The 57,671-nt window shown below is 39.0% G+C and overlaps 2 protein-coding genes across 5 annotated transcripts; both read right to left on the bottom strand.

Moving 5' to 3' along the window:
* Positions 1-9,738: 9,738 nt before the first annotated feature.
* On the bottom strand, positions 9,739-14,838 carry LOC122024790 (putative U-box domain-containing protein 42). Of its 3 annotated transcripts, none has more exons than XM_042583494.1 (6): positions 14,775-14,814; positions 13,972-14,046; positions 13,156-13,264; positions 11,905-12,774; positions 11,514-11,823; positions 9,739-11,419 (listed from the first exon to the last, which is right to left on the bottom strand). In XM_042583494.1, the coding sequence occupies exons 3-6, from the start codon at positions 13,159-13,161 to the stop codon at positions 9,813-9,815; spliced, it is 2,793 nt and encodes a 930-aa protein (XP_042439428.1). In that variant the 5' UTR covers positions 13,162-13,264; positions 13,972-14,046; positions 14,775-14,814; the 3' UTR covers positions 9,739-9,812. The 3 variants fall into 3 exon arrangements, with proteins under 3 accessions (XP_042439428.1, XP_042439429.1, XP_042439430.1); XM_042583495.1 differs by having other exon boundaries at positions 11,905-12,815; positions 14,775-14,813; XM_042583496.1 differs by lacking the exon at positions 13,972-14,046 and having other exon boundaries at positions 11,905-12,815; positions 13,156-13,234; positions 14,775-14,838.
* Positions 14,604-17,670, bottom strand: LOC122024791 (phosphatidylinositol 4-kinase gamma 7-like). 2 transcript variants are annotated; one of them, XM_042583497.1, is made up of 3 exons: positions 17,404-17,670; positions 17,261-17,310; positions 14,604-17,013 (listed from the first exon to the last, which is right to left on the bottom strand). In XM_042583497.1, the coding sequence occupies exon 3, from the start codon at positions 16,797-16,799 to the stop codon at positions 14,862-14,864; it is 1,938 nt and encodes a 645-aa protein (XP_042439431.1). In that variant the 5' UTR covers positions 16,800-17,013; positions 17,261-17,310; positions 17,404-17,670; the 3' UTR covers positions 14,604-14,861. The 2 variants fall into 2 exon arrangements, with proteins under 2 accessions (XP_042439431.1, XP_042439432.1); XM_042583498.1 differs by lacking the exon at positions 17,261-17,310.
* Positions 17,671-57,671: the final 40,001 nt, after the last annotated feature.

Below are 57,671 nucleotides of genomic sequence, written 5' to 3'. Positions count from 1 at the left end.
TTAATTTTTTTTTTAAGGTTTAACTATTTTGAATGGTAAATTTAAATATTTTTTTTAAAAGGCAAGTTTAAATTTTTTTTATGTGGAAAAATAAGTTTTGAAAAAGTTTTTTTTTTAAAGTTTTTATGAAATCTTTTAAAAAAACTTAAATAAGTTTTATTTTAGGAATCTTTTACTTAACTAAGTTTTTTAAAATGCTAAGTAACTAAGTTTGTTTGAAATTCTTCAAAAGCTAAGTACTTAATCAACTATTTTTCAAATCTAAGAATTTAGCTAAGTTTTTAAAAGTGAAGTTCTTCTTACATGCTTTTATAAAAATGCTAAGTACTTTTAAAACATAATCTGTTTGAAAGTGTTTTATCTCAAAAGCAGAGTTTGCTTCAAAGTATTTGAGAAACTAAGATATTTTATTTTGAAATTAAGTGTTTTTTTCTCCCTAAATTATTTTTGATATATGACAAAGGGGTAGAGAATATTCAAAAGTTAAGGGGAGAGAAAGTTAAGGAGTTAATGGGGAGCTAACAAGTTAATTCTTTTCTTTATGAATGAATCTCTTAACTTTCGCTATATGTTGCTATATGTTTTACTTAACTTTTGAATCAAGTTACCATAATAAAAAAGGGAGAGATTGTTGGTGTAGGGAGCACCAGACGATTGAACCTGAGTTTTAATTATGGCAAAGACTTCAAAAGTTAAGATGTCTTATGATCTAACAAATATGACTGAGCTTGCAGGAAAGTCCTAAGTGTTCTTAGGTAAAATTCCTAGTGGATTTTAGGAAGGTGGAAAATCCTAGGGGGAGGTAACCCTAGGTCCTAGGGGGTGGTAACCCTAGATCCTAGGAGGTGGTAACCCTAGGTTATGAAAAGTCCTAGCTGCAATTAGGCAATGAAGTCCTGGTCCGGGGGACTGGGTAAAGTCTTAGCAGGTCGAGGACGTCAGGCGAAATTCTAGAGTCGAGGACTCTAGGAGAAAATCCTGGGGGTCGCTGACACTAGGTGAAAGACTAGACGGGTCAGGGATCAGACGTCCAACAGAAAAGTCTTGAAGTCTCAGATACTGAGTAAAAGTCTAAACGGTCTAGATGACTAGTCTGGTAAAAGGTAAACTCTCTTGAGAGGAGTAGGTGAGGATACGTTCCCCGAAAAGAGAACAGTAGACGTCGGTCCGACCTAGAGTTTCAACGAAACTTAAAGTCAGGACTAGACAGTCCGAAAGCTGTCAAAACTTATCTTTACATATTATCTTCCTTTTATTCTAACTCTATTTTGTAGAAAATTAACAATTTTACATATTCTAATTTTGCCCTGTTCAATCGATCGAACATCCAGATCGGTCGACCGAACCCTCAAGAAAAAAAGATCAGATAAGTAGCAGTTTGATCGGGTTCGACTAAGGGATCGATCGACCAAATCTTGAGTTCAGTCGACCGAACAGTGCATAAGCAGTGACTTGTTCAGATCGGGTTGATTGTGTTGGGACCTTGACGCCGCAAGAGGGGGTGAATAGCGTCTCACCCAAAACGTCGCTTCTTACAATGGTTAGTATGCACAGTGGAAATACAAGACAAACACTAACAAAAGAAGACATACCTAACACGTTGTTTAACGTGATTTGGAGATGAAGCTCCTACTCCACGGTTGTCCGTAAGGTGGACGATCCCGATCTGTTGGTGGATAACTCCCCGGAAAACCTCCGGCTAGCTCGAGTAGCTCCTTGTGAGTGGAGAAACCTCTCCACAAACTCGCACAAGCTCTTGATCACTCAAGAAGACCTTGGAGACTCTAATAGGGGTTAACCACCTCTATTTTCGTCAACCTTGACCAAGCACCCCGAGCTCTATTAAATAGAGCTTGAGAGGAAACACCTAGCTGTGTTTCCCATCGTCAGTCGACTGGTAAAACCACAAGTCGACTGATACTAAGTGAAATTCGACTATTACAAGCCAATAGTCAGTTACCAATCGACTAATGAAAATAACAGTCGACTGCTACAGTAACGCTACTGTTGGTTGCTACTCGGAAAGCCTAGAGGTTCCACTGTACAAAAATTTTGTACAAAGGTCTGAACCTTTTCCTAGCTACCATGTGTTCTTTTAAATTAAATTTTGGATCGCCTGCGGAACTTAACACGTTTGATCCAAAACTTAATCTATTTGTTCTTTTAGGTTTTGACTTGGATCTCCTGCGGAACTTAACACGTTCGACTCAAATCACCTTAAGTTATTAATTCCATTAAATATTAATTTCCATAATCGGTTCCCAGTACTGACGTGGCGAGGCACATGACCTTCTTGGATATGGGAGCAACCACCACCGACTAGACAAAACCTTTTATAGAAATCTAATATTTAATTTCCTAAAATAACTTTAGGTTAACCGAAAAGAACAATCAAATCACAAGGAAAGATAAAAACAAAAAACACAACTTCGAAAAACATATTCGAAATACTAGAACGTAAGCCTCTTGTATTTGGTATTATTTCCATAAATAACTAGTATGATGCGGAAAGGAAAAATTACTAGTTATACCTTCTAGAAAGACCTCTTGATATTCTACCGTATTCCTCTTCTAACCTCGGACGTTGTGTGGGCAACGATCTTCCGAGATGAGAAACCACCAACCACCTTCTTCTCCTCCTAGCTAGGTTCGGCCAACAATAAGGAAGCTTCACCAAGGAAGAAAATCAAAACACCAACCAAGCTCCAAGAGATGCTAGCTTTCTCTCCTTCTTCTTCTTCTTCTCCAAGTAGTATCCGGCCACCACGAGAGCTCCAAGGGGAGAGAGAGGTTCGGCCACCACAAAAGGAAGAGAGGGAGAGGATGATGATGGCCGGCCAAACCAAGGAACAAAAGAGGGAGAGAAAATAATTAAGGTTCACCTCATGAAGGCACCCCCACCCCTTCTTTTATATTCCTTGGCCTAGGCAAATTAGGAAATTTAATTACAATAAAATTTCCTTAATTTCCTTAATTTCCTTGACATGATTTAATTGAGAAAAATAAAATAAAATTTCCCAAATTAAACTATATTGGCCGGCCACCACATGGAGAAATAAATTAGACAAGTTTTAATCAACAAATTAAAACTTCCTAATTTGTTTCCGGAAATTTTAAAAATAAAATTTCTCTTCAAAAATCTCTTCATGGTTGATAAAAATAAATTTTCATAATTTTAATTTTACAACATGTGAAGAATTTTTTAAAGAGAAAATAAAATATCTCACCAATCTACAAATAAGGAAAGAGATCTAATCTCTTTCTTTAATCTTTTGTAGATCTTTTACAAGAGAGATATTTTAATTTTAATTCTCTTTAATAAATTATATCTTTCACATAATAAAAATTAAAATTAAAATTCTTTTTAACTTAATATGACCGGCCCCTCTAGCTTGGGTTCAAGCTAGGGCCGGCCACCCCAATTCATGCTTAGGCCGACCCTAGCTTGGTTCCCAAGCTAGCTTGGCCGGCCCCTATTAGGTGGGTATAGGTGGGTATAATACTCTATAAATAAGAGGCTACGATAAGGACCGAGAGGAGGAATTGATTTTGGTCTCCCGATAAAATTAAGCATCCCGTGTTCGCCCCGAACACACAACTTAATTTTATCAATAATAATTCATTCCACTAGAGAACTATTATTGAACTACCGCACCAATCCCAAATTACATTTTTGGGCTCCTTTTTATTATGAGTGTGTTAGTCTCCCTGTGTTTAAGATATCGAATGTCCACTAGTTAAGTGAGTTACTGACAACTCATTTAATTAATATCTTAATCCAAGAATAGTACCACTCAACCTTATCATCATGTCGGACTAAGTCCACCTGCAGGGTTTAACATGACAATCCTTATGAGCTCCTCTTGAGGACATTATCAACCTAGTATCTCTAGGACACAGTTTCCTTCTATAATCAACAACACACACTATAAGTGATACCATTTCCCAACTTATCGGACTTATTGATTCATCGAACTAAATCTCACCCATTGATAAATTAAAGAAATAAATATCAAATATATGTGCTTGTTATTATATTAGGATTAAGAGCACACACTTCCATAATAACCGATGTCTTTGTTTCTTTATAAAGTCAGTATAAAAGAAACGACCTCAAATGGTCCTACTCATTACACTCTAAGTGTACTAGTGTAATTATACAGTCAAGATAAACTGATACCTAATTACACTACAACCTTCTAATGGTTTGTTCCTTTCCATTTTGGTCGTGAGCTACTGTTTATAATTTATAAGGTACTGATAACATTATCTTCTGCATGTGGCACCACATACTATGTTATCTACAGTATAAATTAATTGAACAACTACAACTAAATGTAGATAATTTGACCAAATGTGATTCTTTATTCATAATGAATGTTTACAAAGCTTAGGCTTTCAGTATACACTCCAACAGCTACAATATTACTACAGTAACGCTATAATACACACTAGAATTTTATCATGAGTACAGTCTCTTATGCACTCATCCTTGCCCGCACAACCTAGACATAGCCTTCTAGCCTCCTCTATTAGCCTTGCGTCCCTCGGATGCTTCCCCATCCTTCACGCCTTGCCTTCTGGAGCTTCCATTAGCCTTGTCATCATTGTCAAGTCTTCACTGGCAAGAGTCATGTTCTGGGACTTCATCTTTTGTCAAGTCACACTCGGACTTACATTGCCAAGACTCACCCTTGGACTTTCCTCCTTTGCCAAGATTACCCTTGGACTTTCCTTGTTGTACCTGTATCATGCACACTCACAATGCATATCAAATACAACAATAAATCTATCTTAAACCTTTGCCCAAGTATCAGAACCTAAGGTACCCAGATTGCTCTAACAGATTGGACCAGAAAAGCCAGCGAGAATAGCGGGATCGATTGACCGAACGGCGGGATCGGTCGATCGAACGAAGGTTTTATCTGAAGCGGCAGCATCTGGATGGGAAGCTGGGCAGATGTAGAAGGTTCGGTCGACCGATCAACATCGAGTCAAAGACTAATCCCGAGATAAATGGATTTGGATCAGGTCTAGGTCGGCTATAAAATGGGGTTCGACCAGCAGCTTCGGAGAAAGACATATAGACATCATTCAGAACTACTTCAGCTCTCTTACGCGCTGCTCCGGAACGATTCGACAACGTCCAAACGCTACTTCGACAATTGACGAATGATTGTTAATTCTATTATTGTCGGTAACTTGTTTTTATTACTATTGTACTTTAAGTTTGTAATATTGTTCAAATTATTAGTGATTGCCCAACAAAAGCGATCAATAATTACGGGCCTTAGAGTAGGAGTCGTCAAAAGTTTTGAACCAAGTAAAACTCTACCTTGTTAGCGTTGCTTTTGTTTTCTTCTGTTTATTCCGCTGCGTTTTACTCCGAAGTTTTTAAACGAACGAGAAATAGCCACGAGTGCTATTTATTCCCCCCTCTAGCATGTCTTGATCCTATATATACTAGACTATAGGGTAGTTGTAGACTTATGCTCATGCATTTATACCGTAGTATGTAGTTATATGTTTAGGCTCATGCCTATACATGATAGATGTTATACTGTAGCAAAGTGGTAGAGTATTCTATTGGGTTATCTTGTCGGACTGCCGTGTAGGACTACTTGATTACGACATATGGTTTTCATGTATTTATGATGATACCATGAAGTTAGTTGAGATGTTACGACTAGATGACTAGTATTCTCTTGATAAGATTGGTAGACTAGTAATCTCTTGATGAGATTCTGATTGCTCACTTGGCCACTGGGCATAGTGGTAGTTGGAGTTGAATGCAGTCAGTAGCTAGATAGTTACTTGTCAGGTCCGCCCATTGGGCCACTCAGAGTAGTGGTAGCGGGAGTTGTGTCGACAGTGACCTAGCGTATGCTTGTGAGATATTGCATATGGATGGGATATGTTTATTGCATATGTTTTTGATGTGTTTGCTACATTGTTATTATATGATTGTTATACCTTGGGTTGTTCACGAGACCATTCGTGATAGAGTATTTCTTCAGCAGTCCATAACTAGATAGCTAGATGTTTTGATCATTTGTACTTCTTGTGATAGAGCGATTGCTCCCATGTATGATGATTTATTTCGTCCATAGCTAGATAGCTAGACGTCTTGATCATTTGTACTTTTGTGGTAGAGTGATTGCTCCCATGTATGATGATTTATTTCGTCCATAGCTAGATAGCTAGACGTCTTGATCATTTGTACTTTTGTGGTAGAGTGATTGCTCCCATGTATGATGATTTATTTCTGTTATTTGCATTTGTACATGCCTATGATCTACAATATCCATGTTGATCATTACCTATCATTGACCATTGTTTATACACGGCTAGTAGGTTAGTAGATGGTTATATTATTGTTATGTTTTTGTTAGCAGATGATTATAATGTTGTCCTTACTTTTGTAGTAAATATTATTGTCTGAGACTATATCCCTTTGATCTTCTTATATATAATATCATGCACTATCTCTCTTATGCCTACTGAGTATTTTGTACTCACTACCTCTTAATTTTCCTTTTATTTTTAGGTTAGCAGGTATATGATGTGTTGTGTCATTCAGAGATCCTAACTGTCAATCCCACTCGAGTTGAATTTTTCTTTTGGAGTTGTTTTATGTTCGGTTATGTTGTTGTTGTTTATTGTTTTCTTTTCGTCGTGGAATCATTGTGGTTTTGTTATAATAGTATAACTATTATCCTATGTAATTTAGTATATCTAATGTACATGCATATATATATACGCATCAGCTTTTATGAGTTTAGTGATTTTATATTGCCTTAGTGGTTGTGATAGTTTTAATTGATTTGGTACTAGTTATTTTTTGTATTGTCACTAGAGCATATTATTTAATTTATTGGATAAGTATACTCTCAGTGTGTGACAATTATTATAGCTTAAAAATAATTTATAATATGCATTTTTTTATAGAGAAAATAGATAAATTTTGTCTTGGGTGTGATGCTGTACATACATATCACTAGTCTAAAATAATATCTAGACTTTCACGGCTCTTAACTCCTCGATTGTCTCGTTGTTGCGTGATGATCTAATTGAGATTAGGGGATGGACTCACTCCTCGAGAGATACAAGTAGAGCACCATGACCAATCATTGATCGTTGAGTACCTCTTTGTCGGTTCAATTCCTTATCAGGTTGGCAATTAGTTGGATTGGCTATTAGTCAAGTCGGTGATTAGTCGGATCGGTGGTAAATCGAGCAGCGTTGAAGCATGGGTACGTTCGTTGCCCACCCAGGGCAGTGAGTGGTGTTCAGTACACATCCGTCTAACTTCGACAAAGATCCTTGGAAATGACAAGCATTAGAACTTTCTTTACGACTGACGATCGAGTTGGGAAGCTGCCAATACTGAGAAGAGTTAGAAGGGAAGTCAAGACATATCTTAGTGAAATTTCTCTGACACTCAAGTCAAGTGCAGGGAAGAAAAAACACACTAAAATAATTAGCTAGTAGATCAAATAGTCTCGTGTACTCGTGCTCACTCATACGACACCCTTTTATCCAAGCCTACTAGAGTGGGATGAGTCCTTACCGGACAGTCCACACACTTCTCACACATCCTCAGAACTTGTCAACGCCACTTCTCCTACTCACCGTCGCTCAAATTGGACAGTGCTGGCATGACTTTACCTTTCAGTCTGCTCGCTTGCTCCTATGTTAACTGAGTCACGTGGCTCTTAGCCTATCACATGGCTCCTGCCATTTTTGTACCACATCTCGTGCTAAATCCTCTATTGTACGAAAAATGATTTCGATTTGAATCAAGCATATTATTTCACTTGAAGTAGAAGTAGGGGGTGTTCATTATGGTATACTAAATCTTAAATTGTATATTGTATAGTATAATGTATCAAAAAGTTTGATAAAAAAAATTATATATGATATATATAATTAAAAAATATATATATATACTGTATCAAAATTTTAGTCTATCAAAAATTGGGTAAAGTAAATTTATAATATGATATAAATTTCATATCACTTATAGTAAAATTTTAATAACGGTATGGTATACTAAAAGTTTTGATATAAATTTATACCAATATCGATTCTAAAATTTTCGATCGACAATTAAATTGATACAGTTCAATATATTTCAATACAGTAAGTATGTATGGTATACTTAATTTTTGATTTCCACCCTTAACCTGTAGAAGTTAGACAATTTGGTTGATCATGACTTCATATTGCACTAATCATTTTTTTTTAAAATATTGTATGCCAAACATGGATCTTTCTTTACAAGAACCTCCACTTATTTAAACGCAAAGGAAAGGCTCTTTCTTGCACTTTATCATATAACAAATGCATGCACTTGAAGCACATACACTTCACATTCAATGTGCACTGCAACATGCAGTGACTCTTTGTTTTGACATGAGAAAATGGAGGTGACCGAGTCCACAAACTCACAAACTAGTAATATACATATATGTTTCCAACACCATGACAATATATTGACTTTTATTTGATCCTTTTTAAATGTCTTTCATGTAGGTCATATTCATTATCAAGCTTTGCATTGACCAAAATAACACCTTTGTTGTCAAAAAGGAGGCAAACTTTTATTTCCTCACTGTTTTTGATCAGAAACTAGAAGATCTAGTAGAAAATGTAGTAGTAGAAGAGGACAACAAAAGCCTAATGTTTGTTTCACGGTGATTGAGTTGTTTGAATGAGGAAGATGAGGAGAAGAGATTAAAAAAGATGATAATCCGGCGCATAAAGTTCCCGCTAATGTATAGTGGAAAATGATCTTTTATATATCGTCTTATCTTACTTTTTAAATGGCTGCTTTATTCAAACTCATGAAAGAAGGGTTTGTGTGATTTCCTTCGAAGAACAAGCATTGGAGGGAGGGGAGGAGGCTATGGCCGCGCCTCAATCACTTCTATCTAGCGCCCAGGCAAGCATGCAACCCTATCTATGGTGCAAAAAAAAAAAAGGCGGAATCCGCCGCCCCGACAACCCCCTACGCCTGCCCCATGGTGATGTAGGAGGAGGGTTAATCAGGGTGAATGCTGGGTTGACAAGTGGCTGGGGTTCGAGGCTTTAAGCCGGCAGACGGGGATATTATCCCACATTGCAACCGTCGACACTCGAACCGTTGCGTCATGGTGCAAATATCCCAGCCACTTACCAACTGATCCAGCCCCTGGGGGCAGCATGCAACCCTATCTAGTTTCGATATAGGGTTGATAATATTGAACATGGTTTAATAACACAATGCTACGATCTGACTCAATCTAAGAGAGGGGCGGTTTGTTATTTCATTATTTAAAGTTACTAACTCTCCCCCCAATATAAATTCTGCGGTAGTCCTCTTTCAAGTGAAATAGACACCGTGATCGAACTTTATTCCCGAATCCTCCTCTTCTTATTCTGCGGAAGTTTTGTTCCCGAATCCTCCTCTTATTAGTCCCATGGAATCAAACTATAAGCCATGTTCAATAATCTAGCTGAACTTTACTACATTGATTCTCCTCTTGTTAAACTCAAGAATCTAAACCATTTTCTGCCTATTCCACTTTGGGCAAGTTGCATCGACCAAGCCACCCAAGCCTCGACTCAAAAAATCGTCTAGGTTTGAGAATCTAGCCGGTTCGATATCTGGTATGACTTTGTTCATCATCCATTGATAATGGTATGTTAGTATTCGCTGAAAGAGAGAACACAACGAAATTCAAATAGAGGATTCACTGAAAGAAAGCGCACAAGGAAATGTTATTAACATCGTCAAACGATATCAGCAATATCAAAGTGAATTCAACACATCACATAACAAAACTCTTACTGGAGAAGTTCATGATTCTATGCAAATGGCTGAGAATGTTCTCAGCCATCTTCTTGTTGTTGCCATCCGCTTTATGAAAGGTCGACACCAGCATTGTCGACAACACCTTGTTGCCGTAGATCTCCCTGCAGAGCTGCTGGTTCCCCATCTCCAAGAACCTCTCTACCAGCCAGAGACTCCTCTGAAGCACCTCCTCCTCCTCCCTGTACACCTTCAACACCCTAAGCACACTCTCCACTGCTCCGAGTTCAGTCAGTGCCCTCACACTCCCCATCACCTCCACGTTGTTATCCAAGAGCGTGCTGATGGCCGACAGTACTGCCTTTACGACCTCGGGGTTCTCATTGTCGAGGCAACCCAGCAGCCTCTCTGCAGCCCGGGATTCCAGCAAGCAGAAGGTGGTGGTTGAGCAGACTCCCCGGTGTGCCGGGCAAGTTAACACCAACCTACCACCTTCTTGGTTGGTGACCGATCTGGACTTGGAGAAAATGTTTATTGGTCGAGAGGGCTTCCTCACTTCTGAAGGGGGCTTCGATAGTTTTAGTGACTGAGAGGAGAGGTTCTCAAGCCCTACAGCTGCTAACCTTTGGACTTCGCTGCTTCCACATGGCCTCACAAGTAAATCTGCAAACACTGATGTTAAATCCCTTGACATGGCCATCTGAAGTATCTCCTGGTCAAGCAAACTGCTGGTGAACCTCACAAGAATGCCTGCTAGGCCTTCCAAGTAGTGCGCTGTGAGCCTCATGCTGCTGGCCCGTATTTCGCCTCTCTGGATTTCTTGTATCCTGCTGAGAACTACCGGTACTGTACCTTGGTGAAGGAGAGCTAAATTGAGTGGTGCGCTCCTGTGCGGGAGCTTTGCAATTAGGTTGGCTGATGCAGCTTGCTTTTCAGAAATCTGCTTGCTGTCATAGTTCTTGATTAGGCCCTCTGGTTGGCCTTGTGTCTTGGTGAGATAACTTGCTATGGTGTCTCCTATGTGAGATGAAAGGGCGATAAGCAACTTTGCTGCAACAGTTACGAGATCTTCCAATTGAGAATTGAGGAATTCAATGATGGTTTGGGTCACCTCGAGCTCTTTTACCACCGACACGATAGTGGCCAGAGGCTTTGAGAGCTTTGTAAGTGAAAATAAGATTCTTACAATGTTCGCATCAACTTTTTCCGCTATCGAGCACTTCAGAAGGTGGACAAGGTTGTAAACTGAGTACTGTGAGCTGATGGTGTGGCCATTCTTGTTCACTTTTATGTTGGAAAAATCAATTCCATCTGATTCAAGTATGTTGGCAAGGATTGCAGCAGCCTCTTCCTGGGAATCCAGGGACTCGCTGTGGATTCTGCGTGAAAATATTTCATCGATCATGAGCGGGGTGATGCCTGCGTCAATGAGTATCCTGCTGCTGGGAGGATGAGAGGAGATTTGAACTAGAGTTTTGAATGCTTCTCTTCTGATGACAGGGTTGCCACCACTGATCATTTGGATTAGGGTATTGGAGGCTCTCTCTGCCACATAAGATTTCATGTCATCCTCGAGAGGTATTTCACCGAGGTAGCTCACCATATCCATCTGTACTTCTCCTAAACCTGTACCATGCCGATGCAATTTAGTGACCGGGAAGTTGTCATAGTTGTAGTTTTGATGAAAATTTAGAGAGCTGAGACTTAAAATGCTACTCACCATCAATGAGGTGGTCTAAAAGGGGTTCCATGAATCCATTCTCTGCCATACACCTAATATTCAGTGGCAACTTCTCCAAGTTCTTCAAAATTTCTTCTGCTTTTTCTGCAGCTAAAGGATCAGCTTCCTTATTGTACTTCATCGTAATCAGAATCAAGATTCCTCCGGGTGTTAGACCAATTTTGTCCAAGAACATCTCAGATTTAGAAAGCTCTAGTAAGAATGAAACAGCTGCATGCCTCTCTGAAGAATTGTAGCTGGACATCATCTTGACTGTCCTTGTGAGGATTCTTGTCCTTGCAACAATAACCTGCAAAATATAATCCATCGATCCTTGAAGAAATTAATTCGGTTTAACATTCAACTAAAACCACAAGAGAAGATTGTAAACCTTTCCGTCTTCATCCTCCACCAAAGAGCGCAAAAGATGCATTGCCTCGCACCGCACAACCATACTATCATGTCTTAGAAGCTGCACTACTTGCTGTGTGATTCCAATAATGTGCATATGCCCCTTGTGCTTATTATGTTGGCTTAGAAGTTGCATCTCCTTCAGTGCATCCAAAACCATGGCTTCTGAAGCAGCTAATGACAGAGAACCGCTCGCGATCTGTATTCTCATCACCTCGTTCCTTTCCTTCCACTCTTCGATTGTGCTCTTCAAAGCTAGGTTACTGCAGAAACATGTACTTTTGATCTCAATCCTTGTTGTTGGGCAGATAACATATTCTGAGGACCTCATGAACCACTCAACAATGGCTTCCCTTTCATATGTTATGCCAGTTTCTATGGTGACAGGATCATTCATAATTTTCTCTGTCAATGGACAGAAAAAGCCTTGGTAACCTGGTTGGAGAGTTTCTGCCGATGGAGGAAGAATATCAGATGATGCTTTGGCATCATTTCTCTGCATGCCTTTGTGTGTGCCTTTGATGAAATCTTCATAATTATTCTCCCTCTGAGATGCTGAAACTGGACTTTCCCCTACATTAATTTGTCCTGGTTGGCTGAATTGGTTCTTGAAATCAGAAAATGGAATCTTGCTAAGATCCATTGCCATGCTTCTGATCACTGTCTCTAGTTGTTTGACAAGGGTTTGGAGCTCACCATCCAGGCTCGCTTGGTCACTGCTGCTACATCGTGTAATGAGCTCCTTCATGGCGTCGACTTTAGATGACAAAGACACTAGGAACTCAGTTCTGCTTGTTGAAGTATTGTCTTGGACCTGTGGTTCCATTCCTGGCTCCATGGTATTTGGTTGCTGTGTATGATCAGCAACAGCTAATCATATATCAGATAATGCTGAAAGAAAAAAGTTAGAATTAAATGCAAAAACCTGTCTCAAAATATCATGACAACTTTCAGAAACACACTCATGCAAATTTGATCCTAGTATAATATAAGATAAAACCAGGAATTTAGTTCAACTAATGGAAATATATTCAACTTGTGATCTATCACAAGGAAAAATGACTAATCAAGTTCATCATGGCAGAAAGCAAATTTTTTGTGTTTATGAACATGGAATTTACACATTTGGCTTGATGGAGCTGGTTTTGAAACTTTTCCAATCAAAATATAGATCATTGAGACAAGATAAGGACAAAGAGTGAATGAATGAGAGGATGGAGAAGATACTTACAGACATTTAATTGAATCTCTGGAGGAGTTTTATGACTTGCAGCATCTCACCCTCTGAAGAACTAATGCCCCTTCATCTTCTGAAGAAATAAACTGATCAAATCTGTTTTCTGGATTCATCAAGATAAGGTTTTAAGAATAAGTCATTGTTGAATGAGTCACCGACTCAAGTATTACCTAGTCTTCAAGGTTGACTTCACATAGTTACAGCTAAAAGTTATTTTTAAACTGCCATTTTTTTCAGTGAAAGGTCAGTGACCTCCATTTTGATCTATTTTAATAATTCTCTTGTTTATTAAATTTACTCAGTCTAAACAAATACATAGACCATCAGCCCTTTAGCTTCTCAAGATCAACTTTGAATTTTAAAATTTGTCACTAATTTACCAAGTCAATGTCAGTTTTTTATGCACATGAAGTAAACTTGCAAGAATAAGCAAAATGTTGAACTCATTCCTCATCAACCAAAATCTTACTCCTCTCTCTCTCTCTCTTTAAAAAAAAATTCTAAATTTTGGGAGTCTTTTGCATGGGTTTATCACATCAAATCTTTTTTCAGGGGCTAGTTAATTGATTATAAATTGCTATTGCTTATCTGAAACTTTTGACTTTTTAAATTGATTAATTATATATGGCCACAGACTGCATAAGAAACCATGTTGGAGTTGAGATATAGTAGAGTTGTTATTATTATTATTAATTGTTATTTATGACAAAGACACAGCAAACATGGTGAGTAAGAGAAATAGTTCAAATGGTTCGGGCACATGGATATGCAACATCTAAGTAGATGAACAATATATGAACTTATGGATACTGGTGATGCATTGGGAAGATACATCAGCAATTTTTAATTACGACCTTCCAATCTCGTTCAACGTCATGCAGTGCACTGTTAATGCAGATGATGCACCAAAATAATAAATTGAATTAGTTGCATTGACTATTTAGGATCAAATTCCTGAATATGATTCATCCATAACTTATCATAAGCAGGTAAATCACCTATTTAAATTTTCTCTCCAAATTCTCATAATTAACTGGTGATAGACATAGCACCTTTAAGTTTTAACCAGGAAAACATAACAACAATTATATGTGCCTGAAACAAATTCTCATGATCTTGCAAGAGGTAGACAATGATTACACAATAGTTCAAAAATTTCTAAGCATTTTAACCATCAGTATCTATACTATTAATAATAAATTAATCAATATCTACTACATTGCATTATATGTCTAACAAAAATAAACATGCATAGTGTTCCTTTAAATCTTCAACACTAAAGCTGCAACATTGTTCATCCATATTTAGTCTGCTAAAAGCAACAGGGATAATATGGTTGGACCTGCACAAATAACCCTCTTCTAAGGTTACCAAAAGCAACAAGCAAGACTCAAGTTCTTGGTTTTTATATGTTAGTAATATCTAAATTTAAAAGAATAGCATAAAGAATAAACTGGCAATCAAATTCACCTTCAAATTAACACAGAACAAGTCTAGTCACACAAAGGTTATACAAAATGCTAATTTCAAGATAGGGCAGACTACTTCCACAACCTCAGTAGAATGGCACCATCATGAAATGATTTTATTCTAAATCTTACATTCTTCATTACCTGCACTGCTACCAGAGAAGGCATGGCCAATGACATCAATAACTGATGCAGAACAAACCTTCTTCACATTCTCCTCAAAATTCCTACTCAAAACTGGCATGAAGTGCCAAACCTCTGCCTCAGGCGAGCAGCAGCACTGCACTTCCGACCTCGGAATGCACCTGGCAGCAACTCCTGGAACTTCTCTAGGAAGGCAGTCCACTCTGCCTCTCCCATGTCCGAGAGCTTCACAAAACTCACACTTGCAGGAAGCTTCTCATTTGCACTCCTGTACCCACCACCCTTAAACCTGCCACTGTCATCGCCTTTACTGGTTTTACTTTTTGACAGGCTTGATTTTGGAAAACCAGCAAGATACCGCTGACTTTTTCTAGCAATGCTTACCCCCTTCAGTGACATGGACAGCTTTGAAACATCTGGAATATGGCCAGCCTCAAATGGTGGCAAGCAATTAGCTTTTTCCTGATTTTCATCCTCAAGTTCCTCTTCGTCTTCTACATTTTCTTCTAATTTCGATAGTAGATTTCTAGAAATACCTCCTCTGTATACACAGTGGCTGACTGGGGATGTTTCTTGCATCAGTGCATCATTATCTTCATAGTCAAGGTCAAACTGAATGCCTTCCTCGTCTGGAGAATCACATTTTGGAGAAAAAGCCTCTCTTTCTGCCACTAACCTTCTTGCCTCAATGCAGATAACCTCCAACTCACTTGGCTCCTCTTCCATTCCACTAAATTCCCTGCTCATCATCTCTCCGATCTCAGCAAGGTAAAGTCCAAATGCAGTTGCTTCCTTGAGAAAAATTGTCGAGAGTACTAACACTCTAAGGCATGATTCTCGGATCATAGGTAGCTCCATTCGGAGCATCTCTGAATCTCTAAATGGGTCAAGGTTCCTAATATAGTTGAGCTCTTCCTCAGAAAAAGGGATTGATGATTGTGGCCAGTGGATCCATTCAAAATAAGGATCCTCCAAGCTCTCAGGCAAGCAAAAACCATGATCAATTGGGATTAATTCCATCACAGCCCCAAACCTACCAGCATTACCATCAATTTTCCTCACCAGAAGGTTCCCGGCATGCCTATCAGTATTGAAGATCCTAACATCAAGTATCCCAATCCTGTGCACCACTGTGACAGGGAAGCTTGAGGTGCCATGATCGCTAGCATCAAAGTCATGTGGAATGTACTTCTGCAACGAAGCAATTTTGCTGGCAGCATTTATCTTCCTACAAGAAGCCTTAATGCTGCCCTCGGAGCTAATGTCTTCATTCAGATGAAATACTGGATGTGTGATCTTGACAAGGGCTGTTGGAGGGACATTGGCAAAGTTATTGTAATCCAGGAGGTAGGCGGCAACCTCTCTGAACCCGGTCTCACCAACTCGAACAGACCTTTTCAACCCAGGTTGTCCAAGGGCCTTACCTATAAAACCTTTAGGATTGTTTGGCGCAAATGGCTCCTCATCCGTCGGCTTCACAATAGCAATGTTTGCACCGCTTATGTTCCGGAAGAAGTATGCACCACCAAGTCCTCTGTGAACTGCAATTGGGTCTATGGCTTTCTTAATACCCTTCACTGCATCATTAACAAGTAGTTTTATCTCAGTACAGTTGTTTGAGCATAAAATTTCAATAAAATCACTATGATCCCCACTTTGCTGAAGATCATTCGCAACCGGTGAGAGGCATGGAGTGGAGGAACTCCTTTGCAGGAAGCTCCTTGTCAATAATAATGGGGAGTCATTCCTCACAACACTAAGATCATTTTTCAAAACAACATCACCCAGTGAAAGAGAACTCTCCTCAGTTGGCATATTGAGAGCAAGCTGCAATCTCCGTTTAACAGTGTGCACATTGTCACCACGATCCAGTTCAAGGCCTAAGACCAAGCCAGTGTCCGTCTGAACAAACACACGCCTTCGACCAGATGTCTTTCCTTCACTCCTCGGATTCCCAATGCAGTCATTGCTTAGAACTGAAACCGCCATTTGAGTCTGAACAGGGCTATCAAAATTGGGAGCCATGGACTCAGGAGGCTGTTGAAAGCAAGAGCAAGGTACTTTTTCTCCCTCAAGCGTATGCCTATCGCAGAGGCAAGTGCAGCAGAAAAGAGAACAGATGATACGCAAACGACCATGAATTGAGAAATCGGAAAGCACAAAGGCGAAAATGGAGACGATCTGACTACCCTTAATTCAGGAAAGCCATCTTCTAAGACAAAGATCTTAAGGATGAAACCTGCCAAAAAAGAGGGATTTGTTTTACTGTTATGGTATCCAATTCATTGAAGGTAAACAAATCTACATATGTTTTTTCTCGCACGTTAATCGAAATCAAAGTAAACAACAATTAATCATTTCCAAATACAGCCGTGATCCAGAATCCATAAACAAATGAGAGATAAACGATTGAGATTTGCAAAATAGTAAGAAAAAAATCAAAACGAAAGTAATGCGCAAAATCATTGCAACTAAACAGTGATTACCTTTTTTTGGTCAAAAAGCGGTGGAAAATGGCTGGCTCATTTCCAACAAACTAAAATACCGTCATTCGCAGATCAGTTCACAATAGATTCATAGAAGACCAAAAATCAAGGAAAGATATTTAGCGAGATGTTTTCTAAGATACCAGCGATGGATCGAGCGAACTGTACGCGACGAAGCGAGATCTGACGAAGATCTCGCCTGCAAGCCACGAACAGCGAGATTGGCGGATCGGCGTGGCCAACGACGGAGATCCGGCAGGAAAAGCTCGACGGACGACGACGTCAAGAAACGGAGATCGACGGCTACGGATCCATGCGACGTCGCCTTCGTCCTCTTGATTCCTCCACGGTCCTCCTCCGAATCCTTCGCCCCGCACAGACCGACCAGTCCAGTGACTCCAGTAAAATATATATATTTTTTTGAAATTTCAAAAAAATAATATAATTAAATATTTAAGAGGTGTACGGTTTGTTCCTTGGCTTTAGTATCTGAGCCGTCGGTTGGCGTGGGCAGACCGTTGATTGCTCGCCACGATGTGGGTGTGATCACGTGCTTGTCGGGTTCTCTATGTACGTTACTTACTTGGCACTGGTCCTTTGTTATGTGTGTTGTTGTTTTATTGCTACTTGGTGCTCATCTATTGTCTATTGAGGTCCTAGAAAAGGAAATTGAGTCATATGCATGCATTTTCATTTAATTATTCATTAAAAGATAGGCTGTACATTCTAGACGCCGAAGGAAAATTGTTCTGCGACTGAATCCGATTGTCTTAAATCTGATATTATCTTTTTGAACATATACAGATGTGAATTTTTTCATGAGTATTTTTCAATTTATTTTTAATAGTTAATAAATTTTTTTTATAGAATTATACCAACATAATTTAGTTGGTACTTAAATGATTATACACACAAGAGTAGAGATTGAATTCTCAAATAATTATTCCTTGTGGAATAAAATCTCTTTGAGGTCGGTCGGTCATCTCGATCATTGTGATTTTTTTTTTTTAATGTCACTATATGGTTGATGATAAAGGACGCTTATAGGATGAATAAGTTATCTTTTATCACTTGTTTACTTGGAGGTGTAGATCGAGATGGTTATGCGCGAGGTCACGCGATTGCTAGAGGCGGTCACTCGAGGTTGCCTGCAACTCACGATTGCACGAGGCAGCCACACAAGTAGTGCTACACAAAGGTTGCACGAGGTGGACGTTTAGGGTCACATAAGACTACGCGAGGTGGCCATGCAGGGTTGCAGTCTGCACGAAGCAGTCGTGTAATGCTACTTGTGCAGGACCACATTGGGCCAAGCACGCTAGGCCACACGAGGTAGTCACTCGTGGTTCGAGTAGTTGAGAATAGAGATGTGACTCGGAAGCAAGATATGTTCAATTCGATTTAACTAGATAAAAAAAATATATTAAAAAAGAGAGCAAATCTTCTGGGCCGTTTTTCTATGGTCCCCTCTATAATTGCAGCCAGATTTTGTCTAGAATCCGATTGTAATTGACTGTGCTCCTTCCTTGGATTTACATTCTCACACAGGTTATAGTTTAGGTCGGGACAATCGGATGGAGGCTGCCTCCCACTCAGCACTCCGCAGCCCGGCCGCTCGCCCACCACCGGCGACCTCCGATCGTAGATCCTAAACCTTAAACCCTAAACCTTAAACTACAACTTGATGAAAAAATGAATATAGAGAGGGATTGTAGTTAATTGTGGCCAATTTCGAATAGAAATTTAACCACAATTACAAAAGGAAACTAGGAGTGGACCACGAAAAAATGGACAAAAGGATTGACCACATTCAAAAATTATTCACAAATAGTTTCTTAAATTGAAGTCTATTATTTTATAATAAATCAACCGTAAAAACACATGCCATCCATTCTTTTTCATAAAATAGACATTAAAAAATTTTTCTATCAAATTTTTGTTAGTTCTTAAATCCATCCTCCCAGTCTCCTAGAGACTGTGTTGATGGAGTATTATTACATTAAGTTATGAGATTAAAATTTAACACATTTGAATATATATATTTTTTATCTTGGTCATTATACTAATGATTAGTAGTTATTCGTGATTTATTTTTTCTGTATTAATTTAAGGATTGATTGACGGAGACAACGCTAGGATCACTTTTCGTCACATTAAATCCCTCCTCTCAAATAAATAGGGATAAATAAATAAATGTTGAATCGTTTTTTTTTCTCACATTAAATCCATCCTCTCAAATAAATACGGCTAAATGAATAAATGTCTCTGGGTAAATTTAATATACTAAAAATTTATTTATATTCGTCCATGCTATGTCGATTAAAATAAGTTTAACATCTCATTAAAATAAATGACTAAACTTGAAGATAAAAAGATAAATATTACAAAATAAATTTATTTCATCCCTAATAAAAGAAAAGTAATAAAAATGATCAAGAATAGAAAATATTGATTGATACAAATATAATAAATTAGAAGTTTAATTCTTATTATTTATTTTAGTAATAAAAAAGAAGTAATTATAATCCTTTTATTATTTTGGAAAATATTCAAATCATCTGTTAAATATTTTTTTTTTATTTAAGATATTTATTTCCATATTTACTATGAAAAATATGGTACTAATTAGAGGTGATAAAATTTTTTATTAAATTCTGACCTCCTAATTATCATAGTTATTATCCCATCTACTTACCAACTAGAATCTCCATATCTACTATGAAGTATGGATTAATAGAGGCCAAGTCTGTCCATAAAGGTGAAAAAAAAAGCTTTTTTCTTACCAGTTGCGGGGGATAATTTATAATTTCAAAGATGAGATTATTTCTTTATTTGTTTTATCAATTTAGTTTCTAGCTTTGAGTGGTTTGACAATTCGAATTTGATGTTAAAGTTTATGAATCACGTTAATCCATAAATCTTTTATGAAACTTCTAAATAAGTAAAGAAGCTATCATAACTAATAAATAAACTTATGACAATTTACTAATCAATTAAATAAATTTAAAAATATAAAAATTTCAAACATCAAACAAACTCAAATTAACATCTAAACAATTAAACTTAAGCTAAGCTTGAACTATACTAAGCTCGTAACAAGTAAACCAACGCAATCTTGAACAGCCGTTTCAATGGCTTATTTTATTTTAGACTTGTCGTAATTTGACCCAGCAAGCAATCTGGAATGAAATTCATTTTTTTAATAATTTCACAAAGCCTCCATGGATATGGTTTAATGGGTTTTGGACTTGCAGGCTAGGCCTGATGAACAAGCCCATCTACTTAACTCTACTCATTTGTTTTCCATGGGCTGTTTCGAATTCAATCCATATTCTCTGGTTTGAGGTCATAATGATATGGCTAAAAGTGTTGTTATATAGATTTAAACCCTTCATTGGTAGTGCATCTTAACAGCTTTCGGGCTATAGTAAGTAAGGGCACTTAGTTATCTCTTAGATATTTACGATTTGATTTTTAGTACAATGTATTTATAGAAAATTTTTCTTTAAATGAGACTTGCAACTAAGGAATGATGCGCTTCTAGACTGTCCGCTATAAGTACTTCCCGATTTACTCTGATAGCTGGTGGAAAACTTCTGCGGGACCGAGCCAGTCACCCCAAGCTCGACGTTATCCAACTTGGCTAATTATTATTTTTATCTTAGAAGACATATACACTTGATGAATTGTCACAGTTGGTACCTGTACGAGTGGTTACTTTAATACACACACAAAAAAAAAAAAAATCAAATAGTGACAGAATATATCCATCACTATTCCATCGCTAAATACATATTGCGACGGTATAGCAACGGACTACACACCGTTGTGTAAATATCAGTCGTTGATACTGTAGCGACAGATATTTAAAATTCCGTCGCTACTAGTCAAATATAGTGAAATTTCTATTAAAGTATTAGCGACAGATATTAAAGATTCCTCAATTAGCGACAGATATATGAAATATCTATCACTAATCGCTAATATGAAGTAATGTTTAGCTACTAATGATGGATATTTCAAATATTCATCGTCAATAGCGACGGATATTTCAAATATCCTTCACCAATAGTTATAGAATTTTACTTTCTGTCGCTAATTGTGACTAATATATGGAATATCCGTTGCTAATCGCTAATTAGAAGTATCCGAAAGTATCGAAAAGAGAATTGATGAACGGTCATTTGCCACGTATATTGAAATATCTGTTAATAATGACGATGGAAATTTATGTTTCCGTCGATGATTACGACAGATATTTGAAATATTTCATCGCTGTTGGTGACAAATATTTGAAATGTTCGTCGCAATCAGTGACGAAAACTTAAATTTCTATCGCTAAACTATGCTACAATTACACATGCCCTTTTCATTTTTTCTATTTTCCTTGTTTACATATAAATCTAAATCACTCCAACCATCACAAGCGATGATTTTCACAACAAACTCATAATAAATAACAAAACTCACAACAAACTTACTACACATTAACAATTACAACATAACAAACGCATAACACATCATAAACAACCCAACAATCTAGCTCAACTAAAATGAACAATAGATACATAATAGTAAATCCAAACACATGTACAAATCTAATACAAAATAAAGTTTATCATCCTAATCAAAATAAGGAACTCTAAGTAATCCAATACAATACATCATCATCAAAATAATGAACAAAATCATTTATGGTCTTGCATGAAATTTCATTGAGAATAATTGTAAATAGAAAAATACAATATTAAACTACAAAATATATAACTACTTATTGTAAATTGATAAGTAGTTTAGCTAGCAGACATTCTTTGAAAATATATACCTACGTCCCTAGGATAAAAATATGGCAAATCTAAAACTGATCATGGAAATGTATAATATAATTAGATATGCATAAAATTATTAAAAAAATAGCATTATTTTTTACTGAATTAAAAGTTAAGATAAATAGTATGATCATGTCAGAGAGCTTGCGAGATGGAGCACTGGGCGACGATGGGTGATGGCAGATTCTGGTTCTGATGAGCACGAGAGGATTCGAGAAAACCACAACGGACCTCACTGACACTTGAAGACAAGACAATTGATCCGAGAAAACCAAAGTGGTACGAACCCCACCAACAAATGTGATGGAACCCGAGACAAAGGTGGATAGAACCCTAAGAACTAAATGACAAGAGTGTGAGTCTTGACCCGTAACCTAGAACTGGCACGAACCAAGCCTGCGAAGGAAAGAAACGCAACACTCGAGGTGATAAGTTTCGATGGGTTGAACGCCACGAGAGTAAACTCGATAAGTTTAGAAAGTCCTTTCAAGAACTAAGAGAGCACACAATCTCACCAAAAACTAAGTTCCTTTATCCTAAGTCCTCCCTTATATAATGAGAGTGAACAAGGAAAAGTACAAGATAAGTGCATTCACAATTAGAGTTCTAATGTTGCATGTCTCATGCAAGCAATCTAGGAACCCAAAACAAAATAAATGCATGCACAATTAGAGTCTCAAGTCGCATGTTTCATTAAACAATCTAAAATACTTAAGTCTTCATGCATGAACGAGTTCTCATGCTTATTAGCGTTCTTCCATTAAGCACGACCAATCATGGATGATTATGCCTGATTACGTGGATTAAGCCACGACTAGTAGTTGGGATTATCTTTGTAACGCCCGAAAATTCTCGAAAATTATTTTAGAAATATTCTATGATTTTTCTGGAATTTTAGAATATTTTTATGAAATTTTTAGAGTAGCAAAAATAAATAGAAACGTAAAATAACTTAAGCGGGAATTGAACCCGAGACCTACTGGGTCCAACGACTTATAGTGGACTCTAGTAACCAAGTGAACCCAGCAGGGCCGTGCTGAAAGGAAAGGGGAATAATTATATTTATATTTGAGTTGGGCCGAATTACCCACTTAATATAAATAAGGAATTTAAGTGAGGAATTATTATTTTCTTAAACGAGAAAACTTTTCCCCTCAAACCTTCACACATCCGCCGACCCCTCTCCCTCACCCTCTCAGCGCCCAAGTCCAAGGAACCTAGGGTTCCGTCCAAGGGCCATAGGAGCACCTTTCTGGCGACGACTCCGACACGAGGACGCTCCTCTCCGCGAAAGGAACACGTAGACGCAAGGAGATCGTCGAGAAGATCGTCTCCACCGGAAAATTAGCGACTAGATTCGTAAGAAAACTAGCGCAGGAGGTAAGAAACCCCTCACCTGCAGTATAAGTAGCTTCCGTGTGCATTTTATGCCTCAGTTTAGTAGTATGTAGATTTTCGGCACAAAGGATGCGAATTAGCGCATACCAAGTGTTCGATTAAATTATTAGCACGGTTAAAATGCAACTTAAGCATTTTACTAGCTTAGCTAAATGCGATAGAAGCATTCGTTCAGTATGTTTAACTTTAGTACAGCTTACATGGGACTACGGTCCAATGGGTGGGCTCCCACAGTCGCCTCTAGGTTCAGATAACCTAGCTCTAGGTTCAGATAACCTAGAAATAGCAATATAAGAAGAACTCAGCTATAATCAATATTTTATTTTAGCAGTGACACTGTACTGGATTAGATATCCATTGGGTTGGACTCCCACAGTCGTCCCTAGGTTCAGATAACCTAGTAACCTTACTAAATTCGGGACTTGCAAACCCGGGTCTAGTTAGGGATGCGCGCATAGCACGTACAGATGCCGGGCCCATCAGCAACATGATTATTATTTTAATCTATTTATGGTAAATAGTTTTCAAAACTCACAAATTAGTTGTGTATACAGTTTAAATTCAGTTCTATATAGTTTTAGTTTCAGCTCAGTTCATGATTCAGCTTAGTTCCCATTACTGATACATGTGATAGCTCTATGATTAGTTTTGGTTTCTATGTTGTATGATACCAGCCATGCTTTTACCTGTTCAGTATATATTTCAAATAGCATGTTTTAAAAACATAAATTGCATCGTATGTATGTTTTAGTGAGATAGATGGTTTCTTACTAAGCGTAAAGCTTACAGATACTTCTTTCCTTATACTGCAGATAAAGGTAAAGGAAAGATGGATTAGAGGAGACTGGAGGTTAATGCGATGAAGATGTGTTGGGGAGGAACCTGGAATAAAGATCTTGGAGAAATTAGCAAACTAAGACTTTAGTTTTATATAGTGTTATTTTCCGCATTTTCTAGTTATTTAATGCCTTGAATCGTGAAAGACTTGTTTAGATTGTTAGTATTTATGCTCATAATCCTAGTTATGTGTTATTGGTATGTTTTCCAATTATTTTAGAGCTTGTGTATGTGAGTTTGGCACGAAACAGTGCTGAAATCAGAGTTTGTTGCGAAATCAGAAACCTCAATCGATCAGTGGATCGATTGGGGGCCCTCAATCGATCAGTGGATCGATTGGGAGCCTGGTTCCACGAACAGTAAGCTTCTGGATCGATCAGCTGATCGATTCAATCGCATTCTATCGCGAACAGTAAGCTCCTAGATCGATCAGCCGATCGATCCAATCGCATTCTGTCGCGAACAGAGAGTTTGGGGATCGATCGGGGAAATCGTTCCCACGAACAGAGAGCTCTGGAATCGATCAATGGATCGATTGGCCAGTTTGGATCGATCAGCTGATCGATCCAGAATATTAACCCGAGCACAGTAGCCATCTGAATCGATCCATGGATCGATTCAATAGCTTGCAATCGATTGAGTTCAATCTGGATCGATTGGGAAGCTGGGTTTCGACCAAGAGACCTTGTAGTTCAGCTCCTTGACCATAGGGGATGCAGGATATGCCATGTATACCTTAGATTGCATCCCTTAACACATATAGAATAAAGAAATGGTATTAGTTTAGCAAAGTTTTAAATTAATCCAGTTTTCCGCACCTAGACTTAGTGATGGTCATGGAGATAGCTTAGCACAGCATAATGTGACGGTCCGGCCTTACAGCCTAGCCAGTAGAAGGCGGGTCATTACAATCTTGGTCTCTCCATGCTCATAGTCCTACTAATGTTTTCTGATTAGCCCATTTAGTACTTCCTTGAAACATTTTACTCGCAGTCTTGTAATTGGACCTTCCGGAAGTGATAACTGATCTCTCCTATCTTCATCCCTTGGGCATACATCATTCTCCCCTTCTTGAAAAGAATTTGTCTTCAAATCATCGCCTGCATCAAACGGGGATAAGTCAGCAACATTAAAAGTAGAATGTACGTCATACTCACCTGGTAGTTCAAGTTTATAGGCATTATCATTGATGCGCTCTAATACTTGAAATGGGCCATCCCCTCGAGGTAGAAGTTTAGAACAATGTTTATCTGGAAATCGCTCCTTTCGGAGGTGCAACCAATTCTCCTGGTTCAAACACAATCTTCTTGCGCCCCTTGTTAGCTTGTTGTATGTATTGCCGAGTTCTTTTCTCAATATTCAGTCGTACTTGTTCATGAATCTTCTTTACGAATTCGGCCTTCTGCTTACCATCTAAGTTTATGTGCTCACTTACAGCTAAAGGAATCAAATCTAATGGTGACAAGGGATTGAAACCATAAACAATTTCAAATGGAGAAAATTTAGTCGCAGAATGTATGCTCCTATTGTAAGCAAATTCAACATGAGGTAGACAATCTTCCCATATTCTCAAATTCTTGTTAATGACCACACGAAGTAAAAAAGGACAAGGTTCGATTAACCACTTCAGTTTGCCCATCAGTTTGGGGGTGACAAGTAGTAGAGAACAACAATTTAATTCCTAATTTCCCCCACAAAGTCTTCCAAAAATAACTCAAAAACTTTGCATTCCTATCAGAGACAATGGTCCTAGGCATGCCATGCAACCTAATAACCTCTTTAAAGAACAATTCAGCTATATGCGATGCATCATCAATTTTATGACATGGAATGAAATGCGCCATTTTGGAGAATCTATCTACCACAACAAAAATTGAATCTCTTCCCCTCTTGGTCTGGGGTAATCCCAAAACAAAGTCCATTGAAATATCAGTCCAAGGTTCACTAGGTATAGGCAAAGGGGTATACAAGCCATGGGGTTTCAATTTAGATTTAGCTTGTTTGCAAGTGGTGCACTTCTCACAGATTCTTTCCACATCACGTTTCATATGAGGCCAAAAGAAATGATCCTGTAAAACCCCTAAAGTCTTAGTAATGCCAAAATGACCCATCAAACCACCACCATGGGCTCCCTTAGTGAATAATTCACGTAACGAACACATAGACACACATAATCTATTTTCACGAAATAAAAACCCATCATGCCTATATAACTTACCAAATGCAACTTTATCACATGCTTTGAACACATCAGAAAAATCAGTATCGTTAGTATATATATCCTTGATATATTCAAATCTAAGTAACTTCTTATCTAAAGTGGACAGTAAAGCATACCTTCGAGATAGTGCATCAGCAACTACGTTCTCCTTTCCTTGCTTGTATTTGATCACATAAGGAAATGTCTCAATGAATTCTACCCATTTAGCATAGCGTTGGTTCAACTTATGTTGGCTCTTCAAATGCTTTAGAGATTGATGATCTGTGTGAATCATGAATTCTTTTGGTCATAGGTAATGTTGTCATATCTCCAATGCTCTCACCAATGCATACATCTCCTTGTCATATGTGGGATATTTAAGAGTGGCTCCACTCAACTTCTCATTGAAGTAAGCAATGAATTTCATCTCTTGCATAAGCACAACACCTATACCAACACCAGAAGCATCACATTCGATTTCAAATATTTTAGAAAAATCTGGTAGGATTAGTAAAGGAGCAGAACTTAGCTTTTCTTTCAAAATGTTGAAGGCCCTGTCTTGCTCCTCTCCCCACTTGAATGACTCATTTTTCTTGATGACTTTAGTAAGAGGAGCTACAATATTGCTAAAATTATGAACAAATCGTCGATAGTGTTGATACAGTCTGACCTGGCTGTTGTTTTGATGTTGACACTGATTTAAGTTTGTATCAGATAGTGATTAAACTAAGAATGACTACTGATCGAGGTTGATCAGTTGAGAGGGAAAGTCCTGGTGAGTAAAGCCAGGCAAGGGAAATCCAGATGGGTCAAGACATCTGGTGAAAAGTCCAAGCAGGGAGCTTGGCACGGGAAAAGTCCAAGTATGGTGACTTGGCACGGAATGGTCAGAGAGGGCTCGGTAGCTCGTTCTCTGGACCGGACGAAGTCGGAGAGGGCTCGGTAGCTCGTTCTCCGGACTAGGTCAGAGAGGGCTCGGTAGCTCGTTCTCTGGACCGGACGAAGTCGGAGAGGGCTCGGTAGCTCGTTCTCCGGACTAGGTCAGAGAGGGCTCGGTAGCTCGTTCTCTGGACCGGATGAAGTCGGAGAGGGCTCGGTAGCTCGTTCTCCGGATTAAGTCAGAAAGAGGACTTTCAATGGCACATTGGATCGGTCGGTAGACCGATCCAGACACAAGAATCAGTGGATCGGTCGGCAGACCGATCCAGTGAAACTAAGTTCCACGGATCGGTCTGATGACCGATCAGATGACACTCAGTAGCACACTGAGTGAAATCTGATCGGTCAGGGAGACCGATCAGGAGAAGAGCTTGTAGAAGAAAGAAAGAGGTGGATCGGTCTGTGGACCGATCCACCCTCAATCTGATCGGTCTACCGACCGATCAGAGAACACTCAGTAGCACACTGAGTGCAATCTGATCGGTCAGGGAGACCGATCAGGAGAAGAGACTGCAAAGAAAGAAAAGAGGTGGATCGGTCTGTGGACCGATCCACACTCAATCTGATCGGTCACTACGACCGATCAGAATGGTCTCAGACCGATCAGGCTGTTGCCTGATCGGTCCAAGGCAGTGTGATCGGTCTGGTGACCGATCCACACACTCTGATTTGTTCGTTGTATCAACGATTCCTTCACTGCTTTTGATATATCTCATTCATTTACGTGATGTAATCCTCTGTGCTGTTAGCTTTTGAGTTTGCAGGTTAACAGGTATCATTCCAAGCCTAATTTCAAATTAAGTTCGTAAGAGGAATGCGACAAATGGTCTTTCTGTTGGTTTCAACGGCGCATGGTGCATTTCAGGCATCAACGGATACTGCTGTGATCTGGCTGCGATCTGCTTGACTCCTGGGGATTGGTTCGAGCTCAGAAGACGCCAGTGTTGACTGTGATATCATTGGTGTGAGTTCAGCGAATCAGAGAAGGAGGAAAAGGGATTGGCTGCAGCGCTGATTTGCGCAGTTTGGACCAGATTTGCAGCGCTGATTTGCGCAGTTTGGACCAGATTTGTGACAGCAGAGATCAGGTTTTGAGAAGCAGTAAAAACAGCGAGAGGGGAACAAGAACACTACACGAAAGAAAGCTTGAAAGAAAAGTGTGTGCTGTTGTGCGAAGTTCTTGAGCTCTCGGGTGAACTGCGATCTCGGTTTTCTGCTACTAATTCTCGCGTGGTTGTAAGCATTTCCATTCTCCTTTGCCACCGAGTTTCTGTAAGTCTCGTGCTTTAAATTAGATATTTCTTGAGACTTTGTGGGAAGGTTACTCCACCTAGAAGGAGCATCTTTAGCCGGAATTCTTCCGGGGTGCGATCTACCGAAGATCAAGGAGTCGTCCACCTTACGGACACGCCGAGGAGTAGGGGCAAGTTATCCCCGAACCTCGTAAATATGTGTATCAGTGTTTGTGTGTTTGTTCTTGTTTCGTTTTAGTTTGTTTATTCCGCTGCGCTAACTAGTGTCTGTGTAGAACTCTTTGCTTAAGTTTTTAAAGAGGCTATTCACCCCCCTCTAGCCATCTAAGATCCCAACAAGTGGTATCAGAGCCTGGTGCTCTTCATTTCGGCTTAACAACCCAAAGAGCAAACAAGGATGGCTATGAAGGAAGGCTTCAGCACAAATCGACCACCCTACTTCGAAGGAGCAGATTTTCAATATTGGAAGGGCCGCATGGAGTATTACCTCAAGACCGACATTGCCATGTGGTTTTCCGTCAAGGAGGGTTTTACACCACCAAAAGATGAAGAAGGTAAGGAACTTGATTCGTCTAGGTGGTCTACCGAACAACTACGCAAAGCACAAGCCGATGCCAAGGCCATGGTCACCTTGCAATGTGGAATCGCCAAGGACCAACTCGTCAAGGTAGGTCCGTTCTCGAGTGCAAGATACCTATGGAACAAACTCATCGAGCTCCAAGAGGGAACTCGAGATTCTCGGATTGCCAAGAGGGACCTATTCTTGAATCAACTCCAAAATCTAACTATGAAGGACAATGAAACGGTAAGTGAGCTTCACGGGAGATTCAAGGAGATCATCAACGGTCTACACTCGGTGGACGAACGAGTGGAGAATCGCGATCTCGTAAGGTATGCTCTAAAAGCTTTTCCTAGGAATGCCTTGTGGTCATCTATGGTAGATGCCTACAAGGTATCCAAGGATCTTTCTATTGTAAAATTAGATGAATTTTTCTGTGAGATGGAACTTCATGAGCTTGCTAACAAAGGTCAAAAAGAGAAGGGTATTGCTTTGTTTGCAGGACCAAAGAGCAAGGATGGAAGAAGGAAGAAGGAAAAGAAGAAAGAAAAGGAGATTTCCTCATCCACCTCTTCCTCAGAATCCGATGATGAAAGTGGATCATCATCAAGTGAGATGGCGAATTTCGTAAGAAGAATCATGAGAAGGAACAGGAGATACAAAGGAAAAGGTAAACCTAGTGAACAAAATATTGACAAAACTAATGTTACGTGTTATGAGTGCAGCAAAAAGGGACACTATCGAAGTGAGTGTCCAAAACTTAAGAAGAAGGAGGAACGAGCCAAAAAGAAGGAGGAAAGAGCCAAGAAGAAGAAGGCTCTCAAGGCCACTTGGGATGAGTCCTCATCAAGCTCATCGGAGGAAGAAGAGAAGATGGAAAAGAGCACATGACAATTAGCACTTATGGCAAGGGAAGTTTCGGACTCCGGAAGTGAGGGAGATTCGAGCGACGCTTCAACCGCGGCTTCATCATCGTCGGATGATGAAGAGGTAACCTCTTCTCATATAGAAAAGTGTTATAAGACTATCACTCATTTATTTACATTGCTTAAAAAGTCAAAAACAGAAAATAAATTGTTAAAAGAAGAAGTAAAAACCTTAAGGACCCTTAGGGAAGATGAGGTCGATGACCTACATCTAGAAGTCCTTGAGGATGAGAACAAGGCGTTAAAGGGTGAGGTTGAGAAACTCAAGAAAATGCTTGAGAAATTCTCAACTAGCTCTAAGACTCTAGACATGATTCTAAATGCCCAAAGGGCGTCTACAACAAGGCCGGGCTAGGGTATCAACCCAAGGAGTCGAGTTTCATTTCTCTAATGTCTAGAACTCAACATAGTAGATCACATGTTTCTAGGGCTCATGGAACTAGGAAAGGTATGACCAAGGCATGGGTTCCTAGGTCTTTCGTTGTAGAAGCATTAGGTCCCAAGATTTGGGTACCTAAAACCTCTATCTTCCGTGTCTTGTAGGCATTGGTCGAGGGGGAGCATCTATCAACTTGGTTTGTTGATAGTGGATGCTCCAAGCACATGACCGGGAACAAATCACTGTTTACAACCATTCAAAACAAAAGTAGAGGTAATGTGTCTTTTGGTAATAATGGTAGTCTTAAGGTTGTAGGAGTTGGAGACATTCATATATCCGAATGTCTCCATATCAAGAATGTCCTTCTAGTCAAGGGGATGACTTTTAATCTCCTAAGTGTCAGTCAATTGTGTGATACGGGTTACACAATTGAATTTCATTCAAGTCAATGTTTGGTTAAACACATTGACACACTTGACACGGTACTAGTAGGCACAAAGGTTGATAATATTTATCAAGTATCGTTTAAAAGTGCTACTAATGCTTTGATTAAGTGTTTCATATCAAAAGAAGAAGAGTCTTGGCTTTGGCATAGAAGGTTGGCACATGTAAACATGAAGAACATTCGGAAGTTGGCCAACAAAGGACTTGTACGAGGCTTACCAAGCATCAAGTACCAAAAGACCAAACTATGTGATGCATGTCAAAAGGGTAAGCAAACAAAAGGTGTTCATAAAGGTAAAAGCACTGTAAGTACATCTACTGCTTTAGATTTATTGCACATGGACCTATTTGATTGCAGTAGTGTAATATCATTGAATGGAAGTAGATATTGCTTGGTAATCGTTGATGATTTTACTAGATACACATGGACTTTCTTTTTGAAACAAAAGGACCAAACTATAGATATTTTTATTTCCTTTTGTAGAAGAACTGAAAATGAAAAATCTACAACAATTAAAACCATTAGAAGTGATCATGGTTGGGAATTTCAAAATCATAGGTTTCTAGAGTTTTGTCAAGAAAAGGGATATAGGCATGAGTTCTCTACTCCAAGGACCCCACAGCAAAATGGGGTTGTGGAGAGAAAGAACCGAGTACTACAAGAGGCTGCACGAAGCATGCTCAATGAGTACTCACTACCGAGCTACTTATGGGCTGAAGCTGTGAATACAGCTTGCTATGTGCAAAATCGAGTTTTAATACATAGGTTTTTAGGAAAGACTCCCCATGAACTTTGGTTTGGGAAACCGCCTACAATTAAACATCTTAGGGTGTTTGGTTGTAAGGTGTTTATCTTGAACACCAAGGGTCATCTTGGGAAGTTCACGGCTAAGGCTGATCAAGGGATATTGGTCGGGTACTCTCTTACCAGCAAAGCCTATCGAGTCTACAACAATAGGACTAAATTGATTGAAGAGTCCTCTGATGTAGCTTTTGAAGAGATCCCTAACTTAAATGATCAACCAAGGGATATAGGAGAAATTCAATTTGAACTTAGAAATCTAAGTTTGAATGATCAAAATGAAGAACGAGTCGAAGTTGACTCTGATGTTGATGAGCAAAGGCAACAAAGAACTCAATCTGATCCTTTGCCTGATATTGAGTCCTTGCCTGTGCCGAGTGAGACCACTCATGAGGCACCGCCAACACCAAGGCAGTCTAGGTTAGCCACTAGTCATCCCCAAGATCAAATTGTGGGAGACATCCAACAAGGGATTAGGACTAGGTCATTCTTTAGAAATGAATCTAATGAAGTCGCATTGATTTTAGAGATTGAACCAAAAATAGTTGATGAGGCATTGCACGATCCTGATTGGATCTTAGCTATGCAAGATGAGTTAGGTCAATTTGAAAGGAGCCAAGTGTGGGACTTAGTTCCTAGACCTAAGAAGACCACCATTATTGGAACTAAATGGGTCTTCAAAAACAAGTTAAATCAGAAGGGAGAAGTTGTAAGAAACAAGGCAAGACTTGTAGCCAAGGGCTATAGTCAAGTCGAAGGTCTCGATTATGATGAGACTTATGCTCCCGTGGCACGATTAGAGTCCATTCGTTTGATGCTAGCTTTTGCTGCACATAGAGGTTTCAAACTCTATCAAATGGATGTTAAATCTGCCTTCTTAAATGGTTTTATTAAAGAAGAAGTCTATGTTGAACAACCACCGGGGTTTGTGAATACCGAAGCTTCAAACCACGTGTACAAGCTCAAGAAAGCACTTTATGGGCTTAAACAAGCACCACGAGCTTGGTACGAAAGGTTGTCAACATATTTACTAGAGAAGGGTTTTGTAAGAGGACAAATAGACCCAACACTATTTCTACGAAGAGATGGTGAAAACATATTTGTAGCCCAAGTATATGTCGATGACATAATTTGTGGCTCAAATAACAAGTGCTATTTGAATGAATTCATTTCTCACATGGAAAGTGAGTTTGAGATGAGTCTAGTAGGAGAATTGACATTCTTCCTTGGACTTGAAATCAAACAAACTCGAGATGGAATTTATGTCTATCAGACAAAATACACTCAAGAGATGCTTAGAAAATTCAATATGAATGACTCTAAGGAAGTGTCCACTCCAATGGCGACAAACACTCGCCTTAACAATGATGAGAGTGGAAAACCAATTGATCTAACGCAATATAGAAGCATGATTGGTAGTCTTCTATATCTCACAGCTAGTCGACCGCACATACTCTTTGCTGTGGGCATGTGCGCTAGATATCAAGTCTGTGCCAAGGAATCTCACTTAATTGCAGTTAAGAGAATTCTGAGATATCTCAAAGGCACAATGAGAGTAGGACTGTGGTACCCTCGTACGGAGTCTTTTGATTTGATAGGCTATACCGATTCCGATTATGCTGGATGCAAATTGGATCGGAAAAGTACTAGTGGGGGCTGCCAATTTTTAGGTTCATCTTTAGTTAGTTGGTCGAGTTGGAAGCAACATTGTGTTGCTCTCTCCACGACCGAGGCCGAATATATTGCCATGGGAGAGAGTGTATCACAGTTGTTGTGGATGATACACACCCTAGAGGATTATGGACTTTCTTATAAGGGTGTACAAGTGCTATGTGACAACATTAGCACGATCAACCTAACTAAAAATCCAGTCCATCATTCGAGGACCAAACACATTGAAGTGCGTCATCACTTCATAAGAGATCACGTAGCTAGGGGAGACATTGCACTCACATATGTTGAGTCAAAGTCAAATATAGCTGATATTTTCACCAAACCCCTTCCGGAGAATGAATTTAGTCATTTAAGGAGGGAGTTGGGAATGTGTTTGGCTCCTTAGGTCCTTAGGACCTCATCATGATCAATAAGGAAAAATTAAAAATGACAAGAGAAATTGGGAATGATTTTGGGCAACTTGGGAACATCTCACACAAACTATAAGGTTTAACAAAATATTTTTGTTTGCTAGAAATGGGGTGAGATGCTAGGAACAACCAAATTATTCAAAATGTATCATGCATCCCTTGAATAATTAGGTTGAAGAGACATTAATTGAGTATGGGGAACACCATTACATAATTCATGTGTAATTGGTTCCTTGATCTTACTCATATATTCCAATCAAGGAATCTTGGTTGGACTTTTGCCTAGAAATTATCCAATTATAGTTGATGGTTGATTTGTTGATAGATATTTTTGATTGATACTTAACATGCCTTGATTGAAAATTAGGGCAAGTTGTTTATATTTTGACAAACTTGAAACTGATCATAGCAATCCTAGGTCTTAACTAATACCTTGGTTCACTATAGGTAATAGTTTTATAAGGTTCTCTAAGATTGGAACTCTAAGATTCCAAATGTCTGAGTTTTTGGGTTTTGAAGTCTGAAACTTTCGGGCTCTAAACAAGCTCAGGCTATAAGAGTTCATTTTTTGAACACAATTGTGGGTGTTGATCCTTAGGTTCTAGGTTATGAATTTGGGAGGTTCTGAATTCTTGGTTGTTGAACTTCTCAGAATTCTCGATCAACAACGGCTCAAAAATTTCAATTACTGAAATCAGAATTTCAGGATTATCAGACACTGATCGGTCCAGGGACCGATCAGGCCGATATCTGATCGGTCTCTACGACCAATCAGTAGAGTTCATTCGATATCTGATCGGTCTGCAGACCGATCAGGGGTTCTGAAACGTATCGCTAGCTACTGATCGACCTCTGATCGGTCCAGGGACCGATCAGGAGGTTCCCTGATCGGTCTCCACGACCGATCAGGAGGCTCTGGCACGCATCCACCTCTGATCGGTCCGGGGACCGATCAGGAGATACTGGGTCGGTCTGTCGACCGATCCAGAACGAATCCATAACTCTCTGTTCACTAACTGATCGGTCCAAGGACCGATCAGCTCTCTATGTTCGCAGGAAGGCTACCTGATCGGTCTCCACGACCGATCAGAGGGGTTCCTGATCGGTCCCCCGGACCGATCAGACCTCTTTGGGCGTTAAAATCGATACTGATCGGACAACCGTCCGATCAGATCCCACTGTGCTCTATCCCCTCATTAACACCTCCCGACCCACTCTCTTCCCGATCTTCTTCCTTTTCAAAACCCTAGCCGACCGACTCATAACCTAGCCGACGCCCCTCTTTTCCTCCCGTCTTCTCGACCCATCATCTTCTAAAAGCCGAAGGTTACAATGGCGCCCAGGTAACTCTTCTTCCTCCCGAGATTTGTTCATTCTTAGCGTTTTAGCTTCTTTTCACATTTTCTCTATGTGTGTTGTCTCGGTTCTCTCTGTGTGGCTCCCGTGGACTCCCATTTGCCCCGACCGTGTCCAAATCTTTATCTATTTAGGAAGAAAGCAGCCGGTGAGAGTTCTTCTAAGTCCCCAGCTGAGAAAACCAAGTCTCCTGCTCCCTCTCGACCCCAACCAGCTGGTTCTAGTAGATTCCCAAACCGCCATTTTGAGCAAGCATTTCAACAGAGGACATTCAAGCTGCTTCCATGTCGATCTGTGGATCGCAAGTATATGGATGAATTTTGTCCTTCTGTGTCCGAAACCCTAGCCTATTTTAAACTTGACTCGGTAGTCTACTTAGAGAGGGACATCAACCTTGACATAGTTTCTGAGTTCTATAACAATCTTCATCAGAACAGTGATGGTGTTTATAAAACCCGAGTCGCTAAAAGATCTATCGATTTCTCCATCAGAGAATTTTTTGGGTATCTAGGCTGCCGGATGTGTACGGGGGATCTTTTCTCAATTTATCCTGATTTACCAGAATCATTACGTCCTCCACTTGATGTCTCACCTGACTCCATCTATGAGTACTTCTTCGGTCATCCTAGACCAGATGACCTAGATGAGTTGGATGTTGACTTTCCCACTTTTGCTGCCCTACGACTATCTGCCCCTGACTATATTCTTTTTAAGATAGTCACAAACTGTATTCTTCCAATTACATCCAAACCTCTTGCTGAGATCCGACCCTATCATTGTTTGATGCTTTATGGGTTACGTCGGCGTCTCGACTTTGACATTATGTCCAGCATCTACTCTTCGATCATTTCATATTCTCGGCCCAGCGGCTCCACTGTTTATATGCCTTATGGGCATATAATTACTGATTGGCTCGAGACCCTTCAGGTTGATGTGTCTAAGGGTAGGGTAGTCAAAATGGTTAGGTAGGATTGCCGACTTGGGAAACGGGCATTTTCCAAGTCTGGCATCATTGGACAAAATGGGGGTGTTCAGTGGAAGGATGGGAGAGTTTTGGGTGAGTTACCACGGGGACCTCCGCGACAGGTTGCTCCTGTTGCTGCTCCTCCTGCTGCTGCTGACGATGGAGAGGACGATCCTGATCTGCGCTGGCAGATCGCCGAGCTGGAGAGCCGTTTTGATCGACATGATGAGATGATATCCGCTGAGCTGGATGACTTGCGTATTCGGATAGACCAGCGCTATGATGACCTGCGCGGGCATATTGACCAGCGTTTCGATGATGTGCGCAGTCATCAGGTGGTGACACAGCAGTTGCTACTCGGATGGATGACACGCTACCCGCCTCCGCAGTCTTACCCAGGCTATCCATCCTCCAGCGTGCCGCCTCAGGATTTCACCCCTCCTGCCGATGATGGTGATGTTCCTCAGTGTGAGGATGTTGATTGATACAGTTTGTTTGTTGACTGTCTGTATTTTGGATGTTATTTGTTAGTCTTTATGACTGACCTGGATGTTTGCACTTCTGATGCTACTCATGTATTTATGGTACTCAGTTTTATATTTACTTGCTCTTTATTATATATCATTTTCTATCTGTTATTAATATGCTGTTCACTTGCATGTCTTGTTTGTCTTTTATTTCCTTATTACTGTCTTATAATACACTTAGAGGGAATTCTCAGTGATTTAAGAACCAGACAGTAAGGGTTAAGGGGGAGTTCTTTAAGTTATCTTACCTTATTCGCACCTTTTCGGTGTTTGACAAAGGGAGAGAAGATAACTAAGTTTAGATGAATGCAAATGTGAAGACCCTCACATAGTGTTGTATCCGTCTTAGGGGGAGGATCTTGATTCCCCTAAAATTATGAAAATTTGAACAATTCTGATCTAAACTTAAATCGTGTTGTCAAACAACAAAAAGGGGGAGATTGTTGATACAGTTTGACCTGGCTGTTGTTTTGATGTTGACACTGATTTAAGTTTGTATCAGATAGTGATTAAACTAAGAATGACTACTGATCGAGGTTGATCAGTTGGGAGGGAAAGTCCTGGTGAGTAAAGCCAGGCAAGGGAAATCCAGATGGGTCAAGACATCTGGTGAAAAGTCCAAGCAGGGAGCTTGGCACGGGAAAAGTCCAAGTATGGTGACTTGGCACGGAATGGTCAGAGAGGGCTCGGTAGCTCGTTCTCTGGACCGGACGAAGTCGGAGAGGGCTCGGTAGCTCGTTCTCTGGACCGGACGAAGTCGGAGAGGGCTCGGTAGCTCGTTCTCCGGACTAGGTCAGAGAGGGCTCGGTAGCTCGTTCTCTGGACCGGATGAAGTCGGAGAGGGCTCGGTAGCTCGTTCTCCGGATTAAGTCAGAAAGAGGACTTTCAATGGCACATTGGATCGGTCGTTAGACCGATCCAGACACAAGAATCAGTGGATCGGTCGGCAGACCGATCCAGTGAAACTAAGTTCCACGGATCGGTCTGATGACCGATCAGATGACACTCAGTAGCACACTGAGTGAAATCTGATCGGTCTGCAGACCGATCAGAAAACACTCAGTAGCACACTGAGTGCAATCTGATCGGTCAGAGAGACCGATCAGGAGAAGAGCCTGCAGAAGAAAGAAAGAGGTGGATCGGTCTGTGGACCGATCCACCCTCAATCTGATCGGTCTACCGACCGATCAGAGAACACTCAGTAGCACACTGAGTGCAATCTGATCGGTCAGAGAGACCGATCAGGAGAAGAGACTGCAAAGAAAGAAAAGAGGTGGATCGGTCTGTGGACCGATCCACACTCAATCTGATCGGTCACTACGACCGATCAGAATAGTCTCAGACCGATCAGGCTGTTGCCTGATCGGTCCAAGGCAGTGTGATCGGTCTGGTGACCGATCCACACACTCTGATCTGTTCGTTGTATCAACGATTCCTTCACTGCTTTTGATATATCTTTCATTTATGTGATGTAATCCTCTGTGCTGTTAGCTTTTGAGTTTGCAGGTTAACAGGTATCATTCCAAGCCTAATTTCAAATTAAGTTCGTAAGAGGAATGCGACAAATGGTCTTTCTGTTGGTTTCAGCGGCGCATGGTGCATTTCAGGCATCAACGGATACTGCTGTGATCTGGCTGCGATCTGCTTGACTCCTGGGGATTGGTTCGAGCTCAGAAGACGCCAGTGTTGACTGTGATATCATTGGTGTGAGTTCAGAGAATCAGAGAAGGAGGAAAAGGGATTGGCTGCAGCGCTGATTTGCGCAGTTTGGACCAGATTTGTGAGAGCAGAGATCAGGTTTTGAGAAGCAGTAAAAATAGCGAGAGGGGAACAAGAACACTACACGAAAGAAAGCTTGAAAGAAAAGTGTGTGCTGTTGTGCGAAGTTCTTGAGCTCTCGGGTGAACTGCGATCTCGGTTTTCTGCTACTAATTCTCGCGTGGTTGTAAGCATTTCCATTCTCCTTTGCCACCGAGTTTCTGTAAGTCTCGTGCTTTAAATTAGATATTTCTTGAGACTTTGTGGGAAGGTTACTCCACCTAGAAGGAGGATCTTTAGCCGGAATTCTTCTGGGGTGCGATCTACCGAAGATCAAGGAGTCGTCCACCTTACGGACACGCCGAGGAGTAGGGGCAAGTTATCCCTGAACCTCGTAAATCTGTGTATCAGTGTTTGTGTGTTTGTTCTTGTTTCGTTTTAGTTTGTTTATTCCGCTGCGCTAACTAGTGTCTGTGTAGAACTCTTTGCTTAAGTTTTTAAAGAGGCTATTCACCCCCCTATAGCCATCTAAGATCCCAACAGATAGAAGCTGGCCAAACCATGGAAACTCCTCACTTGGCTAATTGTTGTCGATGTTGGCTACTCTTGGATTGCTTTCACCTTTTCCTCATCCATCTCCAACGCCTTTAGTACTAACAACAAAACCAAGAAACACGATTTTCTCTGTACAAAAGGAGCATTTAACGAGGTTAGCAAAAAACTTTTCTTCTTTTAGCACACTCAAAACTAATCTTAAATGTGTAACATGCTCTTCTAAGCTCCTGCTATAAATCAAAATATCATCAAAATACACAACTACAAATTTTCCTAAGAAAGCACACAAAACATGGTTCATCAAACGCATAAAAGTGCTAGGAGTATTAGTTAAGCCAAAATGCATTACTAACCATTCATATAAGCCATGCTTGGTTTTAAAACCAGTTTTTCACTCATTACCTTCCTTCATCCTAATATGATGATATCCACTCCTAAGATCAATTTTTGTGAACACACAAGAACCATGCAATTCATCAAGTATATCATCAATCCTAGGAATTGGATGGTGATACTTTACCATGATGTTGTTGATGGATCGACAATCCACACACATCCTCCATGTTCCATCCTTCTTGGGAACGAGTAACACAGGCACGACGCAAGGGCTCATGCTTTCTCGAGTATACCCCTTTTCTAATAATTCATTAACTTGCCTCTGAAGTTCCTTTGCTTCCTCCGGATTGCTTCTATAGGTAGGTCGATTTGGAATAGATGCACTGGGTATGAAGTCAATTTGGTGCTCAATTCCTCTAATTGGAGGTAAACCATGCGGAACCTCTTCAGGAAAGACCTCCTCGAATTCCTGTAAGAGAGAAATAATAACACTAGGCAAAGAACTGTTAAGGTCGTTAGTGCTCAGGAGTGCCTCCTTATACAAAAGGATAAAGGGCAACTGATTTGAAAACAAAGCTCCTTTAATCTCACTTTTTTTTTTTTGCATTAAAGCTATTTTTCTTTCTCTCTCCTTTTTTTTCCTTGCCCACTTCTTTTGTCTCTTTCCTCTCATTTTTCTTTTCCTCGACTTCTTTTTTCTCAATTTTTTTTCTTTCTTCTTTTCATTTTCTTTTTGTAGTCTCAACTGGTACTCCATAACTTGTCTTGGAGTCAATGGTACAAGAATAATAGGTTGTCCTTTCAAAGTAAAACTATACCTATTTGTGAGGCCATCATGTGTTACCTTTCGATCGAATTGCCAAGGTCTTCCCAACAATAGATGGCATGCATGCATGGGAACCACGTCACACAACAACTCATCTTCATATTTGCCAATGGAGATTGCTACCAAGACTTGTTTTGTTATCTTGATTTCTCCGCAATCGTTTAGCCACTGGAGTCGATAAGGTCGTCAATGTTTCCGACTTGGTAGTGATAATTTCTCCACCAAATCAGTACTTACCACATTGGTGCAACTCCCCCCACCAATAATAACATTGCAAACCTTGTTATTGACAAAGCAATGGGTATGAAACAAATTCTCCCTTTGATTACCTTTTTCCTCCTTAGCTTGTAGATTGAGAACTCGTCGGGCCACCAATAAGTCTCCAATAACAGCATATTGTTCATCATCACTATCCTCTTTTTGTGGCACTCCTTCAACTATTTCATCCTCATCTTCCGACTCAAGTTCACCTTGGGCGTTTATTACCGTCACTCTTTTGTTCACACATTGACTAGCTATATGGTTATGCCCTTGACATTTAAAATACTTGATATCACGAGTTTTGGAGGAAATGGGCTCGCGGTTACCTTAAGTAGTAGATGGTGTGGGTTTGGGCTTCTTGATGGGTTCAAACTTTGGCTTATTTTGAGATTGTTCCTCCTTTCTTGGAGACGTCTGCCATGTGTCGTGAGTAGTCATTGGTTGTCCCTTCCTAGCCAATCCTCTCCTCTTGAGTTGTTCTTCCACTTTTTGTACTTGGTGGACCATATCCGACAGCTCAACATAATGCTGCAATTCAACAATATCAGCAATTTTTGGATTTAAACCATGTAAAAACCTAGCCATGGTGGCTTCCCAATCTTCATCGATATTAACTTGGATTATGGACAACTCCATCTCCTTGAAATATTCATCCACACTTTTGGAGCCTTGAGATAACCTTTGAAGCCGCTGATATAAACTTCTATAATAATGGCTGGGTACAAACCTCCTTCTCATGAGCACTTTCATCTCCTCCCAAGTGGACACAGGTTGCTCTCTATTTCTTTTCCGAGTCATCACCACTTGATCCCACCAAACAATAGCATAATCAGTGAATTCAATGGCAATTAACTTCACCTTTTTAAACTTTGAGAATTCATGATAGTCAAACACCATTTCCATCTTAGTTTCCCATTCCAAGTAAGCTTCTGGGTCATTTCTTCCTTGGAAGGTTGGAATTTTCATCTTAATCCCTCCTAAATCATTATTTCTTCTAGTTCCATTTTTCTCTCCTCGATATCCAATCCTACCCCAATTGTAGTTTTGCTCATCAAAGTCTTCCACAATAACCTCTTCATCTTCTTCGACATCAATCCCTTGGGCATGCCTTCATTGTGGTCTAATAATACGATCTTGTTGATGTCTTCTTGGTGTCCCATCCTCCACCCGATCCAACCTCTCATGGATAGATTCTAATTCCACCCTCATCATCTGTTGCATCTCCCCAATCAATGCTTGTAATTGCAGGTTCGGAAGTGGCCTAGCCCTCATTTGCTCCATCCTCCTGGTTGTTGGACATAACTGCAAAATGAAAGAAACCTCACAAGCACTCAACTCACGTTTGGGTGGTAGCTCTCAATTGATGATATCTCTCAGTTCTTGATCAAACTCTAGAACAAATCAGAATATCATGTAGCAATTCAAAAGATACCACTGAAACTTATGATGACAGAATTTTAAGAGAAAATGAAAGAGTAGAAGTTTGAGAATAAGGAAAATAAGAAAAGAATTGTTGAAGACAATTTACTTCGATTCACACAAGCAACTTTTTTTTTCTGCGCTTTCTTCTTCTTTTTTTTTTTTTATCTTTTCTTTGCGCTCTTCTCCCCCCCCCCCCTGATTTTTTTTTTTACTTTTGGTTGAACAACAAGTAAAGATAGATTTGCACTTGCCTTTGAATCGAAGCTTTGATACCAGATGATACGAACCCCACCAACAAATGTGATGAAACCCGAGACAAAGGTGGATAGAACCCTAAGAACTAAATGACAAGAGTGTGAGTCTTGACCTGTAACCTAGAATTGGCATGAACCAAGCCTGCGAAGGAAAGAAACGCCACACCCGGGGTGATAAGTTTCGATGGGTTGAACATCACGAGAGTAAACTCGATAAGTTCAGAAAGTCCTTTCAAGAACTAAGAGAGCACACAATATCACCAAAAACTAAGTTCCTTCATATTAAGATGTCCCTCCCTTATATAATGGGAGTGAACATGGAAAAATACAAGATAAGTGCATTCACAATTAGAGTCCCAATGTTGCATGTCTCATGCAAGCAATCTAGGAACCCAAAACAAAATAAATACATGCACAATTAGAGTCTCAAGTCGCATGCTTCATTAAACGATCTAAAATACTTAAGTCTTCATGCATGAACGAGTTCCCATGCTTATTAGCGTTCTTCCGTTAAGCACGGCCAATCATGGATGGTTATGCCTAATTATGTGGATTAGGTCATGACTAGCAGTTGGGATTATCTTGGTCTCTCCATGCTCATAGTCCTCCCAATATTTTTTGATTAGCCTATTTAGTGCTTCCTTGAAATGTTTTGCCCGCAGTCTTGTAATTGGGCCTTCCGGAAGTGATATCTGATCTCTCCTATCTTTAACCCTTGGGCATACATCACAAGGCGGATCTTATGAATGATACCTCACAAAATGGAACTCCGGTGAGATGGCTCTGGGGATCAGTGGGACTTTTGCAATCCGGTGGATGAAGTGATCTCGTCTCCCTGCACACAATGAGACTAACTGACAAAGCGTTAGTGACCTAAGACCGGGGTGGGAATCCCTGGCTATGCCCTCCGACGCTTAAGTTAGTCTTCGGCGAGAAGGAGAAGAAGAAGCAACTGTCTGAAAATTAGGGTTTGATTTGGATGCAATGCGTATGTTTGCGTACCTTGCCAATGGAGAGGATTCCCCTTTTTATTCCACCTCATCTAACCTCCATAGTCATGAGGTGGATCTCAGTTTGTTAAAGTTTGTTAAGAGATGACGTAAGCCAGAACTACAATAATAATAGTTTAAGGAATCTTTTTTTTACCCCAGATGTACCTTTTTTTATCGTTAAGCATACCTGCGGAGGATTCTAGAAGATATTTACTGCCAAATTGATTAAGTTACCATATGATCGTATATTGTTATGGTTCACCTGTTATGATTCACCTGTTACATATGCCTGGTTAGTCACATAAACTTATTTGGCATACATATGGAATATATTCTGTCCATACTAGTTTTAGTTCTATACCCAACCCAGACTTCATTATAAATATGCCAAAAACTATGTAAGGTTGAAGATCTTTATGTTTGATCTACTTCTCATACTCGACCTGTCTATTGAAACTGGGCGGTTATATCTTGCCGACTGAGATTGATCGGTCGGACGTATGAAGACGTATTTGCCCTTTAACTCTTCCTTCGTTCGATCGTATGCCATTAAAACGCCTCTATGCTCGGTCGGTCTATTCAACCGGCCCTACCTTATCGACCGAGACTAATCAGTCGGGTGTATATATAGGCCTTCAGGATGGCTTAATGTTAAGTGTTTCTACTTTCGATCGGTCTCTTATACTCGACCGGTCTTTGCTTACCGAACTCATATGCTCGGCCGGTCTTTTGAGCACGTCTGACCCTACATCATTGACTAAGATCATCCAATTGAGTCTGTAGAGACAACATTATCCGATAACCCTTCCTTCAGCTAGCTGTAGGTTAAGGGTTACATGAAACCAAATGCATCTGTGTTCGTCTGATCTATAGAACCTGGCCAACCTTTATCCGCCAGACTTATAGTCTTGATCGGTATATTACGTTCGTTCGATCCTTGTCTACTGCGTACAAGGTCAGGAACTTTTACATTCGGCCGACTCTCTATGTTGGGTCGGTCATGTATGCCCGGTCGAGTACCCATGCTCGACCGGTCTTTGCATACCAAACTCCGGTACTTGAGCAACCTTGCTATGTCCTGGACCACCCAAGGTTAAACTTTCTTTACATCATATCGATCCTTTATATCCGACCGACTGGACCTACTTGGTCGGTCTTTTCAGCCGGTCCTACACGCTCGGTCGATCCTACCTACTCGGTTGGTCTTACATGCTCGGTCGGTCTGTCATGCTCGGTCAGTCTATCACACCCGACCTATCCCTGTCTGCCATGCATGTAGCGACCTTCCTTTACTGGGTCTATTATTTTTTGAGCAGTCCCTCCTTTTGCCCTTTCCAGCCTTCTTCATTTTCGTTATCATTATTTCCTTCTCTTGAGAGAAAAGAAAAAGGGGGTCCCCTTATCATAACCCATATCATAGTACATACCTCAAAATAATTTACTCTGTAGGGGAATGGTCGGGATCCTGGGTCTCCTGAGACTCTAAATGATGTAGGTAATACATCTTTGAATTCGGAGATAACATCGTTGTAAATGCTTGCATATGATGAACTATCGCCTCAATCTGAACCTGTCGTTGCCGCATCTCTTATATCTTTGCGTCCCTCAAGGCCATTGTCTCCTCTAATGATGATAGTCGAATCCGTAAGTCCTTATTTTTCTCCTGAAATTCTCGTACCTCACTAGATGAAGAGGAGAAAGGAGGATGCCCCCTGATCCCTAAAGCCCTCATCCGCTTATACATAACTTTGTCCTGAGAATCAAGCCCGTAGAGGAATGTCTTCTTCCTTCTACCAACGACTTCATAATAAATGTCATTAACTGCATCAGTGGAAAGAAGATGTGACTCCTCTCCCTCTACCATAGGTTGAGACACCTCAGCAACTCTAGTGGATATTGTTTCCTGTATCAAAATAATAATTTAATTAACCTCTAGATAAAGTCTATAAATATATTCATGAAATTTAATATTTTTACATTTATTGCTAAGGAACGTCGATCGACAAATGACCCATCTTTCTTTTATAAGTTCTGTTAAATATCTCCCAACAAGTGGGAGGTCTCTGTAATTCAACAGTCTGTGTATAAAAAAATGTAAATACATTAAAACTAATAACAAAACATAAGTAAAAAATATTTATATAACTTAATTTTAAACATGCCAAGTCGGAGGTATACTCCATAATTGAACGGAATCCAACAGCATGCTTTGTGGATCTGGTGCTCGGTCTAGTAGGCTTTGAATTGTGATTACTGCGTGCAATCATTAAATTGTCATGACAATGCTGGACAACCTAAATGGCTCTCTAAGATTGCTAAATTATATCAGGGACCTCGGATGGCATGGTGCTCCTCTACCTCCCTTGTATAATTTAGAACAGTAGGCATTTCAAATTTTTTTGAACATTTTCTCCTAGCTCTCCTCCCAAATATATCTCTTCTGCAATAATATATTTTGATAATTAATATCAGGTTAATTACAAATATGTTTGTATTTAAAATACTTATAAAAAATTCATCATAATAAAAATTCTTCATGACCTGGTCTACGAGCCGCCATGTAGTACTAGCATGGGGCAATCATTCTTTAAACCTTTTTGATATATACGATGCTACCTGGTGATCATCTGGGACAAAACTGTATGAAAAATATCTTGTATTAGATATGTGTGATAATTACAAAGAAGCTAAAGTATTGACATAATTACTAAATACATAATTACTTACCAGTCACCAATAGCTCACAAAATAGTCTAGTCACCACATAGTCTCTGTGCTGACTGTATGACTATATATACAAAATCACAGTATAAGATATATAAATTTGATATAATATTGTCTTTTAACTAGGGAGATGAAAAAATAAAAAAAATCATACAAGATACCATGACATTATTAACAATTTTTAATCACCTTATGTCATTCTAAATCAACTAAATTAACATTTTGTAAGTTATCATCGCTAGACTCCATTGGTATATCAACTTCCTCACTGCTAGACATCCCTCCATCATCTATTTTCTCATAAATGACATTAACATTTACAAGTAATTGTGATGTGAATTGTATTTCTAAATCAACTGAGTATATCTTGACTTCATCATTTTAATATGCATCATGGTTTTGTGCAGTTATGGTATTTAGTGTAGGTTCCATGCGACCGACAAGAGGGGGATAAATTTCCCTAAAAAAACAAGTATACTTTTCTCAAAACTTACAGCTTTGATTAAGATGAACACTTTAATAAAATAAATTAAAATGCATAAAATAAGTACGAGACACAAACTGTTTACTTAGTTTGCAATTGGGGAGGTTCTTAATCCAAGGTAAATGTAGCTCAACTAGAAGATTCTTCTTCAAAACAAGTTGGAGGTAGAGAAGCCTCATACAGACTTTGACAACATAGAAATTTGAAAATAGAATAAGAATTTCAAGTACAAAAAGTATTGTTTGAAACTACTAAGACTAAAACTCTATTTATAGCCTGCTGGTTGAATCTGACTGTTTGCTGACATGGCATGATCTGAGCTCCTTGAACCTATCAGGCGTCCCCAGCGTGGTAACTCTATCTTCACGTAACAACCTTCAAAATGGTACGAAGATAACTTTTTATCCACTCCCAGGAGCCCGGATAGGCTCTGGGAGCCCAGACCGCTGCTGACATGGACCCAAAGCCGATCCATTGCGTCGAGGCACCCTTTTGGCACCAAAATGGTCTGGGCGCCCGGATCAGTCAGCCTTGTGCTGACTATGTGGCACCTTCTCTGGTCGCTTGGGTGATCTCGGCCATCCTGAATAGGACTCACCCAAACTCATCTTCTAGCCTTCTCCTCGAACAATCTTCCACTCCGGTTTCTTGTTCTTCTGAAATTCCGCGCGCTTCCTTCTCATCTGCTAGCGTACTTTTTTGCAGCACCTCATCCCTTGGACGCATCGAGTTCGCCAACTCTTTCCAATATCATCCTTTTCGCTAGCTGCGTCTTTCGCTCGACTTCTTATACTCTTAAGTTTCTACACACTTAGACTCAAGAATCAAATACAACAGGACCTAAGTTGACTTGGTTGATCACACCAAAACTATCACAAGGTACTTACATTCTCCCTCTTTTTGATGTGAGCAACCCAAATTAAGTTAGAAAAAACAAACATAGTTAAGTAAATTTAAGCATTAAAAATGCAAATTAAACCAAACATAGTAAAGTAAATTTAAGCATAAAAAATACAAATTAAAACAATTAATATGTAAAATGTTACAAAATGTTACCTTCCTCTAAACTTAATCTATAAATATCCCCATTTGATCACATTAAAAATAGGGATAAAAATTCTAAGGGTTACACAAATAGTGACTAACACTTAAAAGAAATTTCTAGAAATTATTTTTTGAAAAATTGAATTTTTGTGATTTAAAAACCAGTTTTAGAAGAAATAATTTAAAAATTATTTTTAGTCCCTTGAAAAATTCTAAAATTTTTTATAACAGTTAAACATACTTATCCAAAATAGTAATAAAATTTTCATGAATAAAAAAAATTAAAATAAGCAATAATTAATTATTCTATACAAAAAATATTTAAAAATAGATTTTATGCTTGAAAATTTTGTAATTTTTTTGAGTATATACAATAAGAAGTATATCTACATAAAAAATAAATTTTCAAAATTAAATATTTGAAAATTTTTAATATTAAAAATTATTATTTTGATAAAAAATTCATAGAAAATTAATGAACAATAAAAATTTTTGAAAATATTTTCTTTGACAGAGAACATGATATTTTATTACAGAAAAAATAAAATTTTCAAGAATAACTCTATGAAATAATTTTAATTTTAAAGATGTGATTTTTGTTGAAAAATTTAAAAAATAATATAGCAGTAAAATTTTTTTAAAAGTTTTCCTACAGATAAGTAATAACATCCCTTTTATGAAAAAAATTAAGATTTAATTAATTTCGAACAAAAAGGAATAGAAAAAATTTATTTATAAAGGTTATACAACTTTAAACATGCAAAAAATATTAAAGTAAATTAAAATTAAAACATATATAAAGATTTAATCTAAGCATGATTTTGGAATCCAATATAGGTTCCTTCATACTAAATTAATTAGATACTTTCTAGGAATAATTTTTCTTGTTATTTTTTAATTTGGCATTTTTTTATATTTGAAATAACAATTTAGCCCTTGATAGTTTCTAGAATTTTGAAACTGATTCTTTTCAAGTTTTTCTATTTGATCCCTTAGTTTTTCATTTTAAATTTTTAACTTGTTGAAATCTTCTAATCGACAAGATTTTTAATTCTTTATTTTCCTTTTAAAATTTTTCATTTTCAGTTTCTAAATGACAACAATTTTTTGAAAGCATTTTAATAAACATATATAATTTATCAGGAGGTAGAGATTGTACTTGACTTATCTTGTCGATCTCGTTGTCTGATGCTCCCCTTGTATTGTTACTTCCTTCTGAAGTGGCTCCCCCTTCGTCGATGCTCTCAATGCTCATTTCGGATGAGCTTGCTTTGTCATCTTCTTGGTGACTTGCCATAGTGTAAGTCTGATGTAGGTTACGATTTCTGATTCTGATGATGACGTTTCATCCCACGTCGCCTTTAGATTTTTATGCTTCATTTGGGTCGGTCTTTTGTTCTTTTCCATGTCCTTCAGTTTTGAATAGTGGTCCTTTATATGCCCTTCTTCTTGGTAGTTATAACATCTCACTTTCTTTTGCTTTGTGAATGTCTCTTATCCTGCGACTTGTTAAATTTGTTAGTTTTAAGGAATTTACCAAATTTTCTTATCATAAACGCGACTTATCCTTCATCAAGTGACGTGTCTGAATTTGGTTCGCCTTTCTAGTTAACCTACAGTGCTAGGTTTTGAGTCATCTTTTCTTCTTTATTCTTTAGACCTGCACATCTTGATTCATGAAGTTCAAACATAGAAAATAAATGTTCTAAGGTACTCACCTCGATATCCTTAGAGATATAGAACAAGTTGACTATTGAAGTCCACTCGGGTGTTCTTGGAAATGAATTTAAAGCGTACCTTAAGGAATCTCGGTTTGTTACCTTTTCTCCGAGATTCGTTTATCTAATGTGTTGGGTCACTTAGGGAGCTAGACGAGGGGGGGGGGTGATTAGCTCTATTCACTTGGTCGATGAGTTGTTGCAGTGAAAAATACTCAAGCAAACGTTAACGTCAAGATTTACTTGGTATCCACCTCAAATGAGGTGACTAATCCAAGGATCCGACCCTCTCTCACACATCCACTATCAAAACACTCCTTCTCAGAAATACTCTAGAGGTAGAGAAACCTCGTACAAGACTCCAATACAACAAGAAAAAAATAGAGAAGCTAATACAAACAAATCTTACAAGATTTACAATATTGAAACCCTAGATTGCTCCTTCTTTCTTGTCCACCTCTTGATCAACTTGGGAGTGGAGAAGTTACTGAAACAGTGCTCACACCCACTTTTTCCTTTGGCTCTTCAGGCACCTTAATCGATTAAAAATCTCCTTAATTGACTACCACGTCAACAACCTACATAACGACTATTTTCTGAAGCTTAATCGATTACCCTAATCTATTATACATTCCTAATCAACTAGCTTGATCGATTAGGCATGCTTCTATTTGTGCCAGCATGGCCCATAAGCGATTAAGCAACCTTGCTTAATTGCTTACCAAAGCTTCAATGCATTCGCGAATTCCTGGCTTAAGTGATTAACCTAATTGCTTAAGCCAAGCTAAAACTCATTGTGCTTCGTGAAATCCTGGCTTAAGTGATCAAGCTTATGGCTTACCGATCTTAAGCGATTAGGGCAATCACTTAAGATATGGTAATCGATTATCTATTCGATTACCAAATCCTAACTTCTAAACTTAAGTCTAGGGTTCTTTCACCCAACATCCGATCAACGTGACTTGTTGGGACTCCTCCTTACCAAGCATCTGGTCAACCTTGACCTGTTGGGACTTCTTCTCCTAGTGTCAATTCAATCTTTTGACCCACTTGGACTTTTCTCCTTGTGCCAAGTGTCCAATCAATCTTTTGACCCAATTGGACTTTTATCCTCATGTCAAGTGCTCTGTCAACCTTGATCCACTTGGGCTTTCTTCCTTGTGCTAAGTGTTCGATCAATCCTTTGACCACTTGAACTATTCTCGTCATGCCAAGTGTTAAGTCAATCTTGACCCACTTGGACTTTCCACCTCATGCCAAGTGTCTAGTCCTCCATGACTTATTTGGACTTCCAATCAACAGGTGTCCGATCAACTATTGACCTACCTGGACTTTCAACTGCCTAGCTTCACTCACCAAGACTCCCTTACTGCCTACCTTCACTCATTAAAATTTTTCACCTGACTTTACTCACCAGGACTTTTCATCACCTAGCTTCACTCACTAGGATTTCCATTTGCCTAGCTTTACTCACTAGGATTTTTCACCTAGCTTCACTCATCAAGATTTTTCAACTGTTTGACTTCACTCACTTGGACTTTCACACCAAGTGTCCGGTCAACATTGATCCACTTAGATTTTCTACTTCTGCCAACCTTCTTGTTGGTCTTACCCTTGTCTAACCTCCAGGGAGGATTTCCCAGTCAAGTATCCAGTCAACCTTGACTTACTTGACTCTTCTTCATATTGAACTAGTCAACCTTAACTAATCTACCCAAATGGACAATTGCACCCGCAATCTCCATATATTGTCAAACATCAAAACTTCAATATCAAGACTCAAGCTTGAGCTAACTCAAGCTTAGTTAAATTGATCAACCTTGACCTAGAAAAATTGCACCAACAATCTCTCCCTTTTTAATGTTTGACAATACATTTAAGTTAGGCTAATCCTATAGCCTCAACTTTTTCTTCATGCTAAAGCATGAATGTGTGTTTCCTTCATTCTCCCCCCCTGAACATAAGTATTTCACAATCTCCCCCTGAGAATATGGAGAATTTCCTAACTTAAACCCCATATTTTCTCCCTTTGGCACACATCAAAAACTCTTCTCCTTAAGAGTTATCTCATGTTGTTTACAACATCACCATGAAGGTCTCATATCCTTCATTGTGCTCAAATGCTCATCCTAGAGCATACTTTCATCATACAATGCTCATCCTAGAGCATTCATATATTATAATAATGATTTCCAATCTTCCATTATTTTTTAATGCTCAACCTTGAGCATGCATAACAATGAAGGTTTTCACCTTCCATTGTTCCATTATTTAGAAATAAAATGTAAATCATGTTTTTTAAGGAGCAACACCCCCTCAAAACATGCTCTAATTTTCTATCATTATACCAACAATGACTTAGAATTCCTAAACATTTAAGAAACCCAAAATTTGAAGTTTTGAGATTCAAAATTCAACTTTGAAACTAAACCTTATCCTAAACTCCAAATTAGTCTTTTTTTTAACTAAACCTTTCTTGTTTCAATAAGAAAACTACCCTTAAATGCTTATCGAAGCACTTCCTAAGGTTAGGAATAGTTAACATGACTAAACATGCCTTAATCAACTTAAATAAACTTATTTAAGCTAAAATTAGGGTCTTAAGCCCTTAAACAAAGCTCTTAATCGCTTAAGAGGGGATTTAATCGATTACCGAGTGTTAATCGATTGCTCTAATCAATTAACCTTCTTAATTTATCACAATGATTAATTCTCGTGAGCCACTGTGCACATAGGAATTTATCTTAATTGATTGTCTAATTAATTAAGGTTGTGTAATCAATTGCCCTGATCGACTACGATTTCTAAAATTCTGAAATCAATTTTAGCTGAATTTTAGAAATGTATAAATAATTCTACAAAATTCTAAAAATCATGAAAATTCATGTAGACGTTATTTATGTCATATACTATCATAGAAAAATAGGTTTCTAAGAATATATATATATATATATATATATATTTTCAAAGATTGGCATAAAGTTGAAAACTCTTGAAAATTTTAATGTTTCTTCTAAGTTTGTGTCTAACTATACAATAATGATTCTTATCAAAAGATAGCTTTCACCAAGGTTTTCCAAAAGTATTTTGAAATGATTTTCAAAATAAATTTTTAACTATGTTCCTTGGGCTAAATGCACATGACTTGTACACTAGCTTTTCCAATAATTGCATAACACATAATCTATGTGTTTTGATGAATTTAAACTCAAAAGATGTACTAAATCAACATCTTAAGTTTTGTTCATCCTCCTAACATCTCACTTGTATCTAATATGCACTAAAAACATACAAACCAACTTATAGTCCTTGTGAGATGTAGATATTGGTTTTTTCCCTAAACTAAGGGATCATGCGTTTCTATCTATGTATTTTAAAATTTGACCATCCACCAAGGATGTCACTTTTTGATTAATGTCGTTATCCTTGGTTACAAGGTATTAAAATAATGCATGATAATTTATGGTATACATCAAAATGAGTATTTTCAAAAAGAAAACCTAATATAGCTACATGATGTGTGTATGACATAATCACCTTTTGCCACATGATGTATATATGACATGACATGGTATTTTTTTTATTTTTCATAACAAATATGAATGTAAAATATGATGTCATGGCATATGATGGGCAAACAATCATAACAATTTAACATAAAGGAAATACCTAGATTATCTATCTAAGTGTTTCTCTTAAACCATTTGCTAAGACAAAGTTAATCCTAAGTTGCCCCTTTTTCTCCTAAGAAAATGGCAAAATCCCAACTTAGTATTTCTTTAGCTCTTCCTATTTGTGCCAATTTTAATTAAGTCTACTTCCTCAAATTTTGGCACATTTGACTCTTCTAAAAGAGTAAACAATTAATCCTTCTCATTTTTAAGGAGTACAACTACCTTGAAAATGCCCTTCAAGTGTCAACTTCTTCAAGGTTAGGTTAACTACCATTCCAATTAGAGTTGATACTCTCTAAACCCCTCTAGGGTGTAGAGAACGCACTCCTAGGAACCCAAAACCAATTGGTGCTCCTTGGGTGTTCTAAGTATTCACTAAGGACAACTTCTCTTAATACCTTTCTAATGACCTTCCTAGGCTTCTTAGAAGCCTTGGTTATACTTAGCTCCTCATGGTCAAGTCTAGGGATAGCTTCCCTTGTGACCTTAACTTAAACCCTAAACCTAGGGTTAGTTCTACAACTATATGGAACTCTATGATAAGAAGAAACATCCTTCTTGGTTTTAGGTTTATATCCAAAACCTCTATGGTCATTGGATGGTTCTTACCTAATTTGACCTAGGTTTGACCTTTTGACACTAATTGTCAATTTTTCTAAGGTCCTCTTCAATTTTTCAAGTATGGACCTCAAGATTTGATTTTCACTCCTTAGGTTCTCAAATTTTGATTTTTCATTAAAATCTGGAGTTTTCTTAGCCATGCATCTAAAATCTTTAGAGTTATTGCTTAAGTTATCACCTACCTTCCTAGACTTAGGTACGGTACTTCTAGCATAATATGAAACATATTTTTCCTTAATTATATCATGCTTCCTATTTCATGATAAATAGCATTAAAATGATATCAATTATTCCTAGCATGCTTTTTATCATTACTTAAAGGAATTGCATCACTAAAAGATACCTTGGGTTTGCTCTTAAGAGCTCCCCCTTGACTTGTGCTTCCTCCTTTGTTCTTGGCCGGTTTCCTCCCCTTAGGACAATGGCTCTAATAATTCCCTTTTTGGTTGTAAAAAAAGCACATAATGTGCTTCTTTCCTTTTCATACAACGGGGAAGACTTCCTTTGGCTTCTCCTTAGCCTTGGGTGCCACTTGACTCTTTTTCTTGGTCAACTTAGGGTGCTTGCTCTTGTAATGCTCATGTTCCCTACACTCAAAACAAATAACATGATTTTTATTATTGACAATTGAAATTTTTATACCTTCATTTGTAGGGTTGACATTTTCTTCTCTTGATCCGGATGTAGACGCCTCTTATTGATCTGACATTGATCTATACTCCCCCTTAATCCTTGAGGTGGATGCCTCTTCATCTTCATCCTCTGATGTTGAACATCTCTCAACCTCTGAATCCTTATGTACATGAAACAAAGAGTATGCTCCATTTTTGCATTTATCGTTGCACTCCATTGAGGATGGATCTTCTTGAATCTCCTCCTTGGATGTTGAGCACTTCTCAACCTCCGAATTCTCTACCTCTTCATTTTGATGCAATGAGTTGCATTCTTTGAATTTTTCTTGATTTGGTGTAGTGGAGGGTTCTTCATGGATTCTTGTCAACTTGCTCCAAAGCTTCTTGGCATCTTCATAGTCTCCAATTTTGTCCAAAATATTGTTTGGCAATAAATTGACCAATAATTTGGTCACTTTGTCATTGAGCTCATTTCTTTTGATTTGTTCTTCATTATATTTGCTTTTCTCAAGGATTTTGCCTTTGTTATCCTTTGGAACTTCAAATCCTTTCATTAGAGCAAACCATTGCTCTATCTCGATTATCAATAAATTTTTTATTCTTGATTTCCAAAGATCGAAGCTTATCATTATGAATGTTGGAGGCATCCTTGTGTAAAATTTGAGTCCATCTCAGAAATCCATCTTGAAGTTGAACCTTTTGATGATGTCTTTGACTTTGTTAAAATTAGGTTTAAACTTCTTCTTCTTCCTCTAAATCTTTTCCCTTTCCGACAATGAGTTTGGTGAAGAGCGACCTCGTTCTGATATCACTTGTTGAGTCACTTAGGGAGCTAGAGGGGCGGGGGGGGGGGGGGGGGATTAGCTTTGTTCGCTTGGTCGATGAGTCGTTACAGCGGAAAACACTCAAGCAAACTCTAATGCCAAGATTTACTTGGTATCCACCTCAAATGAGGTGACTAATCCAAGGATCCGACCTCTCTTACACATCCACTATCAAAACACTCCTCGGAAATACTCCGGAGGTGGAGAGACCTCGTACAAGACCCTAATACAATAAGAAGAAATGAAAAGCTAATACAAACAAATCTTACAAGATTTACAACATTGAAACCCTAGCTTGCTCCTTCTTGCTTATCCACCTCTTGATCAATTTGGAAATGCAACAGTACTTCCCTCTAAGTCTTCAGGAAATCTGGTGGTGAGTGGGAGAGAATCGGTGAAGAGAGTGGGAGAGGAGAAGTTACTGAAACAGTGCTCGCGTCCACCTTTTTCTTTGGCTCTTCGGGCGTCTTAATCAATTAATAATCTCCTTAATCGACTACCACAACAACAACCTGCATAACGTCTATTTTTATAAAGCTTAATCAAATACCCTAATTGATTATGCATTCCTAATCAGCTAGTCTGATCGATTAAGTATGCTTCTGTTTGCGCGATCACAACCCGTAAGTGATTAAGCAACCTTGTTTAATTGCTCACCAAAGCTTCTATGCATTCGTGAATTCCTGGCTTAAGCAATTAACCTAATCTCTTAAGCCAAGTTGAAACTCACTGTGCTTTATGAAATTTTAGCTTAAGCAATCAAGCTAATCGCTTACTGATCTTAAGCGATTAGGGCAATCACTTAGGATATGGTAATCGATTACCAAACCCTAACTTCCAAACCTAAGTCTAAGGTTCCTTCACCCAACATCCGGTCAATCGTGACCTGTTGAAACTCCTCCGATCAACCTTGACCTGCTAGGACTTCTTCACCAAGTGTTCGGTCAATCCTTTGACCCACTTGAATTTTTCTTCTTGCGCCAAGTGTTCGATCAATCCTTTGCCCCACTTGGACTTTTTTCCTCATGCCAAGTGCCCGGTCAACCTTGACCCACTTGGACTTTTCTCCTCGTGTCAAGTGTTTGATCAACCTTGACCCACTTAGACTTTCCACATCGTGCCAAGTGTCTGGTCCTCCGTGACCCACTTGGACTTCAAATCACCAGGTGTTTGGTCAATCATTGACACACTTGGACTTTCAACTGCCTGGCTTCACTCACCAGAACTTCCTCACTGCCTAGTTTCACTCACTAGGACTTTTCACCTGACTTCACTCACAAGGACTTTTCATCACCTAGCTACACTCACTAGGATTTCCATCTGCCTACCTTCACTCACTAGCACTTTTCACCTGGCTTCACTCACCAGGATTTTCCAACTGCCTGGTTTCACTCACCAAGACTTTCATACCAAGTGTCCAGTCAACATTGACCCACTTGGATTTTCTACTTCTTCCAAGCTTTCCGCTGGTCTTGCCCTTGCCTAACCTCCAATTAGGACTTCCCAGTCAAGTATCCGGTCAACCTTGACCAATCTCCCCAAATGGACAATTGCACCTATAATCTTCATATATTGTCAAATATCAAAACTTAAATATCAAAACTTAAACATTAAGACTCAAGCTTGAGCCAACTCAAGCTTAGTCAAACTGGTTAACCTTAACCTAGGGAAATTGCACCAACATAGTGATTAGTTCTTTGAAGCTTAAGTATAGATGTGCGACTATATCGCCTTCTTCCATCCGGAGGTTGCTGATTTGGTTTCGGAGTAGGTGTCATCTTGAGGAGTTTGACTCGTAGGCTCCGATCGGGTTGACTTTTTGTGGTGGTATAATACTCAACAGATGAAATTCTACCTTGTCATTTGCCACAACGTCGACTTACTCCTTTGTCTGCTGATATTCTTCTTTGTCGGCTCCTTGCTAATCCTTAGGTGCTACAAAGCTATATTTCATAATTAAAAGTAATTCAAAATTAGTTTTGAAGAATACCTCAATCTTCTTTTTCCATGTCGCGAACTCCCCCTCGAACTTAGGCGAGTAGATGTTTGGCCTGACCATTTGTTGTGTGCTTCAATTTGCAATTAGTCCTTCTGAAACATCCTTGCTTTGATTCCACTTGTAGGTCTCGTGTGACCGACAAGAGGGGAGTGAAATGCCCTAAAAAAAAAAAGTATACCCTTCTCGAAACTTGCAACTTTGATTAAGATGAACACTTTAATAAAATAAACTAAAATGCATAAAATAAATAATAGACACAAACTGTTTACTTGGTTAGAGAGGTTGTTAATCCAAGGTAAATGTTGCTTAATTAGAAGACTTCTTCGACATAAGTCGGAGGTGGAGAAGCCTCATACAGGACGTTGACAGTGTAGAAATTTGAAAACATAATAAGAACTTCGAGTATAGAAAGTGTTGTTTGAAACTAATGAGACCAATGCTCTATTTATAGCCTACTGGTCGAATCTGACTGTTTGCTGATGTGGCATGATCCGGGCACCCAACTATTCAGGCGCCTCAGTGTGGAAAACTCTATCTCCATGCAATGACCTTCACAATGGTGTGAAAATAACTTTTTATCCACTATTGGGCGCTTAAACCCACTCCGGGAGCCCGCACCACTATTGACGTGGACCCAAAGTTGATCCACTGTGTCAAGGTGCCCTTTTAGCACCAAAATGGTCTGGGTGTCCAGACCGTATTGTTTTGGCGCCCGAACGGTTCGGGCGCCTGGATCAGTCAGCCTTGTGCTGACTGTTCAGTGCCTTCTCCGGTCGCTTGGATGATATCG

The sequence above is a fragment of the Zingiber officinale genome, chromosome 9B, assembly GCF_018446385.1.
Source record: "Zingiber officinale cultivar Zhangliang chromosome 9B, Zo_v1.1, whole genome shotgun sequence".
NCBI classification, from domain to species: Eukaryota; Viridiplantae; Streptophyta; class Magnoliopsida; order Zingiberales; family Zingiberaceae; genus Zingiber; species Zingiber officinale.
Note: the sequence above shows the minus strand (reverse complement) of the source record. Positions and strands in the feature narration are given on the sequence as shown.

Excerpts from the sequence above, each read along its gene's own strand:
- LOC122024790 (XM_042583494.1), bottom strand. Across the intron at positions 11,824-11,904 it reads TGGAGGATGAAGACGGAAAG|GTTATTGTTGCAAGGACAAG; the intron begins GTTTACAATCTT and ends TATATTTTGCAG. Across the intron at positions 11,420-11,513 it reads TTTAGACCACCTCATTGATG|GTTTAGGAGAAGTACAGATG; the intron begins GTGAGTAGCATT and ends GGCATGGTACAG.
- LOC122024791 (XM_042583497.1), bottom strand. The coding sequence starts at position 16,799 with ATGGCTCCCAATTTTGATAGCCCTGTTCAGACTCAAATGGCGGTTTCA.